This window comes from Felis catus, chromosome B4 (assembly GCF_018350175.1).
Source record: "Felis catus isolate Fca126 chromosome B4, F.catus_Fca126_mat1.0, whole genome shotgun sequence".
NCBI classification, from domain to species: Eukaryota; Metazoa; Chordata; class Mammalia; order Carnivora; family Felidae; genus Felis; species Felis catus.
In genome coordinates this window covers 43,598,516-43,670,604 of record NC_058374.1, presented here as the reverse complement: position 1 = coordinate 43,670,604, position 72,089 = coordinate 43,598,516, and the positions used below count along the sequence as shown (strand labels likewise).

At 41.1% G+C, this 72,089-nt stretch overlaps 1 protein-coding gene and 1 long non-coding RNA gene across 2 annotated transcripts; one reads left to right on the top strand and one right to left on the bottom strand.

The window, feature by feature from the left end:
- Positions 1 to 18,014: 18,014 nt before the first annotated feature.
- On the top strand, positions 18,015 to 63,363 carry A2M (alpha-2-macroglobulin). The gene is made up of 36 exons (XM_006933497.4): positions 18,015 to 18,185; positions 20,457 to 20,640; positions 21,735 to 21,894; positions 22,063 to 22,115; positions 24,036 to 24,056; positions 24,333 to 24,501; positions 24,939 to 25,023; positions 26,602 to 26,722; positions 27,477 to 27,591; positions 28,026 to 28,135; positions 29,978 to 30,139; positions 34,950 to 35,177; positions 35,427 to 35,490; positions 36,725 to 36,867; positions 37,446 to 37,595; positions 39,772 to 39,939; positions 40,564 to 40,672; positions 42,998 to 43,118; positions 43,794 to 44,022; positions 44,743 to 44,863; positions 45,445 to 45,566; positions 45,900 to 45,951; positions 50,308 to 50,391; positions 50,676 to 50,852; positions 51,604 to 51,691; positions 53,176 to 53,332; positions 53,612 to 53,686; positions 54,595 to 54,775; positions 56,329 to 56,552; positions 57,881 to 58,099; positions 58,524 to 58,651; positions 59,736 to 59,826; positions 60,471 to 60,539; positions 62,042 to 62,144; positions 62,843 to 62,884; positions 63,221 to 63,363. Exons 1-36 carry the CDS (start codon positions 18,100 to 18,102, stop codon positions 63,235 to 63,237), a joined length of 4,428 nt encoding a protein of 1,475 aa, XP_006933559.2. The 5' UTR covers positions 18,015 to 18,099; the 3' UTR covers positions 63,238 to 63,363.
- Positions 63,109 to 64,744, bottom strand: LOC111561325. The gene is made up of 3 exons (XR_002743783.2): positions 64,591 to 64,744; positions 64,002 to 64,197; positions 63,109 to 63,293 (listed from the first exon to the last, which is right to left on the bottom strand). It is a non-coding gene; the product is annotated as an uncharacterized LOC111561325 (long non-coding RNA).
- Between the last annotated feature and the right edge of the window lie 7,345 nt (positions 64,745 to 72,089).

The following is a 72,089-nucleotide window of genomic DNA, read 5'->3' as shown; positions in this document are numbered from 1 at the left end:
TACTAACTTTTCAGTTAAGACATTTTATCAGTGTTCCTGAGTGAGATTAGTGTCTCTCTTACCTCTTCCAGGTCTGCATATCAATGTCATACTCAGTTCATTAAAAAAAAAAGAAAGAAAGAAAAAAAAAAGTTTGAGTTTCTTGTTTTTGTGTACTCAGAAACAATCCACAAATATTTGAGCATGTTAAGTGACATAATTAAGGTAAGCTGCAAATGCCTGGCACACAGCACCTATAACGATTAGCTATTAACCAATTTTCAGTGATTCTAAGACACACACCTTTTCACATCTCCAAAATCAGGGTGTGTTTTACAATCAGTAGAAATTCGTAGTTTAACTAGATGAGGTTTTTTTTTTCTTTAAATATGTTCTTTATATCAATGATGTCTTTTTTTTTTAATTTTTTTTTTCAACGTTTATTTATTTTTGGGACAGAGAGAGACAGAGCATGAACGGGGGAGGGGCAGAGAGAGAGGGAGACACAGAATCGGAAACAGGCTCCAGGCTCTGAGCCATCAGCCCAGAGCCCGACGCGGGGCTCGAACTCACGGACCGCGAGATCGTGACCTGGCTGAAGTCGGACGCTTAACCGACTGCGCCACCCAGGCGCCCCTATCAATGATGTCTTACAGGTGATAAAATGCAGTCATATAACTTCCCTCCACTGTGCTCATCGATATTAAACTACTAATTAAGTCATGTTTGGTATACTTCAAATCCATCTTTTTCCCCCTCTTCCCACTGTCACAACCTTACTTAAGCCCTCGTTTTCTCTGACTTGAACACTGAAATGGCCTCCTGGTTGGTCTCCTTGTCTCCTAAATTGCTCTACCCCAACGCGTGTGCCCCCCTCCTACCAGAGTGATTGCGTTTCTGCCACAGCCAACTCATTTCACTGTCTACAAAATTGCCTGTGGAATGAAATCCAAATTCTCCCTTATGGCACAAAAGGTTCTAACTCTCCCTGCATATTACCTAACCCCCCATGTTGTTTCAAAACCCGTGTTTTTCATCACACCGACCTATCTACCTAGAAAATATTTTGCGTCTGTCTCTGTATCAGCTAGGAATCCCTCTGTCAATAAATAACAGAAAAGCAACTAATAGTTGCTTAAACAAATAGGAAAGAAGTCCATAGGTTGACATTCCAAGGTTGATGCAATTGCCCAATAATGCTGGCCGACACCAAGGCCTTTTCTATCTTTTGGACTTGCTTAGCATGCAGACCTCCCCCTCCTCCTATTGCTTCATCATATCAAGATGGTCACCAAACCTTCAAGCATCACATCCATTTTCCGTACAGGAAGAATGAGGAAAGACATTGATTGTGTGACCACTGAAACTTGCACTTTTTATTACGAAGACAAAAGTTTTCCATAAGCTCCCAGCAGCTTTCCACTTACATGTCGTTGGTCCGATTACATCAAGCTAGACCAACAGCTTGAAGATGGCTAGGGAGAAGGATATACAATAGTCTGCTTGATTATATCTCAGGAATATATATATATATATATATATATATATATATATATATATTTAGGGTATATATACATGTAGACAGATATAGATATAGATATAGATATAGACATAGATATAGATAGATATAGATATAGATATAGATATATTCATCATTAAATGAATATTAAACACCTAGTACATACCAGGTACTGTTCTGTCCCAGGCACTAAGGGGATATAGCAATGAACAAAATCCTTCCCCTTGCAAAACTCCTATCCTAGCATTACCTTTTGATCCAATATGTCTACTCCTAGTAATTTACCTTACAGACTACTCTTCAAAAACACAGATGTTTGGGGCGCCTGGGTGGCTCAGTCGTTTAAGCGTCCGACTTCGGCTCAGGTCATGATCTCGCGGTTCAGGAGTTCAAGCCCCACGTCGGGCTCTGTGCTGACAGCTCGGAGCCTGGAGCCTGTTTCCGATTCTGTGTCTCCCTCTCTCTCTCTGACCCTCCGCCGTTCATGCTCTGTCCCTCTCTGTCTCAAAAATAAATAAACGTTAAAAAAAAAAATTAAAAAAAAAACACAGATGTTCATGAATGCTATAACTAGAATAACAAAAACATTGAATATCAATATGGCATTGATTAATTATAATACACACATATAAGGTAATTCAAATGAATATATCTCTCTTGATATAGATATTTATGTTGACATGGGTAGTTATCTACAATATATATTTTAATGAAAAAAATTATAGAGCAAAATGTATACTATAATAAACCCAACTTTTATTTTTCTCTTTTTGAGGGAGAGAGAGATTGGGGTGGGGTGGGGGGGGAGAGAGAGAGAATCCTAAGCAGGCTCCACACCTCAGTGCGGAGCCCAATGCGGGGCTCAATCTCACAGCTGTAAGATCATGACCTCAGCCACAATCCAGAGCCAGATGTTTAACCAACTGAATCACCCAGGCACCCCAAATCCACACTTTCTAAAGAAAATACCTAACAAAATTCGTGTGGAATCTCAAAGGACTCTGCATAGCTAAAATGGCTTTGAAAAGAAGAATCAATTGGGAAGACTTGACTTCTTAACTTCAAAAATATTACAAAACTACTACAGTAATCAAAACAGTGTGGTACTGGCATGAAGACAGACAAAGAGATCAATGGAAGAGACTAGAGAGCCAAACGAGATCAAATCCTCATAAATGATCTTCAACAACAATGCCAAGACCACTGAAGAGGGAAAAGAGAGTCCCTTCAACACATGATGTTAAGAGCTCGATAGCCACATGCAAAAGAATGGAGTCAGACCCTCATCAAAAATTAACACAAAAATGGATTTAAGAAAAAATGTAGGACCTACAACGATAAAGTTCCCAGAAGAAAACAGAGGGGGGAAGCTTTATGATATTGAACATGCCAATGATAATTGCACTACATCAAATTTAAGAACTTTTGTACATCAAAGACATGATCAACAGAGTGACAACACCTATGGAATGGCAAAAATATTTGCAAATCCTGTATTTGATTAGGGGTTAATATCTATTATATATAAAGAAATGCTAGAGCTCAACAATAAAATATCCAATAACAAGCTTTGTTAAAAGAGCAAAGGGCTTGAATAGACATTATTCTCCAAAGATGATATACAAATGACAAATACACACACCAAAAAATGGCAGCGTCACTGGCCATCAGGGAAATGCAAATCAAGATCACAGTGATATATTATCTCACACTCATGAGGCTTGCTACTATCAAAAACAAACACACAAACAACTAAAACGAGGATATGGAGAAACTGGAACCCTGCCCACTATTGGTGTCATTGTAAAATAGTGCAGCTGCTACGAAGATCATAGTGGTTCCTCAAACAATTAAAACTAGGCCTACCATATGATCCAGCAATCTCACTTTTGGGTTTATATCCAAAACTATGGAAAGGAAGTTCTCAAAGGGATATTCGCACATTCATGTTCATAGCAGCGCCGTTCACAATAGCCAGAAGGTAGAAGCAACCTAAATGTCCATCAACGAGGGAATGGATAAATGAAATTCTATACAACGGGATATCACTCAGCCTTAAAAAAGAAGGAAATCCTGCCACGTGTTACAACCCAAATGAACCTTGAGGACATTGTGCTAAATTAAACAGGGCGATCACGAAAAACAAACGCAGTGTGATTTCACTTATATGAGCTATCTAAAGTAATCCACAGAAACAGAAGGTCAGGTGGTAGTCATCAGAAGCTGGGGGAAGAGGCAAAAAAGACAGTTTGGTGGGTATAGAGTTTCAGATTTGCAAGATTAAAAAGTTCTGGAAATCTGTTTCACAACAACGTGACTATTCTTAATGCTATTAAACTGGAGGTTTAAAAATGGGGGGCGCCTGGGTGGCGCAGTCGGTTAAGCGTCCGACTTCAGCCAGGTCACGATCTCGCGGTCCATGAGTTCGAGCCCCGCGTCGGGCTCTGGGCTGATGGCTCAGAGCCTGGAGCCTGTTTCCGATTCTGTGTCTCCCTCTCTCTCTCTGCCCCTCCCCCGTTCATGCTCTGTCTCTCTCTGTCCCAAAAATAAATAAACGTTGAAAAAATGGTTGAGACACATAACATATAGAGAAATTGAATCCCTATGCTGTACATCTGAAACTAACGTAACATTGTGTGTCAAATATACTGAAATTAAAAAAAAATTTAAGTACTATAAAAATGGTTAAAATGGTAAAAAAAATCCACATCTGCATGTTTATATATTTTATTATTTATAATATTTATAGACTAGAACTATTTGGAGTGGCAGCTCATGTGTTATTTTCTATTTTCCCCATGCCTACATATTTTATAATGAGTGTGCGTTCTTTTCATAATCAGAGATATATTTGAGAAAATGGAATAAATTAAAAGTTACTTTCTTCTCAACTCTCTTCTTAAAAAATAGTGACCATTTATTTGTGCTTTCACTGTCACCAATAGAATTTATGATGTTTATTGAATGAATTAGTGAATTTATCATCAACTAATGATGATGATGATGAATAATGCTTTCAACAATCTATTTAGCATCAACTTGAGAATTAAATTTAATATGGTTCTTTATTTAATAAATATACAGTTATTAAATTCCTATGATGTACCAGACTATGTAATTTTCCAGTAACTTAATATTGTTATTTCTTGAAACCATCTTTTAATGAAATCAGAGAAAAAGAAAAAGGGCTGATAACATTAAAAAGCAAGCCATCTGGGGGCGCCTGGGTGGCGCAGTCGGTTAAGCGTCCGACTTCAGCCAGGTCACGATCTCGCGGTCCGTGAGTTCGAGCCCCGCGTCGGGCTCTGGGCTGATGGCTCGGGGCCTGGAGCCTGTTTCCCATTCTGTGTCTCCCTCTCTCTCTGCCCCTCCCCCGTTCATGCTCTGTCTCTCTCTGTCCCAAAAATAAATAAACGTTGAAAAAAAAAAAAAAGCAAGCCACCTCATGAAATCCTATAATAAGCCAAGATAATACACACCAGCTGTGGAGTTTTCTGGTAGTTTGGTTTTACAAAAGAGCCTAAATACATAGTGAAGTGAAGAGATTTAACATCCTTCAAAAAGTGTAACTAAAAGAGCGAAAAACCTTCTGAAAAATTACCCCAGCCTCTGCCAGAGAAAACTGGTGGGAGAACAACTGTCTCTTCACTTAGAAAATATTGCATTCTGGGGCACCTGGGTGGCTCAGTGAGTTAAGCGTCCAACTTCGGCTCAGGTCATGATCTCACAGTTCATGAGTTCAAGCTCCGCGTCGGGCTTTGTGCTGGCGGCTCAGAGCCTGGAGCTTGTTTTGGATTCTGTGTCTCCCTCTCTCTCTGCACCTCCTCTGCTCACTCTCTCTCTCCTTCAAAAATAAATAAACATACCAAAAAAAAATGTTGCATTCTTACCAACTGTAAGAATATTCGTGGTAAGCTATGCATTGTTCTGAAGAAATTAAGAAGCCTATGTAAGGACCTGGTTCATGCAAATATGAGCCAGAGGAGAAAAGCAGAGAAAAACCAAAATTTTGTCTCAAAAGGTCCCATGTCACATGAAGAGACATTTCATAGAGTAGGTTTTGTCATAAACATGAAATCTTAATAATTATTATTCCTTTGAAATACAGCTTCAATGGAATATATTGTTTACCTAACATTTAAATGAATTATAGTAAAAACTTTCTTAACTACACCTCACTTAAAAGATTCACCAGATCACTGGAATCTACTCCTGAAATCATAGCACTATGCGCTAACTTGGATGTAAATTAAAAAAATAAATTAAAAAAAAATCACCATATAAAATAATATTATCCATTTCAAAAAAATGAAATCAGTGAAATATTGAATGCTTGTAATTAATAATCATCCTTATTACCCCCACATGCTTTTATTCCTACTAGTTGAGTTCTGTGCTTACTCCGAATTTTTGTAGTCATTGCCGAATCTGTTATGCAGTTGCATTATTATAATTATCAATTTTAGTAATAGGTTACATGATCTGATAAATACAAATGTGAAAAAAAGAAGAGTTCCAATTTTTACATAAATGCCTCCATAATAAAGGAGAAAGATACCAAATAATCTAGCTGTATGACTTCCAGAAGCTAGAAAATAAAAAACAAACTAACCCTAAAATTAGCAGAAGGAAGAATATCATAAAGATTAGAGCAGAAATAAATGAAATAGGCAAAAGAAAAACAATTTTAAAAATCAAAGAAATTATGAGTTTTTAGAAAAGATCAACAAAATTGACACACCCTTAGCTGAACTACTTGAGAAAAAAAAAGAGGACCCACATATCTGCAAGAGAAGATATTACAACTATTCTCACAGAAATAAACAATCACAAGAAACTATTATAAACAATTTTATTTTTTTTTTAATTTTTTTAATGTTTGTTTATTTTTGAGACAGAGAGAGACAGAGCATGAACGGGGGAGGGTCAGAGAGAGGGAGACACAGAATCCGAAGCAGGCTCCAGGCTCTGAGCGGTCAGCACAGAGCCCGACGCGGGGCTCGAACTCACGGACCGTGAGATCATGACCCGAGCCGAAGTCTGACGCTCAACCGACTGAGCCACCTAGGCGCCCCTATTATAAACAATTTTAAACCAACAAATTGGAAAACATAGAAAAAAAAACAGAAATTCTTAGAAACCTACAAATTACTCAACAACCAAAAAATGAATAATTCAAATAAAAAAATGGGCAGAAGATATGAATAGACATTTTTCCAAAGAAGACAACCTAAATGTCATCAACAAATGAATTGATAAAGCAAAGCTCATATGCATAAACAATGCACCGTTGAGCTATATAAAAGCAGCAAATCCAGCCTTTTCTGAGGACATGAATAAACCTTGAAAGTATTGTGCTAAGTGAAGTGTCAGATAGAGAAAGACAAACACTGTGTAATCTCACCTGTACGTAGAATCTAAAAAAAATCCAAACTCGTAGGAACAGAGAGAATCATTGTCGCCGGAGGCTAGGCGTGGGGGAAACGGGGAGATGTTGGTCAAAGGGAACAAACCTCCAGTTACAGGAGGAACAAGTTGTGCAGATTTAATGCACCGCGTGTGGAGACACTTAACAATATTGTATGGCCTATTGGAAAGTTACCAGGAGAATAAATCTTAAATACTCTCACCACACACACACACACACACACACACACACACACACACTGGCAATTGTGTGAGGTGATGGAGGTGTTAACAACCACTATGGTGTTAATCGTTTCACTATATATATAGCAAATCATCCTGTTATATGCCTTAAACTCACACAATGTTATAGGTTAATTACATCTTGGTAAAGCTAGGGAAAAAAAAGAAAAAGAAAATTGTGGAATAATTATTCCAAAACGTTAAAATATGTTAGCAATCCATACCATACTTTTTAACGACGTGGAAAAGTTGCATCATGATGTCTAACCAATCAATAGAGTTTTGGGCCTCCGGGGCCCGATTTAATAGCCCCAATCGGTCCTACAAGACTGTGCCATTGCTACCCCTTCAGACACCCGTAGCAAGCCAGGCTGTTACCTAGGCTTCTGACCGCAAATTGGCAGTTCCAATGGCCCCTTCATTGGGTTAGATTAATTTTTCTAGAGTAGCTCACAGAATTCAGAGATACGTTTTACCTACTAGATTATCAGTATATTATAAAAGGACATAACTCAGGAACAGCCAAATGGAAAAGATGCATAGGGGCAAGTGATGAGGAAAGAGGCATGGAGCTTCCATGCCCTCTCTGCGCGCACCGTTCTCTTGGCCCCTCCACATGTTCAGAAGCTCTCCAAACTCAGTCCTCTTGGGGTTTTATGGAGGCTTCATTGCGCAGTCATGATTGATTAAACCATTGGCCGTTGGTGATTGATTCGATCTGCAGCCCCTTTTCCCTCCCTATCACATGGTTAGTTCTCCCGGCAACCAGCCCCCATCCTTAGGGAAGGTATTATGCTAAGTGAAATAAGTCAGTCAGAGAAGGACACATATCATATGTTTTCACTCATATGTGGATCTTGAGAAACTTAACAGAAGTCCATGGGGGAAGGGAAGGGGAAAAAAAAAGTTGCAGAGAGGGAGGGAGGCAAACCACAAGAGACTCTTAAATACAGAGAACAAACTGAGGGTGGATGGAGGGGTGGGAGAGACGGAAAAATGGGTGATGGGCACTGAGGAGGGCACTTGTTGGGATGAGCACTGGGTAGTGTATGTAAGCCAATTTGACCATAAAGTGTCCTAAAAATAAAAATAAAAGTCATCTCATAAGCATAATAAGAAATACATTTGTTCCTCTCAACACTTAGAAAATTCCAAGGGTTTGGGGAGCTGTGAGTCAGGAACCATGGACAAAGAACAAATATAAATGGGAAATACATATATTTGGTCATCTTAATGACCAAATATATATATTTTTCTTATAAATCGCAATACTGCAGTTACCAAAAGCTGAAAACTACAATTTTATAGACACACATTTATTAAAGGAATACCATTTTTTCATACCCTTTGCTTTGTAAATAACATGATTTAGTTCCAAATTATACTGAAATACACCTTATTTCAAAGTAAGTAAAAAGAGACTACGTATTTATAATTTGCCATGAAAGTTTGCCATGAATTATAAGAACAACGACGTTGAAAACTTAGCAGCTTTTAGTAATACCTTACAAATATATTCCATTGTTTATTTCTTACAAATTGCTATAATACTACTAGAAATTGTGGGTTATTTAAACCACGCACAATTCAACCAATGACTGACTAATAACCTTTGGGCACGACAAAAAAAAAAAAAAACACAAGAAAGAAATTAGAACATCTAAAGCTCTCAGAACATTACTCAGCTTGGGTGGCTCAGTCAGTTAAGTGTTTGACCGTTGGTTTTAGCTCAGCTCAATGATCTCACAACTCATGAGTTCAAGCCCCACATCAGGCTCTGTGCTAACCGTGGGGAGCCCGCTTGGGATTCTCTTTCTGCCTCTCCCCTGCTCACACTTTCCCTGTCTCAAAAATAAATAAATTAACATTAAAAAAAGAACACAAGTATTGTGATTAACATCTAAGTAATTAAATAAAGCTCGATAATCAATTGCATGTTTTCCTATTCTTAAAATCTGATTCCAAGGTTTTCTCCTAGACCAACTATAACTCTCTAAAATGAAGGTTCTTTCACGAAAAAGCTCCACAGTGAACATGAGAGCCATGGAGAACAAAGTGGATTCATATGGCAAAGTGATGAAATAATCCTGTGTGTTTCAGGATGCACACTCACACACACACACACACACACACACACACACCCGGATGCACACATACACACATTTTTTCATTCACCAAAGGAAAATTCATCCTGCAGCGTTATCTCCTACCTTGCTTCGTTATTCAAAACTAAACTGCATACAGCAAAAGATAAAAATAGAAAATACAAATACTTAAATTAGGACAACAATATAGCAGAATATTTTTACAACTTGGGGTGCAAAAGGACTTCCTAATCAGAAAATAAAACCCCTACACAAAGTTAATATACAAGCAACAGTCTTCGTACAAGTGACAATGATGTAGTACATCACTAGTAATCATAGACTTAAAATAATGTACTCTTTTGGGGCGCCTGGGTGGCTCAGTCAGTTGAGCGACCGACTTCGGCTCAAGTCATGATCTCACGGTTTGTGAGTTCAAGCCCCACATCGGGCACTGTGCTAACAGCTCAGAGCCTGGAGTCTGCTTCAGATTCTGTGTCTTCCTCTCCTTCTGCCCCTCCCCTGCTTGCCCTCTGTCTCTGTCACTCTCTCAAAAATAAACATGAAAAAAAAATTTTAATAAAAAAATCAAAACACTAAACTTTCTGATAATTTTGAGAAGCTATGGCAAGCATATTGCTTGGGTTTGTTATGCTTTTTATCTTTGTACATTCAAGTATTTTTCTCATCAAAAATTAGAAAAGGTTCTATACACAATAGAGTACTATGTGGCAATGAGAAAGAATGAAACATGGCCCTTTGTAGCAACGGGGATGGAACCGGAGAGTGTGATGCTACGTGAAATAAGCCATACAGAGAAAGACAGATACCATATGTTTTCACTCTTATGTGGATCCTGAGAAACTTAACAGAAACCCATGGGGGAGGGGAAGGAAAAAAAAAAGAGGTTAGAGTGGGAGAGAGCCAAAGTATAAGAGACTCTTAAAAACTGAGAACAAACTGAGGGTTGATGGGGGGGTGGGAGGGAGGGGAGGGTGGGTGATGGGTATTCAGGAGGGCACCTTTTAGGATGAGCACTGGGTGTTGTATGGAAACCAATTTGACAATAAATGTCATATATTGAAAAATAAATAAACATTAAAAAAAAGAAAAGGTTCTATAGGCTAACCAATTTGGATGTAAATTTAAAAAAATAAACAAATAAGACAAGTTAAAAAAAAACAAAAAACAAACAATAAAATAAAATCTATCATATTTGAAAAAAAATTAGAAAAGGTTGGGGCGCCTGGGTGGCTCAGTCTGTTGGGCTTCCGACTTCTGCTCAGGTCATGATCTCGCAGTCCATGAGTTCAAGCCCCACGTTGGGCTCTGCTCTGACAGCTCAGAGCCTGGAGCTTCCTTCAGATTCTGTCTCCCTCTCTCTCCGCCCCTCCCCTGCTCATACTCTGTCTCTCTCTCAAAAAACACAACAAGAACAACAAAAAACAACTAAAAAACAAATTAGAAAAGGTTAATGTGATAGCACAAATGAGAAACACTGATCTTTGAGAACATCTCTGTAGATACATACTATCATAACTTCAAGTTTTCTTCAAGATACTCGTACAAAGATAAAGCAAATGCACACTCTGATAGAGTGAACATAGTATGTCATTAATTAAGCTTTCTGACTTTGAAGGTAGTTAACAAGTAACCAGCTGAAATGTCCTGCATTTTGCTCTCAGAAACCACACTACTCTAAAAGTTATCTTCACTGAGGCAAAATAAAAGAAGTGTAACAATTGTTACCGTTGGAGAAGATACATTCAGTCCCTGGCAAGCACTGTACCAATACAATGGAGACATTTCTTTTCTATTTATTTGTGTTAAGGGTCATATACTGTACCTCCTAATCCTAGTTCTTCTCAATTCCCAAGTAATCCTCCTTTGTTCTTTTTTTTTTAATATTTATTTTTGAGAGAGAGAGAGAGAGAGAGAGAGAACGATCAGGGGAGGGCCAGAAAGAGACAGACAGAAAATCCCAAGCAGGCTCCCTGCTGTCAGCACAGAGCTTGACGCGGGGCTCGAACTCACGAACCCTGAGATCAAGCCCTGAGCCGAAATCAAGAGTAGGACACTCAACCCACGGAGCCACCCAGGGGCCCAATCCTCCCTTGATCTTGCCAGAATGAGTTTTCCTGCACTTTGCTCCCTCCCTTTCTTTTCTGTGCTGCCTTTCTTCTTTCTTTTACTTTCTTGCCTAGCTTATCCCTTTACCCCAGCTTTTTAGCAGAAAATATTTACTAACTCTTTCGAAAATGTATAGCATTTGCTCTCTTTTCTGTCAAGGACTTGTTCCCGAGGTACCCGAACTTGCGGTATTTGGATGCTCTTCTATACCAAAGCCCAGAGCCCTTCTTCGGTCATTAAGATCCACTAAGGTTTACAGATTAGAAAAAAACTGGGTTCCACCTTGCGTCGTGGGCAAAACTACCCCCACGAAGCGGACAGCACCCATATCACCGTCCCCGTATTTACCGACGAGAAAGCTGAGACTCGGGGAGTCCAGCGAGTTACCCAGGACGGCCCAACCGGGTCAGAACTAGGAGGCAGGGTCCTGACCACGGATCCAGTAACTCTTTCCCCTCCGGCCCGTCTTTCCTCTCCCTAAGGAAAGAAAGCATCCGACTTCGGCTCAGGTCATGAGCTCGCGGTCGGTGAGTTCGAGCCCCGCGTCGGGCTCTGTGCTGATGGCTCAGAGCCTGGAGCCTGTTTCAGATGCTGCGTCTCCCTCTCTCTCTTTGCCCCTCCCCTGTTCATGCTCTGCCTCTCCCTGTCTCAAAAATAAATAAACGTTAATTTTTTTTTTTTTTTTTTTTTTTTTTTTTTTTAAGAAGGAAAGAAAGCTCCGTCTTGGGGGAAGGGAGCATTGTAGAGAAAACGTGCCTCTTTATCTGGGAGTGTAGTAAAGTGGCTCCATTTCTCCCCAGGATAATTCCTCCATCCACTCGCTTACATCTATCTCACGCATCCTCAGCTGCCTCTCCGGGGGGTTAGCACTCCTCACCCTGCAATATCCGACCTCTCCCCTTTCGTTTGACTCTCCCACTCAGCGTGTAGAGAGGCAACATTTCACGTAAGCTTGTACAAGGCTCTTGGCTCATCAGAGAAACTCCCTCCCGCCCCACCTGTCTGCCCACGACTTCCCTCTCATGCCCTTCCCTTCAGACAAACTCAGTGACGCTGGCCCCTTGTTTTCTCTCACTCCACAAGCTCCCATCAGGCTTCCGACCAACCCAGACTCTGAAACTGCTGGGTCCCGGTGTCCTCCTTGTCCCCAGATCGAGAAAAAACGATCATGTGGTCTGTTAGTTGCCTTTCCTTGAGTTTGTTTATTTTGAGAGAGAGAGCATGCACAGGTGAGAGGCGGAGAGAGAGAGAGGGAAAGAGAGAGCCTCCCAAGCAGGCTCTGCACTCTCAGAGCAGAGCCCCTGATTCGGGCCCAGTCTCACCAATTGTGAGATCATGACCTGAACCAAAGTCAAGAGGAGGATGTTTAACCAACTGAGTCACCCAGGTGTCCCAGTTGTTTCTAGCTCCTTAAAAATGACTTAAGTTTTGGGGCACCTGGGTGGCTCAAGTCGGTTAAGCGTCTGACTTCAGCTCAGGTCATGATCTCTTGGTCTTGTGAGTTCAAACCCCATATCGGGCTCTGGGCTGACAGCTCGGAGCCTGGAGCCTGCTTCGGATCCTATGTCTCCCTCTCTCTCTGCCCCTCCCCTGCCCCTGCTCTGTCTCTCTCTGTCTTTCAAAAATGATTAAATGCTAAAAAAAAAAAAAATTATTTTAGGAACTTAACTTCTGTTATATTTTGAATCAACACATGATAAAACCATGCAAACTTTTGAAATTATTTTTTTTTCTAATTCTGTATGCTATTCACAGATGGCTTGGCATCAGGCCCCAATAACTCAAACTGGTAAAAGTCTTCTCTTGGTTATTCTCTTCTTATAACTGTCCTCAGTGGGCTGCCTGGGTGCCTCAGTTGGTCGAGCAGCTGACTCTTGGTCTCAGTTCAAGTCTTGATCTCAGGGTCGTGAGTTCAAGCCCCAAGTTGAGCTCTGTGCTGGGCGTGAAGCCTGCTCGTTACAAAATTGTCCTCAGAGATCCCACACTCTCCTGTGTTTCTCTCTCCGTCTTAGCCCTTCTTGTCCCATTGGGGGCCCCTGCCCATCACCTAGACACTGGTGTCCCGTGGGGCTCTGTCCCGGACTCTTTTCTTCAGCATATCCTACCTGGGTACTATCCCTTTCCGCGGCATCAGCTTTCCCCATTTGCTGCTAAATCTACAATCTGTATAAGTAGGCCAGATCTCAGTAAGCTGGCACTGTTCTGATTTCGACTTTAACCGACAGTAACCAATGTTGTCCATTTTCACCGGGCAGTTCACGATGGAACGCTCATGGCATTCTCGCGATGAAAGGACACCCAACAGTTAAGAACAGAGATGATCGATCAAGACAGAGATAGTGACTGAAAAAATGATCTAGTTAGGATACAACTTGTGCCGCTGTAGCAAAGAGATCTCAAGATGCGGCGACTTAAAGAAGGGAGAGAAAGAGATCTCAAGATGCAGCGACTTAAAGAAGGGAACGCATTTTTCAGTAACATGAAAGTCTAGGCTAGAGTGGCCTTTGGATGATTCAGGAGTGCTTCTTGCTCTGCCGTCTTTGACGCATGGTTTCCGTCTTACGGTCGACAATAGAAGTTCTGAGCATAGTCATTGTGTCCGCATTCCAGCCCGTGGTAAGGAACAAAGGGGGAGCACAGAACCCCACCCTCACTTCTGAAGTCGTAAAAAGCCGCACACATCATGTTCCCCAACACCCCAGTCGCCAGAACTTAGCCACATGCCACACTCAGCTGCGAGGGAGGAGGTGAGAGATGGAAGTTTTCAGCCAGGCAGTTTGTCCTCAGCTAAAACCCAGTTGTGTTATTAAAAATAGAATTGGAGAAGGGGTTAATAAAATACAACCAACCGTTTCTGCTGCACGTGAAACAGATGTTTCTGAAGTTGACTATTTGCGCTTAGTCTTTTCACTACCTCTATTTCCTATTTTATTATATTCTGTTTCATTGTTTTAAAACTTGCTCATAATTCACCCATCATATTATGGCCACTGTAGATGAGGACCCATACTTTGAAAAACATGGTTCTAAGCCTACCGTGTCAAATATGGTACCCAGTAGCCATATGGGCTACTGAGTGCTCAAAATGTGATTAGCCTGAAGTGTTATGCGTTGTTGGCGTAGAATCCCATACCAGATTTCAAAGACTTGTTACCAGAAAAAGAACACGAAGCATCTTTAGCGATATTTATGATTGTTGAAATGATAGGGGTGGCTATCAGTCGGTTAAGCGTCCGACTTCGGCTCAGGTCATGATCTCACGGTCTGCGAGTTCGAGCCCCACATCGGGCTCTGTGCTGACCGCTCAGAGCCTGGAGCCTGTTTCCGATTCTGTGTCTCCCTCTCTCTCTGCCCCTCCCCTGTTCATGCTCTGTCTCTCCCTGTCTCAAAAATAAATAAACGTTAAAAAAAAATGTTGCAATGATAGTGCTTTGGATATAATGAGTTAAGTAAAATATATATTACCAAAATTAATTCAATGTGCTGATTTTTGTATCTTAACGTGGCTACTGGAAAATGCAAAATTACATAGGAGGCTCACAGTCTACATGTCTATGAAACCATACTGCTCTAAACCCTAGATGCAAATGTGAAACTCCCTCTGAATATTAACACTTGAATATTCCACAAGTACTTTCTAAAACTAGACTCTTTCGCTTCCCAGCCCTTAGCCCTCCTGTCTTCTTTGCGTCCCCACTCAGTGCATCCTCAGCTAAAGGCATTCAATCAGTTAAAGGCAACACAATCCACTCAGCGACCTACCAGGAAAACTGAAAGGCATGTTCTCCTTTATCTATCACATTCATGTATTCACTGTGTGCTGTCACGTTACCTCTTAAATGTGATATAACTCGATCAGTCATTTTCTAATCTCATCATGAATGCCCTAGTTCAAAATACCATCCTCTGTCACCTAGATAATTGTATCAGTTCCCAAATGGCCTCTCTGCCTCCTGGGTTGTCTCCTTCCAGTCAGTCCTTCAAAGTGACCTTTCTGAGAAACAAATCTGGAGAAGTCACTTCACACCTTGATCACTCCCCTAAACACCTTAATAGTGCCAACAAGCTCCTTTTTTATTTGAAGCCAGCTTGCTTCACTTTTCTGAACGCATGGGCCTCTTCTCTGTACCCAGTGCTTTCCATCTCACTAAATGTGTCATGATTATTCTTACCTCCTGAGCCTTTGTATACATCATTCCTTATGTGCTTAGAATGCATTTGTTGTAATCGCCTTCTCCCCTCTGGCTAAACACTACTCATATTTCAGAGCTTCATTAAAATTTTGCTTTCCCATTAGAATTCTTTTCCAAAGCCCAAGACTGGATTATGTGTTCCTCTTCTGCGCTCCCAGAGCATCCTGAACTTCGATAAGAATGTTTGGCCACTAAAAGGATGAGATCGTGCCATTTGAGACAGCACGAATGGACCTTGAGGGTATTATGCTAAGTGAAATAAGTCAGAGTGAGAAAGACAAATACCATATGATTTCACTCATAAGTGGAAACTTAAAAAAAATGAATAAAAAGCAAAAAGAAGAATTGGACCTATAAATACAGACAATAAACTATATTCCCCTCACCCACTGGTAGGCAACTGGGTGAAGAGGAGTGGGAGACACAGCCTTCCAGTTATGGGGTGAATACGTCACGGGAATAAAAGGCACAGCAGAGGAAGATAGTCAATGTATCTGCATAGCAATGTATAGGGACAGATAGTTGCTGCACTTGTAGTGGACATTGCACAATGTGGAATGTATAAACTTGTCACTGTGTGGTATGCCTGAGACAAATGTAACAGTGTGTGTCAACTGTATTCAAATAGATACATAAATAACATTGCATTAAAACGCACGTACAAAAGACGTTTCTAACAGTGCGAGATGCTCGAAAGAATCATTGGAGCACTATGTCGGTGAACACGTTGCTCACCAGTGTGTGCAGTGTGGTACACACTCCTGGAAGAAACAGGCACAAAAATTGTGGGTGACAGTGGTATCTGAGTGAATGAAGCCACACCGTCAATTTCAGTGAAACGCAATATTTAATTAACGCTTTGCACTACATGTTACACGCTGTATATACGAACGTGTTCAAAAAAAGGTGACTCTGGCAATGCGGGCTCCATGAATGACTCTGTTTGCTGCTATTTCCAAATAAGAAGGCAGAAAATATTAAGGAAAAAAAATCACAGTTAAAGAAGACAATAACCGACATAAAAATATGCTAGCGGAAGAGTAGATTAGGAGATGCAAAAACAAAAACAACAACAACAACAAAAACACAGCAGTGATCTGGAAGACAGGATAATAGAAAGCACCCAAGCTGAAGAGCAAAAAAAGCAAAGAATTTTTAAAAGGAGGATACGTTAAGGAATCTTTTGGACAGAATCAAGCAAATAAATATTCATGTTATAGGGGCCAAAAAATAATAATAACAATGTTTGGCTACTGTATTTTTATTGCTTGTTTATTTGTCTGCTTTCACACCCACAGAACATAAGACCTTTTAGTGCATACCTGTTTCTACATATTTGACCATTCCATCTCCATAATTTGCATGATACTGAGCCCTACTTGGCTCAATAAATACTTATAAAACGACCAGATAGTTGGATGGATGGATGGATGGATGGATGGATGGATAGTTTGAATAGATAGTTGAATACATGATGGATGGATGGATGGATGGATGATGGATGGATAGATGGATGGATGGATGGATGTATAGTTTGAATAGATAGATAGTTGAATACATGATGGATGGATGGATGGACAGATGGATGGATGGATGGATGGATAGTTTGAATAGATAGATAGTTGAATACATGATGGATGGATGGATGGATGGATGGATAGATGGATAGATGGATGTATAGTTTGAATAGATAGTTGAATACATGATGGATGGATGGATGGATGGATGAAATAGTTGATATGATTAAAGACTGTTGAAGAGTAGTATATTTAGAAGGCAGTAACAAAACGTGTGTGTACAGTAAATGATAAAGACTATTGTGATTTTTGCACTGTAGGTCAAAGCTTTCTTCTTGAGGTCCTGCCATTTCTCTTTCCAGCTTCTCACTGTCTCAATACAGGAAAATATCTTCTATTTTCATTCCCCCAGGATCTGGCTCCGCATCCGCCATCCAGTAATATCCCTAAGGTCAAACACCTATTAGCTCAATCCAATATCATTTCCAGAGAGAACTACTGAATGCTGAAACTGCTTCAACATGTGAGCAGGCATATCTAATGGAGGACTTGCAGGCACGCTGACCTGCAGTGAAATAGCTATTTTGAGCCTGTCCAGCGTTGCTTAAATTGTAGCTTCCCTTGCCAACTATTCAGGCAAGAGACGTGAGGAAAGCCACAAAAGGAGCTGTGGGGAAGTGGAACGAAGAAGTAAGAGAGAGAGGGGGTTGCAAACCCGATTAGCTGCTTTACAGTAAAAGGCAGAGAAAGCGAGCAGGAAGGGGAATGTGGATTTTATCCCTCCAGGAATTCTCTTTAGCCCACAAGGAATTAACCTTGACTGTAATTAGGCCCCTGAGAGCAATGACCCTTCCACAGAAGTTCAGAGACCTCTACTTTGTTTAGACACCATGTGTGGGTGGAACTTCCTGTTTGCACAGAGAGCCGCATAAAGCCTAGTTGCTCTGAGGAATGTCTGGGACCAGACCAGTTGCAGGGGAGCGGGGTGCAGTACAGTCTGGTCTCCTGGGGGCCCTTCTCCCTGCAGCATGGGGAAGAACAAACTCCTTCATCCAAATCTTATTCTCCTCCTTCTCATCTTCCTGCCTGCAGATGCCTCAGTCCCTGGAAAACTGTGAGTTTCACATAGAACCTAAAGAGTCCTTTCCCTAAAAGAGAATCCTCTCTGATTCTCCTTTGTATGATTCATTTGTCTTTCCCATGAAACTGTCACCTTCTTACCCCTAAAGTCTCTTCCCATGATGAGATTTCATAAATCTGGTTTATTCATTCTTTACTTATTCTTAACTAATCCTCTCCAACTCTCCAAATCTCTGAATTTCTAAATTTGCTAGGCATATGCAAAGACTTTCTAAGGGGCTTTGGGAAGTGATCCTTTCAAAGGAATCGATTTCCAGATCCTCACATTCAGATTGCTTGCTCTCGACCGTGCTATTTATCCTTTATTACTTCGCCTTCCTTCATTGTCCATCTTCCACTTTATAAAAGAAAGAGAAAAAAAAAAGAAGAAGAAAGAAGGAAAGAAAGAAAGAAAGAAAGAAAGAAAGAAAGAAAGAAAGAAAGAAAGAAAGAAAGAAAGAAAAAGGCAAACCTCTCCTTCAATCGTATGCTACCATGGAGCACTGTCCGGGGGTATAAAAATCTGTAGGATGACAAATCATAAAAACGATTTGAACTATTGATATTGGTGTGGAGAAAGCAAAGGACTCTAACGATGAGGGAGAAAATTCTTTGGCAGATTATGTGATGATGAATGCTTTGTGTCAACAAAGTTGAGGGGGATCCAAACGAAATACCAGCTGACAGGTGATTAGAAGCGATTCTTGATAATAGATACTTGGTGAATGTTGGTATATAATGCAGAAGGAGTTGCAAAAGCCGGTAACAACGATATACTTGTTTTATCTGTGTTTTATTTACTTTCAGGTAAACGGTTTTTCGTGGCACTCATGTCTATACAGACTAAAAATAGCAACACAATTAATGTTAGGCCTCTTTCAATTCTCGCTATTAAGGAATAGCCACTCGTGGAAACACAGAAACAGCTCATTGTTCTCATGAAATATGTGCTTCGAAAATATTTTGATTTGCTATAGTATGTGTGAATCGTGACTTGGAATACATTCATATTGTTTTGATCAGTTGTATTCTCGTAAGGCTTCTAAAAATAATTCAATCCAGAAGAAAATGCTTAGCGTTTACAACTTTATGGTCGCATAAAGAGTTAAAGTTAAATTAAGCACCCATCCATAGTATCATATGTATGAGCATATGTATATATATATATATATATATATACATATATAGTTAATAAAGAAGCCAGAGTTATCCATGAACATATTTTGAAGCATTAAAGTCTTAGGATAAACTTCTATGTAGTCAGTGGCATGGTAATTCAAGTTTAAGGAGGAAAAAAGAAAGAAAGATGTTAAATTTCTGATCATCACAGAAAGGACATTTTGACATATTTTTAAATAGGTCATATTAGGTATGTTGTCGCTATAATATTTAAGAACCCATCAAAAACTTATAAAAGACTGATGGAAGTTTTAACTTTAAAAATGTCATTGGAAATAGTATCTTTTGCTATTATTTAAACTTGTGACAAAGATATGCATGTTTACTTGAAAATAGGTAAGGAAGGTGTAGTGTCTAAAAATTATTTTAGGAATTCTGTGAGCAGAAATGTTTGAAAACTACACGGCCAAAAAAAACTATGTATGAGGGTATTGTCAAAGTCTGTTCTGCTCATGAGTTACCTCGGCCCCCAAATTCGATCACTAGAAGGCCATTTGTGGGCGGAACCACTGTCTAGCCAAGAACTGAAGGGCAAATATTGAAAATGCAAAGATAACATTAGTTGCTCACCACAACTGAGACTTTAAAATGACTTTCTTTGAGCGTCAGATTCCATATCTACAAAGTGGAAGCAAGTATTTTCCATACGATTTTCACAGGGTTGTTGGGTATATGTATCCAGGGAAAGTACTGCACGTTGATTGGTTTTTGTAACGTCTCCCCTGAGACCTTGCTTGCTTTTTACAACAGTCCCAGTGTAAAATAGATTTACGACACGGTAAGTGTAATCAGCCTATTTCTGATGTGAGTTCGGAGGCTTGCATACGGTGTTCCTGAAAGTGAGGTGTCTCAGCACATTTGCTCACACAAGTCAGATGTTCACTGCAATGGCATTGGTGAGGGAACAGGGAATAAGTCTCACACGTGCCGTTCCACAGCAGAGATCAATTTCATGTTCACCAATATGTCTTCTTGTGGTAGAGAACGAATGACAGTAACAGTAATTGTGATGGAAAATAGTGCTGGCGATAACACCAGGGTGATTCCCCTCCTACGCTCTCCTCTAACTGGACTCCCCCATTCCCAGGCAGTACATGGCCCTGGTCCCCTCCCTGCTCCACACCGAGACCCCTGAGAAGGGTTGCATCCTTCTGAGCTACCTGGATGAGACAGTGACTGTAAGTGCTTCCTTGGAGTCCCTCAGGGGAAACCAGAGCCTCTTCACTGACCTGGTGGCGGAGAAGGATTTATTCCACTGCGTCTCCTTCACTGTGAGTATGCCCATTTGACTTAATACACTTGATTCTACTGGTTAGGGTCATAGGCATCTAGAATTCAGTCAAGATAAAACTTTGAGAGCCTGGAAAAGACTTCAGAAAGAAATCTAAATGTAGTAACTATGCATAGGAAGTAAGAAGCAGTGTGTGTGAATTTCCAGCCATGGGAGCCAAATATTTGTAGGCGTATTAAAAATCAACTTAATGACCAAAGAAAATTTCTGTTAGCCAGGAGGGGAAAAAACAGTATGCACTGGACAAAGGGAAAATGTGACTTCTTCTTAAAATGTGACTTCTGTAAAATGGAAAATAGAAAAAAATATTAATAAGGCACACTAGACCAATGCATGACGTACGCCCCCAGTGGTGGCCTGACAGGAACGCATCACCCCATACTGAAGAGTGAAAATTGTGGAAATTTCCATAAACACATATCCAATCTCTTCAGAGCTGCCCACACGTAACATGCTTATAGCCTACGGCCAATAAACTATGGTAGTTTTCTTTCCCATAGCCTTAAAATATATTCCTACCATGCCCTTTTAGCACATAACATCAACTTGGTAAAGTTCAGTATATGATTGGATCAGGACTGTATTGTTTGATCTATAAGGAGATGTGAGTCTCACTTATGACCTCTTTTACAGATATATTTTCCTCCATCTTCTGTTCTGTCTCCCCATTTGTTTTTTATTAAATTTTTTTTTCAACGTTTATTTATTTTTGGGACAGAGAGAGACAGAGCATGAACGGGGGGAGGGGCAGAGAGAGAGGGAGACACAGAATCGGAAACAGGCTCCAGGCTCCGAGCCATCAGCCCAGAGCCCGATGCGGGGCTCGAACTCACGGACCGCGAGATCGTGACCTGGCTGAAGTCGGACGCTTAACCGACTGCGCCACCCAGGCGCCCCGTGTCTCCCCATTTGTAAAATGACAGAAGTAATTCCTGTCCATGGCAACTTCCCCTACTGACAATCAGGGGGCGCAGTGAAGCAAAGGGGCCAGATGTCCAGGGAGGGGAGGAACATGGGGTGGCGGGGGAAACTTGGGAGACTAAATGGGTTCTTGGGGTCTGTCTTATGTTTCAGGTCCCAAGATCTCCATCCAAGGAGGAAGTCATGTTCCTCACTGTCCAAGTGAAAGGACCAACCCAAGAATTCAAGAAGCGGACCACAGTCGTGGTTAAAAATGAAGAGAGTCTGGTCTTCGTCCAGACAGACAAAGCCATCTACAAACCAGGGCAAACAGGTACGAAGAGGCCCTACAGTTAGAACAACTCCCAAAAGAAAAGATCTTCCTCCCCTGCATATTCCCCAGTCAAAGGCCTTGTAGTCCTGGTTCTTTAAAAGTTTGTCTCACCAGCCCATAGGCCTAACTTAAGGTCTCTGGGACTCATGGAAAATATTTCTGTTTCAGTGAAGTTTCGTGTTGTCTCATTGGATGGAAATTTTCACCCCCTGAGTGAGTTGGTGAGTCTCCAAATATGGAATCATTCTTATCTGGATAAACAATCTGGAAGCCTGTTTTTGGTGTTGGAGGAGGACCAGGGAGAGGAAGAATCTGGTATCACTGGTGGTGATTTCTGGCAGTACAACAGTGAGAGGTCCTCAGTTAAACCAGAACCCCAGCTCAAGAGAGTACCTAATTCTTTCCATCTTGGTACTGGTACTTAGTCACCTGTCACACAGTTAAACTTATTCCTTATAAAGTTCTCAATTAGGCAAATTAGACAGAGATATTACATAATAGACCCACCTACACCATCAAACAGCTTAAATTCAAATAAACTATCAAAGAGTTAGAATTTTTCTAAACATACCTACCAAAAACCTCCTCTGTAAAGGAAGAGTGTAATCAGTCTTTGTTCCTTGAAACTAACACTACTTGATCGCTTCTCAGCCTTTTGGCTAAGATCAAGTGAAACTAACCCTACTTGATATTGATAAGAAACAACTCTTTCAGCTTTAATGCAGGCATCAAACAAAAAAGTCTTCATTTTTCTCTCCCAAACCCACCACCCCACCACATCTTCTTGTCTCAAAGGCGATCCTTTTCTTCTAACGCCTTAAACAAAAGATTCTCACGTAATCCCTGCTTCCTCTCTTTGACGCTCGCATCCACTACATCTGAAAGTCATGTTAGCTTGAAATATATCCAGACTATTTCTATTTCTTACCACTTGAATTACTACAATCTCATCCTGGCCAATATCACGTCTTTTGTTTTTTTAAGTTTATTTATTTTGAGAGAGAGAGAGAACGAGCAGGGGAGAGGCAGAGAGTAGAAGGGACAGAGAATCGAAAGCAAGCTCTGTGGTGACAGCAAGCAGAGAGCCCAAGACAGGGCTCAAACTCATGAACCATGAGATCATGACCTGAGCCAAAGCTGGAAGCTCAACCAACTGAACCACCCAGGTGCCCCATGGCCAATATCACTTCTAAAAAAGACTATTTCAGTAACCTTGAAGCTGGTCTCCTGGTTTCTACTTTCACATCTCCGTCTAAAATAAACACCTTATCCATCATTGTAGCAGCCTTACTGTCCCCCATTTTTTCTTCTTGGCATTTCCCTACCTGATATATAAATCAGGTATGTGAGAGTGTGTGTGTATATAATATGTTTATCATATATATTCTTTATATTTCAGATACATGACTGATATGTCATTGATATATATCTTAAATTCATAATATTAAATATCAAATCAGTATCAATATAAAATTATAAATATATAAATATTAAGAATATATAAAATATGTATCTTGGGGCAGCTGGGTGGCTCAGTCGGTTAAGGTCTGACTTCAGCTCAGGTCATGATCTCACGGTTGGTGGGTTGGAGCCCTGCATCGGGCTCATTGTCATCAGCACACAACCCGCTTTGGATCCTTTGTCCCCTTTTCTCTGCCCCACCCCACTTGTGCTCTCTCAAAAATAAATACGCATTTTTTTAAATGACTAAATATTGATAGCAGAGGAGCTATTCCTCTTCTTTATTCTTCGAACTAAGAATTCTTTGGCCATCTCAATATTTGGATCTGAGTATGGTTACTTATAATTTTGTTGGTGTTTATTTCTTAATCCGTAAAATTTCATAACAAAGGAGTATTCCTCACTTGATGCTATAAGCATTGAAGTAATGTCAGTAAATACTATTGCTAATGAAAGGCTGTGCACATACCTATATTTTGCTGATAGCTTAATAAGCTCTTAATATTATTTATTAATTGCTTAAAATAGATTAGTTAAGAGTTTTATAAAACTTAACCTGAATTTTTTTCCTGTTTTACTATAGATAGAGGTATTCTGCATAAAGATGTCTTGCTTATAAATCACAATTAAGAATATTTGAAAATAACTCTACATTCCTTTATTTCTCTTTTGTCTTTCAGATTCCACTTGTATTCATTCAGGTAAGCAACAGGAAACATTCCATAATCAGAATTAAAGTAATACATTTCGAGAAAATGTTCATATTTGAGAGGCTGTTACATTCTACCGGAAGCTTGTCATTAAGGGAGAAATGTCTGAGTTCATACAGCACCAGATAGTTTTAAGTCATCTTCCTTCCCTCCTTCACCACCACCCCATTGGTTGTCTTTGTGAATAACATAGGGGTCTCCATAGATTTCTGTTATTGTCTCTAAGGCTCTAGGCTCTTTTGTAAGTTACAATTACTGTATCCATAGGACCCGAAAGGAAATCGTATCGCACAATGGCAGAAACTCAAGTTAGCGAGTGGTCTCGCGCAACTGGCCTTTCCCCTCTCATCAGAGCCCATCCAGGGCTCTTACAAGGTGGTGGTACAGAAGGAATCAGGTGGAAGAACGGAGCACCCCTTCGCCGTGGAGGAATTTGGTATGGATAATGGAAAGTCACGGAGCATTTTCTCCACATCCAAACTTCCAGGGCCTGGAATTTGAGGTTATTTAGAGTCCTTTCATTTCCTACATGTGAGGTTGGGCTTCGAGTAGAATCAGTTATATCTAACCCCAATGAGACTATCAATAATCTGTGAATAGGACTTTGTAATAATTTTTGTAATAATTTTTAATCTCAAAAAAAATGTAAAATACCTTTAAGAGAAGGCGTCCATAATTCATTAGGATTACAGTGATCCGTCACAGTCCTTCAATCAGAATATCCATTTGATGGTAAGGTGGTTGGAGGAAAGAGTACAGCTAACTTTTCCGGACCCTAAGACACTGTTAGGGAATTGTTACAGAGAAACTGAAAATACTAACTCCCCCAAAGTTGAAAAACAATCACTAACTTCCTTTATCTCCGATGAACAGTGCTCCCCAAGTTTGAAGTCCAAGTAACAATGCCAAAGATAATCACTATCTTGGAAGAAGAGGTGAATGTGTCAGTATGTGGCCTGTGAGTTTATTGTTATTATTTTTTTTAATCGTTTGAGAGAATTATTTAAAGGAGATTCACCATGGGGAAGCTGGGTGGCTAGTCAGTTAAGCGTCTGACTCTTGATTTCAGCTCAGGTCATGATCTCGCATTTCCTGAGTTAGAGCCCCACGTCCAGCTCCGTGCTGACATCAGGGAGGATTCTCTCTCTGTTTCTCTCTCTCTCAGCCCCTCCCTCGCTCGTGTGTACTCTCTCTCTCTCTCAAAGTAAGTAAACTTTAAAAAAAAAAAAGGAGACTCACCATTTGGGATATTTTCACTCATTTCTTTCAGAACAGTGGGAGGACAAATACTTTAAGTACATGGAATCATCCCATCTCTAGAATCTTCCTCGCCTGTTGCTTCTCTATCTTTCCTTCTTATGTTCTTTCATGTCCTTACCAGCGTCGTCATAACTATCACGGGGCAAACAACTGTTCCTAGAGAACCTATCTATGAGGACTGATTCTGAAAGTGACAAAGCTATACGCACACACACACACGTACACACACGCACACACAAATGGGATAGTGTTGAAGGATAGTGACTTTCCCATTTCCCAGGTAGAGGAAATTCTGTCATCAACAGATCATTTACGTGACCTTGCATACATAGTGGAAAAATAGCTTTGATTCAGAATTTGTAGAGATAGGCATATTACCAAGATCTCAGCTGAGTCATCGGTCTACCCAAGTCATGTCACATTCCTCTCAGCACTGCCATTTTTCCTGATGAGACTGGACATGATATCTCAGTTTGGTCCTTTCCAACCTTGAAAATTCATGTTTCTAAAATCTAATGCTCCCATCCCCAGTCGTCCATCGATAACACTAGCAGAAAGAGCAAACAGAGTGAAGAAACCAGCCCTGCCAACGACCGCACACGTAATGCACCCACAATTCCGCAGGGTCCCTGCCCCGGCACTGTCTCAGAGTAATCGCCACCAAATTCCTGATCCTATGTAACTGGTGAGCCAATACTCTTGCAAGTAAAGATTCAGAAGATATTTTAGATAGGGAAGGAAACAAATGCCCTTGAAAACACATCTACCATCAATGACATATCTATATGGCACAAACCCAGTTTCATAAAAAGTAAACAAGTTAAACTCCATATACATAGAGAAGGCAACACATCACAAGAGGATAATGGAAGGAGACACCATCATATTAATAGTTTGTATTCCTAGGTAGAATTGAGGGCATTTTCTCTCTTCTTTGTTTTGTTGGTATCGTTTTTTTCCCCTCTCTCTTAAGAACAGGGGTAGCTTTGGTAATAAGGGATGTATCTTTTAAAAGATAGGATTAAAAATAAAAAATTAAGGGGTAAAAAAGACATGATCAAAGAAGACTAGTAAATCTCAGCATGTCGCACTAGAGATTTGTTAAAAAGAAGGGTCATTACTTAACTTACTTGCTCTCAGCTTTGTGAAGGCCCTGCAGAGATTAGAGGGAAGTACAGAGAGGAAATATACTTCAGCTAAAGGGGGAATATAAATAGGTAGAAAATGGGGATGTTCAATGTCTGCTTTGATTCATTTGGCAATGTTCCTATGACAGATACACATACGGGAAGCCTGTCCAAGGACATCTGACTATGAGCATGTGCAGAAAGTACAGTAACCCTTCTAACTGCTATAGTGGAGAGTCACAGGCCATCTGTGAGAAATTCAGTCAACAGGTAGGTGGAAGACTGTCCCTCCTAAGGAACTAACAATAGAGACATTGTTGATAAGCAGTGAGTTACAACATGGTGCTAACCCAGGAAGAGAACACTCTACAAGAGAATGCTGTGTTAGCCACAGTAATTTACATGTCAGTGATTTAGCACAATAAGAATTACTTCTTTCTTATAATTGGCTACTGGGGGTGTGCTTGGTTCACCAAGCACCCAGAATAGTGGAAGTGGAGAGCAGTCTCCAAACCTGGCATTCAAAGCTGCCTTGGACATCTACTTGTATGAAGGAAGAAGGAGAATCATTATACCTGTTAAGCATTTGGGCTGGGAAGGGTATAGGTTTTGCCTTCTTTCCGTGAGCAAGAACTTGTCACATGGCCCCACCTACGTGCCAGGGAGGTAGGAAACACAGTCTTCAGATGGGCAGCCACTTGCTTGCAACAGTTGTGTACTATGGAAGGGGGGCTCGGCTTTGGTGAAAAGTTAGGTCCTCCCTACAGTAAGATTACCCACACATTTTTAAGGCATGCCTATCCCATTAACTCTAGGGAATATCAGATACTAAGAAATATATGTCTGTAATAAACCAGATGCTATCAGGAAATGTAATCATAACTAATCCCTAGAGAATATTTATTGTGTTCTTGTCATTAGAAAACCCCTAGGTTACACTGTCCCCCCCAAAAATCCCACCAGATTAACCGACCACTGACCTGTCCAGTATTACGTTTCTGTATTTTGCTTTATCCCCTCCTAGCTAAACAGCCAGGGCTGCTTTTCTCAACAAATAAAAACCAAGATCTTCCAGATGAAGAGACAAGGGTATGAAATGAAGCTTGAAGTGGAGGCCAAGATCCAAGAAGAAGGAACAGGTCTGTGTACCATGTGGGTACGGGGGAAAAGGCAATGAACACTGATTTATTTCCTTTGCCAAATTATGAATTGGAAGGGAAGTAGTAACATAAGAAGTTCAGGGGGGGATTGGGGCACCTGGGTGGCTCCGTCGGTTGAGCGTCTGACTGGGGCTCAGGTCACGATCTCGCAGTTCACCAGTTCGAGCCCCGCGTCGGGCTCTGTGCTGACAGCTCAGAGCCTCGAGCCCGCTTCTGATTCTGTGTCTCCCTCTGTCTCTGCCCCTCCCCTGTTTGTGCTCTGTCTCTCTTTCTCTCAAAAATAAGTTAAAAACATTAAAAGAAGAAGAAGAAGAAGAAGAAGAAGAAGAAGAAGAAGAAGAAGAAGAAGAAGTTGTTCAGGGGGGATCATCCTTCCAAAAAGCAATTTATTTTCTTTCTTTTTTTTTTTCCAGAGGTAGAATTAACTGGAAAAGGATCCAGTGAAATAACAAGAACCATAACCAAACTCTCATTTGTGAAAGTGGACCCATACTTTAGACAAGGGATACCTTTCTTTGGGCAGGTGGAGTATTTTCTAATTCACAAATCAAATTACGTAGCGTCATTTAATAAACACATATCCTGCTAAAACCAGACCTGCTTAATATTATCCATTGATTCATATAGCCAAAGGTATAAAACCACATAAAAATAAATCTTTCCCTCTATGAACTTATATATGAAATCTATAAAATCCTTCTAAAGCACCGTCAAAATCAGAAGGGTTGTTTTCCCCCACTTTTTGAACAGCCTTGTGCGATGTCACTCAATCTTTTCATCTTTTCACTACCGGTAGATAGTGTCAGGTTTTTAGATTTCCTCACAAGAATCTCAAAATTCCCCATGGCCACTTACATGATCCTCTGACACTAACTTTATATGGTAGCGAGTGGGTAGGTGGCTTTAATTTTTATTTTGAAGTCTAAAAGATTCTACTGTACCTAGTGTTTCTCCATGGATATTACAGTTAACATTACTTTCTTTTACACTCGCAAGAATTTATTAAAAACCAGTGCGCATAAGGGTAAAATACTGCTGTGTAAGATTTCCAGATTCTAAAAATATAAATTTTCTCACGTGTCTACGAGAAACCTTGTATTGTTATTTTTCTATTGGAAAAATAACATGTCTATTGGAAACAGACATGTGCAAATGGGTCTTTCTGACTCCAAAAGTCTGAGATGACAGTTGTATGCCCACCAATGAGTAATTACCATGTATCATATTCTTAATGGACATGTTATTGAGGTTTCAGGTGTGGAGACTGTAAAAGACAGAGGGACTAGACCCCATTAAGAAGTGGTGAAGTGTGTTTTAGAATGTCTCGATTATGTTCTGACAGCAAACAATTTCAGAAACTTTAGTCACTTCCTAAAATGCACGGTCTATTTATTTTTAATTTCTCAGAAGCATATTGTACTATTTTTGTATTTCCTTCCTGCCAAATAACTACCCCATTAGTCATAAGACTCTCTCATCAGTTCGAGAGAATCTAACCTTGACTTTGCCCGCGCAGCCAATGTTTCATTGGCGAACTCAGATCTTATTAATTAATTACATATGTTGATCCAAGTCTTTGAACAGTGCTTCCTGCAACCAAAAGTGGCTTCTACTGAAAAAAAATCATCCTCTTTGAAATCTTAACTGGACTACTCATCTACCGAGTTCCATATTAGCTATTAGCAGTAATGTCACTTTAAGCCCTTACTGAATACTATATGATTCGCCTCAATTTTGCATTTTGCACATGGGGAGTGCCTCCTGCTATCTGCCTACCTTCCAAAAGTTGGAAAATCTAGACTGAGAAGCAGATATATAAAAAGCAACTAGAAAAGTACACGGGATAATGTATTAGCAACTTCTAACTTGTGCATTTATTATACTTCAGAACACGAATCCATGAAAAGCTAACGGTCAGCCACCAAATAAGTGCCTGGGGCTCAATTAAGTTTGGCTAAGGGGTTAAAAATTGTCATTACGATCTGACTCCTGTGTTCTGTGACTCTCCAAGGGTTCTGTGTAACCCACAGCACTTCTAAAATATCCAGAGAATACACTTTTCAGGTCATCCCTATCTTCATTCCCATGATTCTCCATCCCTTCACACTGCTTTACTGTTTGTCTCAGGACTGATGACTACTAAACACGTATATATCATTTATGCATTTATTTAACATCTATCTCTTTTACTAGACGGTGAGCTCTATCTAGATGGCGGAGCTTTGCTTTGTTCACTGCAATAGCCTCAATGCCCGGAACCATAGCCAACATATAGGATGTACTCAATAAATATTTGTGATAGAATGAATGTTTGGTGACTGCTGGGTATTAACCATATAACTGATCCACAGATTTTAATCTTCAGGTGCAACTAGTGGATGGGAAAGGTGTCCCCATGCCAAATGAACTCATCTTCATCACAGCAAATGAAGCTAACTATAAATCCAATGCGACCACTGATGAGCATGGCCTGGTACAGTTCTCTATCGACCCCACCAGCGTGATGGGCACCTCTCTCACTGTCAGGGTAAGTTGGAAGAGAAGTCACCAATGACATGAAATAGCTTTGGAAATAAGGTTGCAACCTAGAAGTGATGACATTTCCAAGAGGTGTTTAGTCCTATGGAAATGAAAAAAAAAAGAAATTATAAGTCAATTTTTCAGGTCAACTTTGAAAACATTATTAAAAGGGAGGCAGTATAGTGTTGTGGTTAAAAGTGTGGGTTCCGTTTGTGCGCTGTTGAGAATGCAAAATGGTGTGGCCACTGTGGAAAACAGCACGGCAGTTCCTCCAAAATTTAAAAATAGAACTACCATATGATCCAGTAATCTCATTCTGGATGTATATTCAAAATAATTGAAAGCAGAGTCTCAAAGAGATATTTGCACACTCGTGTTGATAATAACACTCCTCACGTTAACCAGGAAGGGGAAGCAACTCAAATATCCACCAACAGATGAATGGAAAAACAAAAGGTAGTCTATACATACAGTGGAATGGTATCAGGTTTAAAAAGAAAGGAAATTTGTCACATGCTACAATGTGAATGAACCCTGACGACATTATGCTATGTGAAATGGCCCGTTACCAAACACACACACACACACACACACACACAAACTGTATGATTCCACTTACATTAGGTACCTGAAATAGTCAAGTCATAGAAACAGAAAGAATAGTGGTTGCCAGGGGCTGCAGAGGAGAAATGAGGAATTGTTGTTTATTGGCTTTGGTTGTACAAAGATGAAAAAACTCTGGAGATCCATTGCACACTACTTAATACCAGCAATCTGTTCACTTACAAATAACTAAGATGGTCATTTTTGGTAGGTGTTTTTTCCACCATTAAGAAGAAAATGTTTACAGAAAGAAGAAAGGAAAAAAGGAAAGGGAAGGGAAGGGAAGGGAAGGGAAGGGAAGGGAAGGGAAGGGAAGGGAAGGAAAGGAAAGGAAAGGAAAGGAAAGGAAAGGAAAGAAAAGAAAAGAAAAGAAAAGAAAAGAAAAGAAAAGAAAAGAAAAGAAAGAGTAGGTTCCAGAATCAGATAAATTATATTAAAATCCTGGCTTAACGCTATATTAAGAGAAAGTAACGAAAAACTTCTATATTTTATTTTCTTATCTGTAAAGTGGGTACAATATTAGTACCTAATTCCTGGGGTTGTTGTGAGAATTAAATAAGATAATACATTTTTTAAATTATTTTTTCTTTTCAACTTTGTATTTAAATTCTAGTTAGTTAACATACAGTGCAGTATAGGTTTCAGGAGTAGAATTCAGTGATTCATCACTTCCGTATAACACCCTAGGCTCATCACAACTAGCGCCCTCCTTAATGTCCGTCACCCATTTAGCCCATCCCCCATCCACCTCTCTCCATCACCCCTCAGTTTGTTCTCTATCACTAAGAGTCTCTTATGGTTTGTTTCCCTCTCTCTTTTCTTTTCCTTCCCATATATTTGTTTTGTTTCCTAAATTCCACATATGAGTGAAATCATATGGTATTTTTCTTTCTCTATCTGACTTATTTCACTTGGCATAATACACTCTCACTCCATCCACGTTGCTGCAAATGGCAAGATTTCATTCTTTTCGATGGCTGACTAATATTCCACTGTATTTATATATCACATCTTCTTTATCCATTCATCAGTGGATGGACATTTGGGCTCTTTCCACAATTTGGCTAGTGTTGATAATGCTGCTATAAGTCTATAGCGTTTACATATATTGGGGTGCATGTGCCCCATCAAATAAGATAATACATTTTGAAACTAATAAGAATTTAAATAAAAACTTGAAACAAAAAAAAAGAGGGGGGGGGGAGAGAAACAAGAGGAAAAACCTGGTCACCTAAGTTGAGTCGTCCTGAAATGAAGACAGAGACTAACAGAAAATGAGAGTAGAGAGCATGAGGCTGAGGGTTTTGAGAAAATGTTTATTACATATAAATTACAGAAAAAGAAAAGGCTGTATTCAGCCAAGCTCTATAGACGAAGAAATAACGAAAATAACAGAAAATGCCATTGCACAGATTATGATTTACTTCCATTCACAAGGAACCCAGAGTCCAGTAGTATGGAGAAATGGGAGGTAACGAAAACACTGTTGTAACTTTTGACGGAAAGCCAGCTGGGGGACACGTGGCACATGGGAACTTTGCAGAATCCACAGAGCTACATTACTGTTCTCCGGGGTAAAGAAGTGAGTTTTGCATTAACATGTTAAGGAAAATAAGGTAGATCTAGAGGTCAGAATCAGAAAGGTGATTGACATTCAAGGAAGAATGTAGATCTTGTTGCATTGAGCAGTGAAGTTAATGAAACAACTATGAAATTTAAAAAGTAAGCCTAGGGGCGCCCGGGTGGCTTAGTCGGTTGGGCGGCCGACTTCGACTCAAGTCATGATCTCGCGGTCTGTAAGTTCGAGCCCCACATCGGGCTCTGTGCTGACAGCTCGGAGCCTGGAGCCTGTTTCAGATTCTGTGTCTCCCTCTCTCTGACCCTCCCCCGTACATGCTCCGTCTCTCTCTGTCTCAAAAATAAATAAACGTTAAAAAAAATTAAAAAAAAAATAAAAAGTAAGCCTAGAGACTTTAAGAAAAAAAAAAAACATGAGAAACAAAAATTTAATAAAGGTTTTTTTTTCTTTTATGAAAGAAAGTGCAATCAACCCAAATGGCTTTTCAAATACTAGGCCCCTAAATAGGCAAAGGAGGACATTATTCTGTATGTAATATATTCATGTTTATAGTATTAGACACAGAATTCCTCAAGCTACTTTTAGGAATATCTCAATTTAAAAGTAATGTCCTTTAGGGAGCACCTGGGTGGCTCCATCGGGTAAGCGTCTGACTTCAGCTCAGGTCACGATCTCACCATTTATGAGTTCGAGCCCCACATCGGGCTCTGTGCTGACAGCTCAGAGCCTGGAGCCTGCTTCGGATTTTGTGTCCCCCTCTTTCTCTGTCCCTCCCCCACTCATAGGCTGTCTCTCTCACTCTCAAAAATAAATAAACATTAAAAAAATTTTGTAAGTAATGTCCTTTAGTTATCAGGGTTTGGGGACTAAAGGTGATGTTTAAACTTCTTTTTTAAAAGTTAATGTGTTATTTTGAAATGAAAATAGAAAAAATATATACTTATGAAAAAGATAATACATATTAAAGCACTTAGTAAGCCCCCTTTAACTTGAATATGAATATTATTACTGTAAAAGCCCATTTTAACATCACTAGCATTTAAGGTTTTTTGGGTGGTTTTATTTTTAGAGGGAGGGGGAGAGAGAAAGAGAGAGTGAGAGCAAGGAGGGAAGAGGCAGAGAGAGGGGGAGATAGACAATCCCAAGCAGGTCTCCCCCGTGAGCGGAGAGCCCAAGGCAGGGCTCAAACCCACAAACCATGAGATCATGACCTGAGTCGAAACCAAGAGCTGGTCGCTTAACTGACTGAGTCCCCCAGGCGCCCCATTAACATGACTAGTAGCATTCATTTCAAGTGTATACACCCTATAAATTATTGTTCTTGCTTTATTTTCCTGCTGCTATTCTAATTTTCTCCAGATTTTTGTTATACCCATATAATTCGCTTTATATTAGCATAGAGTTCTCTATTCATCAATGGAAATGGAAATATACACATAGAGATATATGGATACTCAAGTAAACATTACATAATAATGATGACAAATAAATGGGATATTTGACTGATCCCACTTTACATGGATGGCATTAAAGCCCGTATCTCCTAATTAGCTAAAACTTGAGTGTTTGCCCATTTATTCAATCAAGAAGTGTCTTGAACGTTTTCCACGCGCCAGGCAATGTGCTCATCCTGAAAATAAAAATATTATTTTTAAATAACCCCTCTGGTCATTATTGATATGTTATCACTGGAGCGTATATTGAAATATAAATAAAGTGTTTTGCTGACACAAGGATTCATTCATGCCGCTTGGGAGGTGAGGATGAGGATAGGGGAAGCCTGAAAAGAAAATATGGAAAGTCTTCTGCATGGAGAAGAGTTAAATGACAACCCTAAAAGGGCTTATGAACCTTGAGAGTCCAGAGGCACAAAAAGCGTTAAAAACAATCAGCCTGGGTGGTTCGGTTGGGTGAGTGTCTGACTCTTGATTTCGGCTCAAACCATGGTCTCAAAGGTTGGTGGGTTCGAGCCCCACTTCAGGCTCTGTGATGGCAGCTCAGAGCCCGCTTGGGATTCTCTCCTTCCCTCTCCCTCTGCCCCTCCCCTGCTCTTGCCACACAAGCTCTCTCGCTCTCCGAATAAATAAGTAAACATTCAGAAAGCAAAATAAAATAGTCAGCCACAGACAGCCCAGGAGTGATAGATAGACTTCAGCTAACTGACCAACTCAACTCTGGAACCCAACGCTATTGACAGGAAGTGTTCTCAGACCCTTAAGGTTGAAACATGACATATTCATAATACCTGGTGGAAATCCATCGTAAATAAGTCTCCGAAGTTTAGTTCTTCAGTTTCTGGAGACTATTGGGTCTCCTCAATGGGCTTTTAGAATTCCAGCGTCTCTGTCTGCGTAGGTAAAGTGGCCCCCAAAAAAGGGTCGCGCAAACGAAACACAGCAAAAGATGCCTCTGTGTATGCCCTTCAGAAATCTAAATACCAACCCAGGGAGCCTCTGCGGTGCAAAGGCCTGCAGTAGAGATAAACACTCTCTCACTTTTTACTGTGGAGTAAAAGATTTCTAGGTGCTAGTTAAGGTAGGACGATGAACCAAGGCAGTTTTGTGAGAACTTTGATTCCCTCTGACATATGATCTATGAAATTAATACTGGTTGTTTTTTTTTTTTAATTCACTAGGTCAAATACAAGGATCAGAGTCCCTGTTATGGCTATCAATGGGTGTCAGCAGAAAACGAAGAAGCTTATCACACTGCGAACCTTGTATTCTCCCTAAGCAAGAGTTTTGTCCACCTAGAGCCCATGCCTCATGAACTGCCCTGTGGCCAAACTCAGACAGTCCAAGCACATTATATCCTGAATGGACACGCCCTGGAGATGCTGAAGGAGCTCGTGTTCTATTATCTGGTGAGAAGGAAGGCCAGTTGGTTGGCTCCCCATAGACAAGAGCCCTCTGAGGGGCAAAGAACCAGGAAACCCCTTAGATGTCACTACTTTGACTTATTATCCATGTTCCTTTTGAAAGTGTGGCTTTTCTTTGGGCTAATTATTGCCAGCTCAGGCTCAAGAAGGCAAGAATGACACATGAAGGGCAAGACATGGGGTGTAAGATTTTTGTCAGGCAAACCAAGTTCCTTTTCCTTGCCTTTTCTGCAGATAATGGCAAAGGGGGGCATTGTCCGAACTGGGACCTATGTGCTGCCCGTGAAGCAGGGAGATAGTGAGTATTTCCATAATTCCACATTTCTGCCCCACTCCGACACAGTCAGCCTTCCACTGCAGAAATACCAGAAACCGTTTCAAAAAAGAGAGAGGGTTTCCGTCTAACTCCAATAAATGAGAAGCGGAGAGGGGAAAGAAATAATGGGGTGCTGTTTTTTCGCCCTTTACCGAATATTTCTTTTCTTTTCCTTCAGCACTGTATTCTGTCCAGATCATTTAAAGTGTTGATGTTGTTGTTTTAGAATCTATGCGTATTCCACATTTTCAAACCATAGACATTCATGGAGCTTCTTCTCAAATGGCATTTTAAAATTGTTTTAAGGGGGCGCCTGGGTGGCGCAGTCGGTTAGGCGTCCGACTTCAGCCCGGGTCACGATCTCGCTGTCCGCGAGTTCGAGCCCCGCGTCAGGCTCTGGGCTGATGGCTCGGAGCCTGGAGCCTGTTTCCGATTCTGTGTCTCCCTCTCTCTCTGCCCCTCCCCCGTTCATGCTCTGTCTCTCTCTGTCCCAAAAATAAATAAAAAACGTTGAAAAAAATTTAAAAAAAATAAATACAACTGTTTTAGGAAATGGAGAGAAAGGTAAAATTTTGGAATGTTTTCCATATGCTCCGTCTTTTGCTGAGTCATTTATATCTTTCTATCATATTCCCTTTTGAAGATAGTTCTGATTTATGAAAGGTTAAATTGGGTACTTCCACCATGGAATGGGACTCTCACCATGAATAAATACGGACCGATATAAACCTCCGAAGTTTTCAGCTCTTCTAAGGAAGTCTCAGGGACCGCTTACAACAAAACTTATCAGTGAACCACTCTTTTGTTGCTTCTTCATAACTTCTGGTTCTATCTCCCTTCTCTAGTGTGAAGTCTAGATCCAATAGTAGCCAAGTGGATGTCTCCACGCCCTCAGATAAATTCAGAACTTTGTGTAGATGAGCTAAAGCTGAAAATTAGCGTGGAACCATTGTAGGATAAGAGAAGAGAGCACTTTGATAAGGTTCTTCCTAAAGCTAGAGTTCTCAGAGGTACAGAATTCTTAGAGGTAAACATTCCATGTTTACTACTAAGCCTACTAGGTCTGCTGGTTGCTACCCGTTATACCAACCAATAGAAACAGCCGTTAACCAGACCAGGCTCCTAAAACTGGCTTCGTGGGACAGAACACTTTCATTTCAGCCCTGGGGAGACGTCTAACCCATACTCACAATTCCTCATTCTTTCTGCGCTCCAGTGAAAGGCCACTTTTCGGTGTCCGTCCCTGTGGACACAGACATTGCTCCCATCGCCCGATTGCTCATCTACGCCATTTTACCTGACGGGGAAGTGGTTGGGGATTCTGCAAAATATAAGATTGAAAACTGTCTGTCCAACAAGGTGGGTTTTTTTTTTTCAGTTGCTATTATTATCAAGTATTTTCTGCATGTGAACCACTGGGGCCAAAGGGGTTAAAATGAACCCTCCAGAGATTTTCAGCAAGGGAATGGCAGAGACACACGAGGAATCCATGCCACTGGCCTCCTAGTTTAAAATTCTCGTGCACTGTCGCTTACCATATGATACAGTTCAGAGTATCTTGCTCCCGTCTGTGACGAAACGTTGGAAACACGAGTTTTTAAAATTACTAGGGAGCCAAAAGAAAAATATGAGAGCATCTAGAACCGTGTGCATTCACCCACACTTCACAAACACCTTACCGTGTAACAAAGGTAAAAAATGGAATCTCAAATTTAACCATTTATGAGAATTAGATGTCATTACAATGGTTCAACTGATTCTTGGGAGTCAGAGTGAAGCGTAGGGGACAAAAAGCCTCAAGGCTCCCATGGTGCCGACCACCGCCAAGTGAAATAAAGCGAGTACGTCCTGAATGTATGGAACACTCAGGAAATGCTTGTGAACGATCAGTTAAATCAGGACATTTGTTTTTCTGACCATTCTCCCCAATTTCATAGGTGGACTTGAGCTTCCGTCCAGCACAAAGTCTCCCGGCCTCACACGTCCACCTGCGAGTCTCAGCTTCTCCTCAGTCCCTCTGCGCCCTCCGTGCCGTGGACCAAAGTGTGCTGCTCATGAGGCCCGAGGCTGAGCTGTCCGCAGCCTCGGTGAGTTCCCAGCAGCCCTGGGGGGTCAGGAAGGGCCTTGCGAGGGGCTCAGGGTGAGGAGAAAGGCCTATCTGAATAAGATAGAATCTATCAAAATACTATTTACCTAGGAGTTAGTAGCTTTGATCTCTTTCATGGGCACTTTTTTGGGTGAGAAATATATTACATTCCAACACATAGATATGTATTTGTTTACATAAGTTTATATACGTATACAAACATAAACACGCATATGTACATGTGTGTTTGTTTATATATATGTATGTCAATAAAATCATGCACCATTCAAAGCCCCTGAAATCCTGGAGCTCTCTAAACTGGTAATAGGTATTTTCAAACTAGTTGTAATGTTTGATAAAGCCTAACAAAAGTGGTACATTTAGGTGCACAACAACTGATATGAAATATCAAATTTCTGTTTTTGTTAAGAATTATATCAAACACTGTAGGTTCCAAGATGAACACAATTTCTGAAGGAAGATATACATTGTCTCTGATGAATAAAGATTTGGAGAAATGGAGGCACCTGGGTGGCTCAGTTGGTTAAGCATCTGACTTCAGCTCAGGCCATGGTCTCACCGCTCATGAGTTCGAGCCCCCCAACGCCAGTGTGGAGCCTGCTTGGGATTCTTGGTTTCTCGTCTCTCTCTCTCTCTCTCTCTCTGCTCCTTCCCCATGTGTGCTTTCTCTCTCTCAGAATATATAAACTTAAAAAAAAATGTTTTTGGAGAAATGAATTACTATATGATAAATGACATTAATAAATTAAATCCTTTAAAATGTCAATAGAAGAAATAGCACAAGTGTATGCCGGAGTAGAACAATGAGAAACAAGTCACCACTTGCTAACAGTCATTTGCTTGTGTCTTCAAATTTTCAATATGAAGCCAATTGAAATAACCTCTTCCGGAAGTTTCTTTTTTACTGTCAAAATTTTACAAAGAGAAATTTATATTTTTTACTCCCTAAAAAAAAAGTTATAAGAAACGATTTTTAGTTTTTTAGTCCTTCCAAATGGAATTTAATTGAAAATATTAGAATTCTTCTAAAGGAAGTATTGCGTACATTTCAGTAGAGGGAGCAAGGGCATATATGGAAAAATACAATGTTTTATGTTTATAGAATAATTTCATCCTTCTTGGGGTCTTTTTATTTTTTTTAATTTACTTTAAGGGGGGAAGGGGCAGAGAGACAGGGAGAGAGAATCCCAAGTAGTCTCCATGCTGTTAGCGCCGAGCCAGACGTGGGGCTCAATCCCACAAACCATGAGACCATGACCTGAGCCAAAATCAACAGTCAGTCGCTTAACTGAATGAGCCACCTAGGCACCCCATCTCAGGATCTTTTTAAATTATAGCAACACTGGTGGATAGATAAGGCAGAATATCCTATTAATTTTTAATAAAAAAGTAGAAGCTTTCAGGTATTTAGGAGTAGACCTGGGTTAGAACACTAGTCCAGTCCTCTCGAGCCTTGATAGTATTTTAGTAATGAAACACTTTGTTCCCAGTAACATAAGCCATTCATTCAATAGCTATTTATTTAGTACCTGCTGTGTTGTAGGTGTACCTACTGTTTGTTGGAATGCGGGGATCTATTAGTGAACTCCTTGAACAACAAGAAGCCATGCTCTCATGGAACTTCTGCTTCCATAGATGAGATAGACGAGAACATATAATACGCTTTCAAGAAAAAACCGAGGGGGGAGATGGAGAATATGCCTAAGAAAATATTATCCTATCCTATATAGAGGATATTTACTTATTCGTGTGCCTGTTCAGAACATGTGTTCGTTAACGTTGTTATGCACTCAGTCAGTTGCTAACCACAAGGAGAGACATAACTATCATTTCCTTCTATCAGGTGATGTTTTATACCATGTCCCAAATATAGCAGGCATAGATTTATCCCAATAAAGTTTTATTCCATTCTAGTATGGAGTCTAGTGTTTGCCTCTGAACTGTGTAACGAGCTATCGTGATCCTTGCGTACTTCGATGGGGATGTTTGGGGGTGTTTTTCCCTAAAATTCTTAAAACAGCTTCATCTCTGTAAATTATTTAAGCAACAGTGGCACTCAAACAAGACTGACGGTAATTATGCTTTTCTTTTCTCTTCGCATGTAAGAAGAATAAGCCACAAATAAGTTTGTCCTTTTGTCCTTTGCATTCATACAGGTTTATAACCTGCTACCGGTGAAGGACCTCACTGGTTTCCCTGCGAGTTTGAATCAACGGGAGGAAGATGATGAAGACTGTGTCAATAGCCGTAATGTCTTTATCAATGGAATCATGTATTCGCCTGTATCAAACACAAATGAAAAAGATATGTATAGCTTCCTACAGGTAAATTCCTTGTATTTTAGATTCTAAAGATGTTTTGAAGATTTTGAATTCTAAAGATTCATGGAATATTATATATGCAAAAAATACATATTTGTTTTAATACCTTCATATCACAGTTGAGGGTAACGGGACACAGAGAGGTCAAGTGACTTCTCCAAGATTATGAATAGTGGCAGATCTGATCATAGCAAAGGGCCAGAGCTAGAACTTTTTGGACTAGTAATCAAGTTTTTTTTTAAATTTTTCCCGAAATTCATTGCCTTGTGTTATTTATAAATGTCACATATATAAAATATTTCTGTTAAAAGAGTTTTACCAACAGAATAAAATTACTTCCGTGAGTATACCAATATCCTTTCTACAGATGTGAGCATTAAAAGTTCAATATTGGGGCATTTGGGTGGCTCAGTCGGTTAAGCATCTGACTCTTGGTCTCAGCTCAGGTCTTGATCTAAGGGTCATGAGTTCAGGCCCTGCTTGAAGTTGGGCTCCACTTAAATTAAAAAAAAGAAAAAAGAAAAAAAGTTTAGTATTAAGCTAATTGGAATGTTTGTGAAATTCAATGAAGTATGTGCCTATATATTTCATATTTATGTACTAATTCGGTGATAATTTCCTTCATAGGATATGGGCTTAAAGGTATTCACCAACACAAGGATTCATAAACCCAAAGTATGCTCACCACCTGAACCGTATGCAATGCAGTCATCTCGAAGACTATTCGCTTCTCCAGGTAAAAAAATAAAAATAAAAGCTAATATACTGAATCAAATAAAAGATGTTTTAAAAATATAAAATGTGATAAAATGAATAAAAAAGAACTTGTGATTCAGATATATTAAGGTTCTTGCTCAAGATCACATAGCAATACAAACCCAAACATTCTGATTGTGTCGAGCCCCCACATATGCAATGCTGGCGAGGATATAAGGCAGACTGTAAGAAGTTTCATAAGAGAGGTACAGGAACTGTATGTCAACTATACTCCCATTTAAAGAGAGAGAGAGACAGAGGTACAGATATACAGAATAAAAGAAAGGATTAATTCTGATTGAGCAATCAGGAAACTCATTCATGAAGGATCCGCTTCTAGGGGTGCCTGGGTGGCTCAGTCAATTGAGCGTCACTCTTTTTTTTTTAATTTTTTTTAAATTTATTTATTTTTGAAGGAGAGAGAGAGAGAGAGGAGAGAGAGAGGAGAAGGAGCATGAGCAGGGGAGGGGCAGAGAGAGAGGGGGAGACACAGAATCCGAAGCAGGCTCCAGGCTCTATACCGTCAGCACAGAGCCCGATGGGGCTCGAACCCACGAACCGCAAGATCGTGACCTAAGCCAAAGTTGGACGCTCAACCGACTGAGCCACTCAGGCGCCGTGAGCATCCCACTCTTGATTTGGGCTCAGGTCAGGATCTCACAGTTCATGGGATCAAGCTCTGCATCGGGCTCTGTGCTGACAGCATGGAGCCTACTTGGGATTCTCTCCCTTCCTCTCTGCCTCTCCCCTACTTGCTCTTTCTCTCTCAAAATAAATCAGATAAACTTTAAAAAGAGAAGAAGAAGAAGAAGAAGAAGAAGAAGAAGGAGAATCCACCTCTAGTAAATGGAGATGTGTGAGGTTGAAAGGAAAGATATAATTTCTAGTCACAGGATCAGCATAAATAGAAACAGAAATGTTCACAAGTTGGGACTACATTCGCACCAGTTAGGTAAGGAAGCTCTAACTTCCCCAAAATATCGGTCAATATTTATGTTGAAATCACATTTATTTGTCAGTGATATGGGCTACTTTACTGGTGAATCAGACACTAAGTAACCGTTTATTTATAGTTTGATATTGTCAAATCATGGTGGGATATAAAAAGTTTGTCAAAAAAATCAAGGAAAATATTCAATGAAAATTCATTAGTTATATGGAATTTAAATAAATATTATTATATATTTTTTACTATTTATAAGCTAAAGTCTATAATCCTTTAAAGTAGAATTTATAGTAGGGGCTCCTGGGTGGCTCAGTCAGTTAAGCAACCGACTTCAGCTCAGGTCATGATTTCATGGTTCATGGGTTCGAGCCCCACGTCGTCTCTGTGCTGACAGCTCAGAGCCTGGAGCCTGCTTCAGATTCTGTCGACCTCTCTCTCTGCCCCTCCCCCTCCTCTCTCTCTCTCTCTCTCTCAAAAGTAAACACTTAAAAAATAATAAAATAAATTTTTTTTAAAAAGTGGAATTTATAGCAAACTTATGTACAGGCACAAATTTTTTTTCAGAGAACTGGTTGTTAAATACTTACCAGCACACCATTAACAGAAAGTAAACAGGCAAGAGAACCCCACTGACCTTCTGACACATGTGGAAAGAAAGAACTCGTTTTTAATGTTTATTTTTATTTTTGAGAGAGAGAGACAGACAGACAGACCACGAGCGGGGAAGAGGCAGAGAAAGAGGGAGACACAGAATCCAAAGCAGACTCCAGGCTCTGAGCTGTCAGCCCAGAGCCCGACGCGGGGCTCGAACTCACAGACCGCGAGATCACGACCTGAGCCGAAGTCGGACGCTTCACTGACTGAGCCACCCTCACGCCCTAAAAACGTTTTTATCCTTGATCCTTCACTCCTATAAACCTTCTCAGAACTACTGTCATAATGTTTGGGGACAATGGTTCTTTGACCCCACGGAGGAACATACCAAATGGAAACTGACTCCTGCCCTTCTTCCAATCCACGTTACATCACTCTCCTTTCGAGACGATGTGCCGTAAGCACAGAGGACTCTTTTCTGCTACAAAGGCAATCGAGGCTCTTTCTGCCTCTAGATCTCCATGTCCTGTATTTGTGATTCTCTTACCCCCACTCACTTTGGACTTATTCTAGTCCAAACTTAAGCTCTAGAATTCGGCTTACATATCACTTCCTCAAAGAAGTATTCCCTTAACACCAAAGCATCCTCTCCTGGTTCCTGTCTGTTCCATCAGCCTGTTTATTTCTTTTGTGACATGTATTACAAGCTCTCATAAGCTTAATCTTTGTATTTGTTATTTCTGTCTCCTCCCTCGCCCACCATAGCCATATCTCAATTGCAAAGAGGCCAGGAACTTACAGAAATGGCACAGGTTTCAGAGGCGTTCACCGAGACTGTGAGAAAGTATTTCCCTGAGACGTGGATCTGGGACTTGGTGGCCGTAGAGTAAGTAACTTTCTTTATATATAAAAGGTAAGAATATAGACTCCTCACGATTTTCCGGGTTTGGCTAATTTTTCAATATCCAAGTATTTCTTTCAGACACGTTGTTATTTTCAGGAGAGGCTGAACATAAGTACTTCTGCTATGAAGTCTCACTCTTCTAATTATATCAGAGCTGAGAAATTTTGCACATATTTAATTCTAAGACTTCCAGAAAATGGGAATAAGGACCAGGTACTGCGTAGACTAACACCTATAAGAGATCTTTCACCGGCCAACAGTCTTGGGTTAAGCACAGAATCAGTCAGACCAACGAGACGCAGTCGTAGTAGAATTAAAAACTGTAAGCCTGCCTTCATTGGAACAGTATTTTCAAGAGTAAAATTTAAGAGCAATCTCAAATTACAGATTCAATTTGTAACAACATTGTCTGTAATAGACAATGCTATAGTTATATGTCTAGAGAAGATTCTGATATAGACTAGAATTGCAAACAGAATTGGAAGGAAAGGACTTCTAATATTTTCCCATTTCAAGCCTTGATTATCCTCTCCTTTATTGATATTTCTACTGAGTGCATTCAGGTCACGACAATAGAATTATTTATAGGAGTTCTCTTCCTAGAAAGAATTTATTTCACTGTTTACTTTCTGTTCTTCACATTTCTATCCTCCCCAGCGCATCAGGTGTGGCTGAAGTGGGAGTAACAGTCCCTGACACCATCACGGAATGGAAGGCAGGGGCCCTCTGTCTGTCCAATGACACTGGACTTGGTCTCTCTCTTCCCGCCTCCCTCCGCGCCTTCCAGCCCTTCTTTGTGGAGCTCACAATGCCCTACTCTGTGATCCGCGGAGAGACCTTCACTCTCAAGGCCACTGTCCTAAACTACCTTTCCAATTGCATCCGGGTAAGGACCTCTCTTTCCTCAATTGAACACAAGGTGACAGTCCAATAAATCGAAAACTGCACTCTTTGAAATTCTGTGCCAGATGAGCTCACCAGAGGAGGAATCCTCTCAGAGATATTCATATGTTATAGACGCCATGGTTGCTGGTATTTCCAAACACGTGCAACTTAAAACAAGCTTCTGAGCCTTACCACAACCCCATAAGTTTAGGAAGCTTGTGCAGTACGAAGATTTCTGACAAGGTGGACAAAAATCAGTACGCTTCATTCTCACGTCTTAGATCCCTTAAGGTTTCGACTTCTACCTTCCACGTATTTAATTTTCACATAGCCTCGTAGACCAATAGACATATCAAACCTCACTTTGAAAGTTATTTGTGAGCATCTGACCTCCCCTGAAACCACAAGCATTTATAAATCTTGTAACACTCTGCTGGGAGAGCTGAAGGAATGGTCAAGATCCCAGGCCAGAGAGGTAGAGTTTCCACAGGCAACATGCCACCATGACTTTTGCACCTCCTGTCCCACCCCATGAATGAGCAGATTATTGAAAAATACTAAGGTTTGCATGTCAGATCATGGAAAGGTAGTTGGTCTGCACTTAGATCATCTCTACTATTAAGCAACCTAAACCAATCCCCAACATGCTTTATTTCAAACCATTATGCTTTTGGTCTCCTTCTCCTTCTGATCTGTCTCTGGGATTTACGTGTGGTTTCAGGTTAATGTGCAGCTAGACGAATCTCCTGCATTCCTAGTCCAGGAGAAGAAACAAGAGTCTCACTGCATCTGTGGGAATGGCCGGCAAACTTTGTCCTGGGCAGTAACACCAAAGGCATTAGGTGAGGGACACTCTCCTAGAGACAATTCTCTACTCAAGGATTGTATATGTCAGCAGGATCCTTACGTCTAATGTTCTTTCCCTCAGGCAAAATCACACCCCCTCCAATGGTAGGATTTTCACCTGTGTCTTTTACTCTAGAAGGCTATCCCCACTTCCTTTACTTCCACCTCCGCCTTGGATTCTCAGTATCATTAGCCTCTGTGTTTCCATTCCTGCTCCTGTGTTTTTATAAAACAAAAAGAGGTTGGGGCGCCTGGGTGGCTCAGTCGGTTAAGCGTCCAACTTCGGCTCAGGTCATGATCTCGCGGTTTGTGAGTTCGAGCCCCATGTCGGGCTCTGTGCTGACGGCTCAGAGCCTGGCGCCCGCTTCAGATTCTGTGTCTCCCTCTCTCTCTGCCCCTCCCCTGCTCATGCCCTGTCTCTCTCTGTCACAAAAATAAATAAAACATTTAAAAAATAAATAAATAAATAAAAATAAAACAAAAAGAGGTTACAGAACATTGAACACTTATGAAGCTTGAGGTTTGGAGGCATGGAGAAAGAAGGCGATGGTGCTCATCTGTCCTGCCCCTTTTTTAGGAAATGTGAACTTCACCGTGAGCGCAGAGGCACTGGAGTCTCAAGAGCCATGTGGGACCGAGGTGACTGTGGTCCCTGAATATGGAAAGAAAGACACAATCATTAAGTCTCTGCTGGTTGAAGTAAGTAAGCCAATCCATTTGATAGGTCACAACGAGTCAATAAAAACAATGGTGAATCCAGTTGAGATTCCAAGTTTTAGTTAAGAAGGGTTAAATAATATATAATCACAGAAGAGTTCACAATATTCTCTCCTCTTCTCTTTCTCCATCTCTCTCTCTCTCTGTCTCAATATTTATATCATTTTTCCCTCACTTCCTCCTCATCTATCAACCTGTCTCCTTCATATTGCTTGTACTTACAGAATTTGTTTATGTAATACATTTGGAAGTCAGTTCTACTACCAACGTACATGTCCATTCTTACCTCTACCTTTTCTTTCTTTCCACCTAAAGCCTGAAGGACTAGAGAAGGAAGCAACATTCAACTCCCTGCTCTGTCCACCAGGTAAGAGTCACTCATCATAATTAAGATAGCATTGACCAAAGTTTGTGTAACATTTAAAGTTCGAAGAATTTTGTATATTATTATAAAGTCCAGGAGACAGGTTATATATATATGATATATATATATATCATATATATTATATAGATATATATCATATATTATATGATATATATCATATAATATATATTATATATATGATATATATTATATAGATATATATCATATATTATATGATATTATATCATATAATATATATCATATATATGATATATATTTATAAATAAATGATAAATATATATCATATATATTTATATATAACATATATATCATATATATGATATATATTATATAGATATATATCATATATTATATCACATAATATATATTATATATGATATATTTATATATAACATATATATGATATATATATATGTATATGACATTATATATTATTCCTACACTTCCCTACAAGGTAAGTAAGACCCAGAGAACCATCAACCCGTTTGAGAAGACACTAAAGAAACTCACAATAGAAGATATAACTTTATCTCGGTGAAGACTTTCTAGTCTAAACAAAAACACTTACAGAAATTTAGTACACTAAGAAATTTATCGACACAATGTGTTCTCACCTCAAACAACATGGAGTCAACATCATACATGTGTTTCTTGACTTTCTCTGACTACCTATTAATTTTTGTTTACTGTGTTTATTATACTGTCAAGACTTCAAATATATAAAATGTGTTCTAAAAACATAATTGCCTGGTTATCTAGCCTTATTTCTACATTTAAGTGAATTTACCACCAAATCCTTTTATCATGGCTTGCCTTCCATTCCTGAGTTCTTTACTTTGATTTATTTCTTATGTGTCTAAAGCTGATCATCAAGCTGTTTTATTAAAATTAATTTTTATTGGGGGCACCTGGGTGGCTCGGTCAGTTAAGCATCTGACTTTGGCTCAGGTCATGATCTCACGGTTCATGGGTTCGAGCCCCATGTTGGGCTCTGTGCTGACAGCTCAGAGCCTGGAGCCGGCCTCAGATTCTGTGTCTCCCTCTCTCTCTGCCCCTCCCCCACTCACACTCTGTCTCTCTCCCCAAAATAAACAGCAAAAAAAATTTCTTAATTGATTTTTATTGTCTGTGTAATACAAAAATACATTCTCCTTTAGAAAACACAACTTCATATTAAAGGCAATATATTTAATACTTTAATTATCATCCATATATGTTTAAAAATAATATCCATAGATGAATTTATTTATATATGTGATTTATGTAAATGGTATTAAGTTTCATCCTGTAACTTGTATAAGTAACATTTCATGACTTCTTACTCAGCAATCTAGCTTAAAAATCTAACCATGTTAAATTATAGAACTAAGTAATCCCTTTTAGTCCCATTCCTAAAAGGTAATTCCCTTTGATGTAATTTTAGTAAAAATTCCATACTATCGATGTATCACAGTTCTGATGGGTATTTTAGCTATTCCTCATTTTCTTAACTATTTGCCAGATGAATAAATATAAATAAATAAATACCTCCTTATGTATAGATGCAAGGGTTTTTTTTTTAATTTTTTTAATGTTTATTTATTTTTGAGAAAGAGAGACAGAGACAGAGCATGAGCTGGGAAGGGGCAGACAGAGAGAGGGAGACACAGAATCAGAGGCAGGATCCAGGCTCTGAGCTGTCAGCACAGAGCCTGATGCGGGCTTGAACTCACGAACTATGAGATCGTGGCCTCAGCCAAAGTCGGACACTTAACTGACTGAGCCACCCAGGTGCCCCGCAAGTATTTTTTTTTAAGTGTTTATTTATTTTGAAAGAGACATAGAGAGCGAGCGGGTTAGGGACAAAGAGAGAGAGAGGGAGACAGAGAATTCCAGGCAGGCTCTGAGTCAGGCGCTTCACCAACTGAGCCACCCAGGCGCCCCCAGATGCAAGTATATTTATTTGTAAAATGTGAAATTCCTAATTAAGAGGTGATATGTCTATTCTCCAGTTTTAATAGAACTTTAAAAACCCTTTTGCTAATACCTAAATGTTAATATTCTCACCAAGTTTATATTTCCCTCCGTGATCACCAGCATCTTTTACGATGAAAGTTTTCGATTTTGGTGAAAATTTTAGATGAAAAAATATAATGTTTTATTTGACGTTTATTTATTTTTGAGACATAGAGAGACAGAGCATGCACAGGGGAGGGTCAGAGAGAGAGGGAGACACGGAATCCAAAACAGGCTCCAAGCTGTCAGCACAGAGCCCGACGCGGGGCTCGAACTCACTGACCGCGAGATCATGACCTGAGCCGAAGTCGGTCGCCCAAGCGACTGAGCCACCCAGGCGCCCGAAAAAATATAATGTTTTAATCTAAATCTCTACAATCACAAGTGACGATGAGCTCATTTTTACACACTTATGAATGCCTTCATATCCTGTGACCTTTCAGGTCGCAGTGATTTTTTCTTCTTTCTGATTCATCTGTATCTCACTGATTCTTTATCTATTGAATAAGTTGCTTTTTTTTTTTTTTTGGCTTGGTAATTTGTCTTTTACCTTTTTTATGGCACCTGTTTTGTTTTTTTTTAACGTTTATTTAATTATTTTGAGAGAGAGGGGAAGGGGCAGAGAGAGAGAGAGAATCCACTCAGGCTCCTCTCTGGTATCTGTTTTCTTACAAAAGTTTCTTGGGGGGAAGGTAAGAGAGTTGTTTTTTTTTTTTCAACATACAAATAATACAGGGCCCCTGGGTGGCTCAGGTGGTTAAGCATCCAACTCTTTTTTTTTTTTTAACGTTTATTTATTTTTGAGACAGAGAGAGACAGAGCATGAATGGGGGAGGGTCAGAGAGAGGGAGAAACAGAATCCAAAACAGGCTCCAGGCTCCGAGCTGTCAGCACGGAGCCCGACGCGGGGCTCGAACCCACAGACTGCGAGATGGTGACCTGAGCCGAAGTCGGCCGCTCAGCCGACTGAGCCACCCAGGCGCCCCAGCATCCAACTCTTGATATCGGGTCAGGTCATGATCTCAGGCTTCATGAGTTCGAGCCCCATGTTGCCTGCTTAGGATTCTCTCTCTCTGCCTCTCCATGCTTGCATGCAAGTGTGCACATGCACTTTCTATCTCTCAAGAATACATAAAAAACATTAAAAAAATTTTTTAACATATAAATTATATATAATATATAATTATATTATATGTTATATATTATATATTATATAATTATATATTACATATTATATAATTATATATTATATAATTATATATTATATATTATATAATTGTATATTATATATATAGTTGTGTATCTAAAATTAAAATTTAGATACACAACTGTGTATATAAATGTAATTAACAACATACATAATTAATGTATACAACTTGATGAGTTTGGAAATAAGTATACACCTGTAAGACTGTCACCACAATCTATACTATAAACCTATCCATCACCTCCAGAAGTTTCCTGCCACTCACTTATTAGCATATTTTTCGTGTGATAGGATCACTTAGTATGAGATCTATCCTATTAGCAAATAAGCATTTAAGTGTTCAGTATGGTATTGTTAATAGCAGGCATTGTTCTATACAATAGATCTCTACAGTGTAATCTTCCTGCATAACTGAAAATGTGTACCCTTTGACCGAAGTTTCAATGTTCATTTCACGAGGAAGGGGGACGCAGCATGAAGATAAATGCTACATTTCTCTTTCATCGTCATGAAATTTACCAATCCTAAAATGGCAGTAAATGTATGCCTAGCAGCAGCAATTATTTTATGTTCAGTGAGTCAGATACTGTTCACCTTTCCCCCCAGTCCCATGTCTCGGGCCCCCATAAAAATACGATCTTCCTATCTGTGAAATTTGAGGGCAGTAAGGACATTGTTGTTGGAATTTGGAAATCCCAGAGATTTTTCCTTTGCTTATGTATACATTAGGGGGGGTTTTCATACAACTGTCGAGTAAGGAGGTTAGGAATAGACGCTAAACTGATCATCTTGTGGTAACCATCTCATGCTAGCCACGGGATGGTCACGACGGAGTCACAACATCATGGGCACTTGTCAATTGGTAGCCTTGTTTGGAATGCACTCTAAATACATGGGGGAAAAGAGGGATGGGGAAGAAGAATTTCTAGAAATCTCAGAATCCCATTTGTACACATTTAAGATTACATATATATATATATATATACACACATATATATATATATGTATTTTTTTTTAAGGGAAATACTGAAAGAGGGACAACTTTTCGGAAGTTTAAGTATAAGGCATTGTCTGGCTTCTGTGTTTTGGAGCTCTGCAGGAGCATTATTTTCATTATGGCTTGTATGTTTCTCTAGATACCGGAGTGTCTGAACAATTATCTCTGAAGCTGCCACAGAACGTGGTAGAAGAATCTGCCCGAGCCTCCATCTCGGTATTGGGTGAGCTCCGTCCCTGTGAATCATTCTACTATATGGGCAGTTTTTGCTGTATTTCTTTTCCATAAATACTCCCTCAAAATAACAACTCTAATTTCAACTTCAGTCTTCCCTCTGTCTTTGGGCTTGTTCATTGCTCCCAATCATACTCCTCCCGTCCCTGGACAACTCACCCTTGCCCCAAATCTTCATTTTTCAACCTTCCTAAAATTATTCCTTTCTTCTTAAGGATTCGGATAGATTATAATCTAGAAGACTTATGATGTCCCATCTCTCCCATTCCCTAGGAGACATCTTGGGCTCTGCCATGCAAAATATACAAAATCTCCTCCGAATGCCCTATGGCTGTGGAGAACAGAATATGGTCCTCTTTGCTCCTAACATCTATGTTCTGAATTATCTAAATAAGACACAACAGCTGACTCCAGAGGTCAAGTCCAAGGCCATTGGCTACCTCAATACCGGTGAGTGATTAAACAAGTAAGTGAAAACTTCACAGAGTCATTTTAACAATACACTGGATTTTCCAATAGGCTTGAATTACTTATCAGTTCTATGGCATGTTGGCTTCTTATAGTATCATAGTTACTTTGGTACGCATGCTGTGACCGCTAATTTTACGGTAACTATCCAGGGCCCAACTTCCCATTAATGTTTAGAACTCAGACCCTTCTAACATATGACAGCAAAATTTAAGAAGTATCACCAAAGGGACGCCAGATGGTCAGAATCTCGCAGTTCGTGGGTTCAAGCCCCACATCAGGCTCTCTGCTGTCAGTGCAGAGCCCGCCTGGGATCCTCTGTCCCTCTCTCTCTCTCTCTGCCCCTCTCCCACTTGTGTGCTCTCTCTCTCAAAAATAAATAAATGCTTTTTTAAATTTTTTTTTTAATTTTTTTTTTCAACGTTTATTTATTTTTGGGACAGAGAGAGACAGAGCATGAACGGGGGAGGCGCAGAGAGAGAGGGAGACACAGAATCGGAAACAGGCTCCAGGCTCCGAGCCATCAGCCCAGAGCCTGATGCGGGGCTCGAACTCACGGACCGCGAGATCGTGACCTGGCTGAAGTCGGACGCTTAACCGACTGCGCCACCCAGGCGCCCCTTAAAATTTTTTTAAAAGAAAGAACTATCAGCAGAGACCGAGGCATTTTGGTAATTTTTGTGGCCAAAACACATGCCGTCTGTCCTACTGTTTCATTAACCTTCTATTCCAGGTTACCAGAGACAGCTGACCTATAAGCACCATGATGGCTCCTACAGCACCTTTGGGGAGAAATATGGCAGGAGTGAGGGCAATACCTGGTAAGGAATAGACAGTTTTTGAGCTCCTATTTCTATACCAGCTCTCTTACATGTATTATCACAAGTATATTCACAGTAACCTTATCACATATGTATTATTAAACCTGTAGTTGGTTATGCTCAGTACCTATACCAAGACCGGCGAGGTAACCACCAGAAAGGTTGACATTCAAATACATGGATATTAGATCTGCCCCCAAAATTCATCCTGTTAATAACACCAAGCATATTCTTTCTAAAATAGCTATTCTTAGGGGGGGCGCTTGTGTGGCTCAGTTGGTTAAGCGCCCGACTCTTGATTCCGGCTCAGGTCATGATCTCATGGTTTGTGAATCTGAGCCCCGAATCAGGCTCTGCGCTGACAGCTCAGAGCCAGCTTGGGATTCTGTCTCCGTGCCTCTCTCTCTGTCCCTCCCTGACTCGTGCGTGCTCTCTTTCTCTCTCTCTCTCTCTTTCTCAAAATAAATAAATAAACTTCTAAAAAAATAAAGTAAAATTTTAAAATAATAATAATAAAATAAAATAGATGTCTTTGGGGGGGCACCTGGCTGGCTGAATCAGTAGAGCATGCAATAGTTGACTTCACGTTGTTAAGTTCAGCCCCATGTTGGGTGTAGGGATTACCTAAAATTAAAATCGGTTAAAAATAGTAATGAAATTGGGGCGCCTGAGTGGCTCAGTCAGTTAAGCATCCGACTTCTGCTCAGTCATGATCTCACAGTCCATGAGCTCGAGCCCCACGTCAGGCTCTGTGCTGACAGCTGGGAGCCTGGAGCCTGCTTCGGATTCTGTGTCTCCGTCTCTCTCTCTCTGCCCCTCCCCCACTCACGCTCTGTCTCTCTCTCCTTCAAAAAATTCAATAAACATTTAAAATTTAAAAAAATAATAATAATATGATAGCTATTTTTAAATGGCTATTTTTTTCTAAAATCGTTCCCATAGCCATGAGTTTTTAAATAATATGGCCAGTGAACGTATCACATAACTTTTAGATAAACCACGTTAACTTCCACTTGTGGTAGGTTTTTAGATCATACTCATCTTGACTGAGAATAAATTCACTCATAGGGAGAACGAAATGAGGGGGACCCAGTGACACGAAACATTGTTTTAAAATCCCTAAGGCAAAGCAAAGCAGTTAGAAGTTACCACAATTTTCCGTAGAAGATTCTGCCATCTACAGAAGGAAGTCTCTAAAGAGAAGAAAGATGGAAAATCTTACTCAAATAAGTAAAGATAAGTGACATTAGAAGAACATTAGAACGTTACTCGCTGTAGCAAAGAGAAAATGAGTCAGCAACGAAATTACCAGATTTAGCAGATTAGTCAAGCAGTCTGAAGGAGATGGGAGTTCTAAATACACATGAATACCGGTCAGGTGACTCACATCAATGTAAATGGTGTCCGATGAAGCCTGTCACCGTGCCACAGTTATAAAACTACTGTCACAACATAAACATCACCATCGCCTCCCTCCTGCTCAGGCTTACCGCCTTTGTACTGAAGACTTTTGCCCAGGCTCGAGCCTACATCTTTATCGATGAAGCACACATCACCCAAGCCCTCACCTGGCTCTCCCAAAAGCAGAAGGACAATGGCTGTTTCAGGAGCTCTGGGTCTCTGCTCAACAATGCCATTAAGGTGAGGTGTTCGTGGAGTTAGCTTTTATCTGTCCATTCTGATGTCTACAAGGATAATATAGGAATTCCTTAGGAAAGACAAATAATAGATAGATAGATAGATTGATAGATCCCAGATAGTGTCAAGAAAGAGGGGATGGAACGTAGGTTGCTTGTGCTAATTTGCCCCCGGGGGATGCAGACGAGTAAGGATACATTCCATGACACCCAGGAGCTGATTAAGAGCATTCTCAGAAGTTCAATTAATCAAATCTCTCTCTCTACCCCCCCACACTTACAGGGTGGAGTGGAAGACGAAGTGACCCTTTCTGCCTACATCACCATTGCCCTTCTAGAGATTCCTCTCCCCGCCACTGTAAGTACCACCTCATTCCCCTGCTGAGGCATAGTTTGGACACAATGAAACTGCTGTCCTGCTGTCAGAAATATCACCTTACTAAAAGCCAGGTGTCCGCTTTCCTTCTATGCCATGCCAATGCTTCTCGGATCAATAGGAAATGTGGTCCATCTGTTAAGAAAGATACACACTAGGGGCGCCTGGGTGGCGCAGTCGGTTAAGCGTCCGACTTCAGCCAGGTCACGATCTCGCGGTCTGGGAGTTCGAGCCCCGCGTCAGGCTCTGGGCTGATGGCTCAGAGCCTGGAGCCTGTTTCCGAGTCTGTGTCTCCCTCTCTCTCTTCCCCTCCCCCGTTCATGCTCTGTCTCTCTCTGTCCCAAAAATAAATAAACGTTGCAAAAAAAAATTTAAAAAAAGAAAGATACACACTATCCCAGGGATGCCCCCTAAGCTATTTCTCCCCTAAGACCTCCCACTCCTGCCATATGTACATACAAAATGAGTTCTAAAAATATGGTCGGTGCTCCTGCCTTACGAATGTAATAATAACATAAAAAATACTGTTCTCTCTCTCCATAAAAATGACAACAGATGGGGGCGCCTGGGTGGCTTAGTAGGTTAAGCGCCTCACTCTTGATTTCAGCTCAGGTCATGATCTCGTGGTTCACGACATCGAGCCCCAAGTCGGGCTCTGCACCGACAGCATGGAGCCTGCTTGGGATTCTCTGTGTCTCCCTCTCTCTCTGCCCCTCTCTCACCCTCCCGAGTGCTCTCAAAATAAATAAACGTTAAAAAAAAAAAAAAGGAAGGAGGGAAAAGAACGAGAACAGACGGACACATGCATTTGGAAAATGATCCGCGTTTACCTGGGAAAGCCAGTGTCCCTGTTCACATAGCTCGGTTCCCTCCTTGTTTTCCCCCCTCAGCACACTGTTGTGCGCAATGCCCTGTTCTGCTTGGAGTCAGCCTGGAATTCAGCAAAGGAAGGACCCCATGAAAAGCACGTCTACACCAAGGCACTGTTGGCCTATGCTTTTGCCCTGGTAGGTAACCAGGACAGGACCAAGGAGCTACTCCACTTACTTAATGAGGAAGCTGTGAAGGAAGGTGAGCAAACATCCTTCCTGCCTTCTCTGTATCAAGAACCATACCTCAACCCCCCCCCCCCCACCTACCTCCTGTGATCGCTTTCCCCTCTCTTCTTTTGTCTCTATCACCATAAAATCTGGAACTTCTTAAGGAAGTCACACACCAAAAGATAAGAGGCAGGTGCGCTGTAGTCGTGAGAAGCTCAGCCTCTGGAGACTGGCTCCAGAACAGTTTAACAGTGTGACCTTGGGCAAGTCGCTTAACTCGTCTATGTTTCAGTTCCTTCATCAGTAAGATGGGGGTAATAATAGTATTTACTCTGCCCCCTCCCCCGCTCAGGTCGAAAAAATAGAAAATAAAATGCAAATGGTAATATTTTATCCAATAAAATATATTCTACCTTTCTGCCTTAACAGTGCCATTAATTGTTTATTCTTAAAATGTATCGGGAAGGTTTCAGATATACAAAAAGGCATAAAGGATAATCAGCAAACCACTTTATACTTCCCTCCCAGCTTAAGAAATACAAAATTACCAATGCAGGAAAAATTCTGTGTGCCCCTCTCACCCCCAAAGGTGACCATTACCCTGAATTTGTCATTACCATTTCTATGGATAGCTTTATTTTTACTCCACCTATATTCCTAAACAATATTCAGAATTTTGATGTGTTCTTCGTACTTAAATCAACAGTATCACACTTTTGGGTATTTCTGCCTCTTGTTTTCTTGTCTGTTTGTCTGCCTTTTGTTTTTTAAGTTCCACATTGTGCTAACAGGAGTCCCCTACTGAGGGCCTATAGCTCTAATTCATTATTTTCGCTGCCGCATAATATAGTGTAAAATATAGGTAACTCATAACTTACATTAAAGAGTCTCTCGTCATAGGTGTTGTTTCTTATTTGTTGCTATTGCAAACCGTGCTGCAGTGAATACTCACCTATGTGTCTGTCTCCTTGTGCGTGGGTGTGAGTTCCTGTAGGTTCTACTTCGAGAAGTGAATCGCTGATTCGTAGGCGAAACACATCTTCCCCTTTGCTGGATGTTCCCAAATTGCGATTTACTCCGCAGCGTAATTTACTTCCCACAGCAGTTTAAATCGGTTTCCATTAGATCGCACCCTGGTCAGCCTTTGGTTACCTTAAGGATTACCGTTATTTCGTACTGTTCGCACCCTAATGAGTGCGAACTCCGTTATCTCATGTCATCTGCGATCCTCACAAGAAATCTCAATAGGAAAATTTATAGAAAATTTCACAAAGCCCAGATAAGGTCTGGATAACATCAGAAACAAGCAACCCCCACAGTCAGGGAGCGAACTTGCTCTGCAATTTCTCCCCAACGACCCAACCATAGCCACCGTTTGACAACTTCGTTGGCTGTGGGCTTACGACTCAGCCACATTTTCCGCCTTAGGCTGGCTGAAACAAACCACGTTCAGGTTTACGCAGAAGGAAAAGCATCTAGATAAGGTCCAAGGGAATATAATTGGAAGGCACCCTTCACTTAAGCTCTGGCTTAAATTAGATACGAATATGTGGTTACTCACAAATCTCTTTTTCTCATCTCCAGACAATTCCGTCCACTGGGAGCGACCTCAGAAACCCAAGGCACCAGTGGAGCATCTTTATCAGCCCCAGGCTCCCTCAGCTGAGGTGGAGATGACGTCCTACGTGCTCCTCGCTCACCTCATGGCCCAGCCCGGCCCGACCTCCGAGGACCTGACTTTGGCCGCGGGCATCGTGAGCTGGATCCTAAAGCAACAGAATGCCCACGGGGGCTTCTCGTCCACCCAGGTCTGTGTCTGCCAGAAACTTTTGCTTCGCCTTCAGGGAACAAAAGCTCTGAACAAGATATAAACACATGCAAGAGGAAAAAATGAGGATGAGGATAACTAGAAATGAGGAAAATATGACGAGTATTCAGGGAGAGCGAGAAATAAGGAAAACTCAAAGTCAAAGAGGGCTACAAAGAAAATTCCTGCAGTTCCGGCACCCCAGCCCTGTTATCATCACAGTCCCCTCCTGCCAATAAAAACTCTACCTCCCTAAAGAAGTGAGACCCTATGTGCAATGGCCACAGCAGAATGGCTTTTAAAAACCTACCTTCAGGAATCTTCTGAAAGTTCTAAGAGTCCCTTTCAAACAACAGTTGGAAACAGTTTCAAACCGTTTGAACAGTTTCAAACAGGTCTCAGGAGCGCCACTCAAAACCCAAAAAAGCTCTCCTTGCAAATCTCTGCATTCAAAGGTCCCCTTTAACCGGCTTAGTTTGAAGCTGACACATTTTATGCTGCCACTATTCACCCTTTGCTATACAAATATTTGTTCACCAGCAGCATGAAGAACTTGCTTTATTATTGCCAACATCGTAAGACTATCTAAAAAAAAAATCCCTCAATAGGTACACAGCAGGAAGTGTTATTTTCAGAGAATTTAGGCTTATTTTTCCATATGAATGGGGAAAACACGGAATACTTTTATGACAACAGTTACTCTTTCTTAAATCTATTGTTTAAAGAATGTCATTCAGGTTCAATGCTGAGAAGATTTGAGAATTGAGAAGATGGCATGCAAGGGTGGGAGGAAGCCAGACTTGTGGTAAAAAAAAAAAAGGGAGAGCCAAAAAATGCCAATAAATCAAGAAGATAATTACAATTAAGCATGCCCCTGATCATGGCTGCAAAGGACCTTGGGTTTTCTCAGGGCACCGAACTCAGCAACAGAGCCGAGTTTAATTTGGGGTGAGAGGCAGACTGATCTTTGGTTGAGTGATGGCAGACATAACCACAATTATCAAGTAAGACATCTTAGACAAATAGCTAATGCCAATGAATGATTCCCATTCACATATACTTTCCACAGCCCATATCCCACAAACATTCATCCATAAGAAAGGATCAATTTTCTGAGAAATAAAAGAAGCTTCTAAAGCACCCAGTCCGAGGCAGATATGTGGAGGTCATGGTTCTGTTATCTATCTAAGGATTCTAATCAATCTGGAAATTAGAACTCCGTTATTTAAGTAGCGAGGGAAGCAGGAAAGAGGACGTCAAGGCCCATCTTGTCAACATGCCTTTGGGCCCTACTGAGCCTACACAGGTTCTCTCACTCGTCTTTTCTAGGACACCGTGGTGGCTCTCCATGCCTTGTCCAAGTATGGGGAAGCCACTTTCACCGGAACTGGGAAGCCTGCACAGGTGACCATCCAATACTCAGGGACGGTTTTCGAAAAATTCCAAGTGGACAGCAACAACCGCCTGTTACTACAACGGACTTCATTGCCAAAGGTGCCTGGAGAATACACCATGACAGTGACAGGAGAAGGGTGTGTCTACCTCCAGGTGAGACTCTTGGGGCACATGGGGTCAGAGGGCCCACCGGAACAGTCCTCACTAAAAAAATCCCTAACTCAGCGGGGCGCCTGGGCGGCTCAGTGGGGTTGAGCTTCCGACTTCGGCTCAGGTCATGATCTCACGGTCTACGAGTTCGAGCCCCGCGTCGGGCTCTGGGCTGACGGCTCGGAGCCCGGAGCCTGCTTCGGATCCTGTGTCTCCCTCTCTCTCTGCCCCTCCCCCACTCATGCTCTGTCTGTCTGTCTCTCTCTCTCTCTCTCTCTGTCAAAAATAAATAAAACGTTAAAAAAAATTTTTTTTTTAAATTCCTAACTCAGCAAATGATAGGGCAACCCAGAGAACAAGTTGAGGAAGCTTGGAGGAGTTCTGGGGACCAGAGGGAACACAGATTTTTGTCTTTGATGTTCCACAGACATCCTTGAAATACAATATTGTACCAGAAAAGGAAGAGTCCCCGTTTGCTTTGGATGTACAGACTGTGCCCCAAACCTGTGATGGACCCAAAGCCCACACCAGCTTCCAGATCTCACTGAATGTCAGGTAAGACCTGTGACTGGGTCGTCTAATTCTGGGTATAAGAACCAGTCTTCTAGGGGCGCCTGGGTGGCTCAGTCGGTTAGGCGGCCGACTTCTGCTCAGGTCATGATCTCGAGGTCCGTGGGTTCGAGCCCCGCGTCGGGCTCTGGGCTGACCGCTCAGAGCCTGGAGCCTGTTTCGGATTCTGTGTCTCCCTCTCTCTGACCCTCCCCGGTTCATCCTCTGTCTCTCTCGGTCTAAAAATAAATAAACGTTAAAAAAAAAAAGAACCCGTCTTCTTACCGGATCTCCCATTAAGCTGAGTGGCGTGGCAATAAATGTTTGCACTACATTTGTTGTAAAAAGCAACGCGTCCTCAGGCTGATACAGAATCGCTTCATGATGGGGTATATGCGTTGTGCCTCCCCTGCCTCCAGGATCTGTGATTGTGAAACCTCATAATTGAAAAGTTAGGTCCCTTCAATAAGAACTAAAAAAAGAGAACATTCACCCTTGCCTCTGACCCAAATTCCTGATTTAATTCTAAATGTAAGTGAATTCATCCTATTGTAATGAAATTCTGTATCGTTCTTGCTCTCTCCGATTGCCAAAATGTCTGAATAGAAGGACGTAGTTGAGTCTGTAGTTAGAATTCCTACCGACGATAAGTAAACCTCAGATTACACACAAAATAATCGATTTGCATACATGTACAGCAACATTCAAATAGCTCCAGGGCTTACCAAAAAACGTTTCTGCCCACAGGAATGTTCTACCCTGGCTGGGGATACCGTTCAGGACAAAAGTTAAAAGTATACGTAACAAATAACGCGTAGAGATTAGCGGTCGCAGGCCCAGCTATGCGTCACTCACACAGAGCTTCCTTAAACTCCAGAACCTCGAGTCCGCACACGTAAAATCCTGATTCATCAGGTCTAGGGTAAAGCCCGGTCTCTGTGGCTTTAACAAGCTCCCTATCACTTGGGTGGGATATTTAGGAAGGCTTTCATGTACTATTGAGGGCTGTGATGGCTTACTGTGGACATGGGAGAAAAGGATATTTAATAACACGGCAGGCCCTAATTTCCTTTCTTCCCCAAATCTTCAGTTACACTGGGAGCCGTCCCACCACCAACATGGTGATTACTGATGTGAAGATGCTATCTGGCTTCATTCCCCTGAAACCAACAGTGAAAATGGTAGGTCTATTATACGTCCAGGAGGCTCTAGTTCATTTGATGTTTTTTGTATCTCCAGGCTAAGAAAATCTTAAAATATTTTGAATCAACTTCTACCAAAGGCTAGTACTTTCTCCAAATCAGAAATACAATTTAGCCTGCTTGTATATGGGTTTTTTGACGTGTGGTGTTTTTTTTTTTTTCTTTTTTCCTCATGGAACTCTGTTTTCATGCATCTCAAAATTCTGTGAACAGGTTTTTGATCACGTCGTTCCCATTCAAAAGTATTTATTTTAGGGGCGCCTGGGTGGCGCAGTCGGTTAAGCGTCCGACTTCAGCCAGGTCACGATCTCGCGGTCCGGGAGTTCGAGCCCCGCGTCGGGCTCTGGGCTGATGGCTCAGAGCCTGGAGCCTGTTTCCGGTGCTGTGTCTCCCTCTCTCTCTGCCCCTCCCCCGTTCATGCTCTGTCTCTCTCTGTCCCAAAAATAAATAAACGTTGAAAAAAAAAAAGAAATAAATAAAAACGTTATCATCGTTACTTACAAAAATCATTCGAAGCAGCTTCACCCTCAGGCTTAATTTGGTAGTCCAAATTCTCCTTTTCTCTGGTTTCCCCGGAGGCTTCATTTGTTTATTAACATTTGTGATGTATTACTTTTCTCCAGCTTGAAAGATCTAACCACGTGAGCCGAACAGAAGTCAGCAACAACCATGTTTTGATTTATCTGGATAAGGTGAGAGCCCTGCCACTCTAGTTGTGAAAACAATATAGATAATACTTCTTCTAAAATTTTTTTTAATGTTTGTTTATTTTGGAAGGAGAGAGAGACAGAGTGTGAGTGGGGGAGGGGCAGAGAGAGAGGGAGATACAGAATCCGAAGCAGGCTTCAGGCTCCGAGCTGTCAGCACAGAGCCCGACGCGGGGCTCGAACTCACGGACCGCGAGATCATGACCTGAGCCAAAGTCGGACACTCGACCGACTGAACCACCCAGGCGCCCCATATTGTCATTCATTTAAAGCGAATAACTGAGCCGAAGTCGGACGCTTAACTGACTGAGCCACCCAGGCACCCTGATAATCCTCCTTCTAAGTGAGTTATAATAATCCTATTCTAAAGGAAGTGAATGAAGACATTTTGGAGACATCATCTCATGGCAAAACTTTGAGCATTCTAGGGGTGCCTGGGTGGGCTAAGTGTCCAGCTCTTGATTCTGAGTCAGGTCATGATCTCACAGTCCATGAGTTCCAGCGCCGTGTCAGGTTCTGTGCTGAGCAGAGGGATTCACTCTCTCTGCCCCTCCCCCTGCTTGTGCTGTCTCTCTCAAAATAAACATTTTTTTTAAATGAGCGTTCTAATACTAATTCCAGTAAACATTCTCCTCTCCTTTATTCACATTTCATGTGAGACAATGGGAAGAAATGGCTTATTATAATATTGGGATATGAATATTTCTAAGCCTCATAAGCAAGAAATTCTCTATACAGTGTGTTTTTTATGTCCATAATCTATTTTGAAAATATTGAATAATGTAAGGAAGAAACCCAGTGGTAAACCCAATCGTTTCTTCTTTACATAATTATATCAACATCAATTCTTATGTTGATGCTGCTATATCAATTATATATTATATCTCAAATATATCAATTATATAATGGACACCTCAATTACTATATCAACAGCACATCAACAATATAAAAGGGGAAAATACTGTCCATCTCAGCAAGGATGTACCAAAAAATGATAAGATCAGTCCACCCATAAACTAATCTCATTTTATAGTTGTATAATCTAACATAATTTATGCATTCGTATATTAGTGGATGTTATAGTTTATAAGTTTTATGAAATTTTAACAAGGCTGTAATGATCAATTTTTTATATTCCTTTTTGAGTTGACACAGTATTTCTACAAGATAGGGAAGTAAAACTATACCAAATCTCTGGATATGTAAAAATGGACATGGCCATTCAATCAATAAAATCATATATCATTCACCCCCTATAAACAGAGCCCATGGGCTAGCATTTATTTATACGACTGTATGAATTGATTGGATTATTTAAGAAAATTTTGGAATTTTTCATTCACTCTGGGAACTTTCTTCAATTTAAGGACGCTGTTAGTTGATAAAAAAAAAAAAAAAAAAAAAGGTTCTTTTCCCCCAAGAAAGTAGATGAATAAACTCCTTCGAAGAAGACAGAAGAAAACTTTTAATTCCCTTTTGCTTTCTAGGTGACCAATGAGACACTGAGCTTGTCCTTTATGGTTCTGCAAGATATCCCAGTGAGAGATCTGAAGCCAGCCCTAGTGAAAGTCTACGATTACTATGAGACAGGTAAGTGTGAACAACTTCCACATAGAAATTAAATTTTTTTTTTTTAATTTTTAGAGAGAACCAGAAAACCAGGGAGAGGGGCAGAGGGAGAGAAAGAGGGAGAATCCCAAGCAGACTCCACGCTCAGCGCAGAGCCCGAGGCGGGGCTCGATCCCACGACCGTGAGATCGTGACCTGAGCCAATATCAAGAGTTGGTCACTCAATTGACTGAGCCACCCACGCGCCCCTAGAAATTCAATTTCTGATCACAGAAATTTCGATTTGAGAACTGTATTGGGGCCCCTTATTACACTAACTATTCTTATTTACTTCATTTTGTCTCCATCAAGTCTGATTCTTCTCTGTCTTCTATACGTACGTTGTAGAAACTCCCAGTTGTATAAATATGTCACTTACTAATACAAGCCACCTGTAGGACATTTAGCTCCCTTTTCTTCAGATAAGTCAACGATAAGACACCATGAGATTTAAAGAAGTATAACATGTGAACTGTCCTTCAGAAGCGTAGGGTAAAGAGAAACACGACACACTGTATTTGAAGAGTTGGCAACAGTAGACCGCAAGCAACGCATCAAATGGATGATGCGGAAGTTTCTGACCCAAGTCTTCCCATAAGGAAAGGTTTTTTAAGGGACCTGTCTCCCCCAGGTGTTTGCTATCCCTCTCACTTCACCTAATGGTTTTTGTTTTCATTCAGATGAGTTTGCAATTGCTGAGTACAGTGCCCCTTGCAGCAAAGGTAAGCAATGCACACGCTTTCCAAATGCAGTCACACCCCCTTTGGCTTGTCCCTCCCATAACATGAAATTCTGGCTAAATGGTTTTCATAGATACCCTCTTGCTCATAGTTCAACTTATTACTGAAAACTTCATTTGTTGGGAAAAGGTCACTGATGGCCAAACTTTAAAGAGTCCATAGGGTTACTTTTTGAATAATTATAAGTAATAAATCTCACTTCCCACTATATTAATCAGGTTTACTTAAGCACCGTGCTACCCAGATCTAAAAGACAGAATATTCATTGCTCAGGAGACCCATGTCCCTCTTGATTTTCTCTTCTTTCCACTCTCACAGATCATGGAAATGCTTGAAGACCACTTCAATGAAAACTGCTTTGCTGGAATATCTGTTCCACAGACTCAGGTCTCTGTGGAAGAAAAAAATTTTTGTATGTCTGAAGATTTGAGGAATAAACCTTTTTTTCTGGCCAATCTTTATCACTGGTTCCTCATTCATTCAAGAAACATTTATAACCTTTCCATATAATTCCCAGTAGGATCTTAAGATGAAACATTGATAGCAATCAAGGGTTGAGGGACTTCAGAAAATTAAAAATGTTACCGGGGTATTGGTCTGAGTAGGTTTCAGTTGGGGCTTCAGGAGAAGGATTATGTACTAGGAGAGTGGGAAGGGTGTTTGGTTACAGGAATACCCTAAGAAAAAGCCAGAGTGCATTTTAGGAGAGAATAAGACTGTCTCGACTAGAAAAGACTTCCCACATTAAAGGGAAATAATGAAATACAATGTTGGATAAGTTACACTGGGAGGCAGTATAACTAGTTAGAACTTCACCTGAACTGGGATTACAGGGCCTCAGAACCAAATCTGCCATGGATTGATACAAGTGATCGGTTTCAATAAAGGATGTCAGATTGAAAAAAGTTGAAGGGGTGACACATCAGAAAGGAGTTCCTCTAAAATAAAAAATCTATAGAACTCAGCAGCCCAAATAGGAGTGTTATACTGGAGCATTTTTTTTTCCCCCAGAACTTTGAGCCAGGATCAAAGCATAGGTGTAAACTCAAGAAGCAATTCAGAGGCAGAAATCAGCATCCCCACAATATCCAATCTCTACCTTTTCTTTGCGGGAAGTATTGAAATCATTTATTGTGTGGCTAGAGGAGCAGAAACTTCAAGAGCTTGTAGAGATCTCTGGAATAATCCTAGGAGTCCTCATCTTCATTTGGGTTGGTTTGACAGAAGCTTGGATGGTATCAGCTAAGAGCTTTAAAGGACTTTGAAGTTCAAGCATTCTGAGCTCTAACTCTGGACTGGGCAAAAGTAAAAGATAAAAGCGATCGCTGAACTCCATACATTCCAGCCTCCCCCTCTCGACCCTACATGAATTCCAAACCACTTGCAAAGCTGCAATATCACTGCGGAGGCCCCTCACCGAAAACCTCACAGGACTGAGGGAGCACAAAATGTATTCAGCACAAATTCGATACCCAGGACCAAGCTAAAATCCTTCCAAAAACACAGGGAAGAAATGATTATCCTAACGGTGAAGTGGCCAGGGTTTCCCTCTCTGGAGAATCACCTCCCTTCCATATTTTATATAATTTTCAGCGTGGAGTGGTGGGAAAAGCATGTGTTTCCAAAGATGTGGAAAGCGGGATGGTCTCAACATCCAACTCTGGCATTTAGCACCTATGTAATCTTACCCAGCACTTACTGCCTCTCACAACTCAGTTTTCTGATCTGTATAAAAGGAGAATATTATCAGCCTCCACAAGCGTGCGTGAGGATGAAAAGCCAAAGGTCCTCCACATAACGGACCTCACTGGGCACGGCGGTGCCGACCGGAACCAGCCGTCACTTCCGGTTCATCTGCGAAACGGGCCTAGAAACAGCGACTACCTCACGAGACAGCTGCGAGCAGTGTGCTTAATCTCGTTCTCGACACACAAAAACGTTCAAAGCCTAAATGGTAGCTCTTTATTGAAACGATCTTTTAAAGCCTGTCAATAATCCCATGACTTCTTCAAGGGAAATCTATGCAAAACTGGAGACGCTCAAGGTCGTTTCTGAGTAAGGGTAACAATACACCCGGAGAGCAGTTAACCACAAGAAAGCAAAGCCGAGAGGTGCCTGGGTAGCAGCTCAGTCAGTTAAGCGACCGACTCTTGATTTCGGATCAGGTCATGATCTCATGGCCGTGAGATGGAGCCCCATGTTAGGCTCGGCACTGAGTGTGGGGTCTGCTTAAGATTCTCTCTCTCCCTCTCCCTCTGCCCTGCCCCTCCTCTACTCACACCCTCTCAAAAAAAAAAAAGCAAATCTGAAATTACTTGCTTTAAAAATTACAATTAGGAATCCAATCGTTTTTCTCCAATTTCCTGAGTAGCGTTGACAGAAAGCTGAGACTTTAAAAATATATTGGAAAATGCAGGTAATTGGGTTAATGCCCTTACATTTGTTCTGCCAACAGGGCAGGGGGAGGAGGGCAATAAGTCTGAGGCTTGGGGGCTGTGGGCCAACTCCTCCCAGGATCCCCTGGGCCTCGCGCTGTAGGACTCTGACGCCCAGCCAGCACTGAGCAGCCGATGGTTCGGGATCCAAAATGATCCCGTTCCAAACTCTAATTGTGCAGGTTCCCTCCTGTAAAAGTTCACAGCCTCCCTTCCATCCTCATGGCCTTCACCCTCGCCCAGGCTGCCTTCACCTCCCACCTTAAGAGCTGCTGTGCCCTCCAGAGCGTCCGTGTCTCCAAACCACTCACCAAATTGCAGCCAAAGTCTTCTTCAGAAAATTCACATATTTTTAAGTGTGTTTATTTTGAGAGAGCGAGAGCCCAAGCAGGGGAGAGGCAGAGAGAGGGAGAGAGAATCCCAAACAGGCTCCACCCTGACAGCACAGGGCTCGAGGTGGAGCTCGAATTCACAAATGGTGAGATCATGACCTGAGCTGAAACCAAGAGTCAGACGCTCACCCAACCGAGCCACCCAGGCGCCCGGAAAATTCACATTTGGTTGTAACTCTTCTTCGTCTAAAGCCCTTTGGCAGCTTCCCATTACATTAGTCCAATGGTTCTTTCTGGCTTGTCAGGTCCCGCACGTTCCCCCTACCTTTTCAGGTTCCTCCGTCCCATCAGCTCCTGAGATGTACAGGACACTGTGCTAGGTACTCAGGGTGCACAGAGGAAGAAATCGGAGGAAGTCCTGCTACAGCCCAGCAGGAGAGACAGATGTCTACCTGGTGACGTAATTACCTAATTAAAATGTAACAGGGGGCACCTGGGTGGCCCAGTCGGTTGAGCATCTGACTTCAGCTCAGGGCACGATCTCACGGTTCACGAGTTGGAACCCCACATTGGGCTCTGTGCTGATAGTGCTCTCGTGTTCTCTCTCTCAAAAATAACTAAGCACTAAAAAATTAAACCTCAAAACAAATCAATAAAATGGCAGTGAATGACACCCAAGGAAGCCAGGGTGCTGGAGACTTCCTGGGGAGGACGAGCCAGGTGGCTCACAGAGACTTTAACTCTCCACTCCTCCCCCAAATACTTCAGCACTGAGTACGATATGTACGTGCATCCATGCAATGGCCGAGGAAAAGCGATGCTGTTTCTTTAAGAATTTGAAACTATGGTTAAAAATGAAAATATATTTTTAAATTTTTTTTTCAACGTTTATTTATTTTTGGGACAGAGAGAGACAGAGCATGAATGGGGGAGGGGCAGAGAGAGAGGGAGACACAGAATGGGAAACAGGCTCCAGGCTCTGAGCCATCAGCTCAGAGCCTGACGCGGGGCTCGAACTCACGGACCACGAGATCGTGACCTGGCTGAAGTAGGACGCTTAACCCACTGCGCCACCCAGGTGCCCCGAAAATATATTTTTTAAATGACAAAGCAATTTATAGGCAGATTCACTGAAACCCCTATCGAGGTTTCAATCGTGTTTTGTGCAAAAATGGAAAACCCATCCTAAAATTCATATGGGATTTCAAGGGACCCTAAAGTCAAAACACTCTTTAAAAAGAACATATTTAGGAGTGCCTGGGTGGCTCAGTCGGTTAAGCGTCCGACTTCAGCTCAGGTCATGATCTCACGGTTTGTGGGTTCGAGCCCTGCGTGGGGCTCTGTGCTGACAGCTCACCATGCTTTCTCCAGATATGGAGCAACCACTTTTGTCAGACTGAGAAAGCTGCTTTGGTGACTATTCAGTCTTCAAAAACATTTTCCACAAAATTCTAATTGGAGAATACCAACCTCTTGTTACTACCTCGAGTCTCATTACCAGACATTCCTCGGGGCAGGGGGGGTGGGGGGGCGGGGCGGTGCAGAATAAACCTGTCACAGGAAGGATGTGTGTATATTCAGGTAAGTTCTCATGGAAAGTTGGAGAGGTTCGATTGTAATCCTTCCTCCTGAAAATGGAAACTCTATTTATTCCTACATGGGCAATAAAAGGGCACATCGGGAGAAATTGAATTGTGACCCTCTGAATGGTCCTCTGGATGGGAAACGCTTTCTATTCATAATGTTCCACAGATAGCTCTGAAATACAAGGTTTTCTTGGAGAGCAAGGAATCTGCATTCAGTCTACAAGTACAGGCAATACCCCAAACTTGTGAGGGACCTAAAACCCACATAAGTTTCCAAATCTCACTGAAGTCAGGTAAAAATATCTGTCTGTATTATCTAGCCCTGAAAATATTCGCACCTAGAACTCTCGAGTACATAGATTCAGGAAGACCTAAAGTAATCCTCGTCGTTAAGTTTTTGCCTCGTCAATGAAAAAAAAAAAAAAAAAACTGTCTTCACCAATGTGGACAATGAAGAATTGGTACAGTTATGGGCCTAATTTGTCTACCTCTAGGATTCTTTTATTACCCACAACGATTGCTGAAGAATAAACAAGTCCTTTCAATAATACTTTCAAAAGTACTTCAATGTGAACTCATTCTTCCTTATCTCCAAAGGAAATCTTCTTTTCAAATTCCAGTTTTCTAGGGGCACCTGGGAGGCTTAGTTAGCTGGGCATCCAATTCTTGATATGGGCTCAATTTATGATCCCAGGTTTGTGAGATCAAGCCCCACATTGGGCTCTGTGCTCAGCATGGAGCCTGTTGGAGATTCTCTGTCTCTCCCTCCGCCCCTTTCCCTTGCTCACGTGTGTGCAATCTCTCTCTCTCTCTCTCTAAAATCAAATAAATGAAATAAAATTCTAGTTTTCTAGAGAAAAATAATTCACAATTCACTAGCATTCTTCAAAAGCTTTACTTGGAACAGAAAAGGTGACTCTGGCTACAATTACAAAATCTAATGGGTCTTGGGGCACCTGGCTGGCTCAGTCCAGGGGATCGTGTGGCTCTTGATCTCAGGGATGTGATTTCAAGCCCCATACTGGGTGGAAAGATTACCTAAAAGTAAAATCCGGGGGCACCTGGGTGGCTCGGTCGGTTAAGCGTCCGACTTTGGCTCAGGTAGTGATCTCGCGGTCCGTGAGTTCAAGCCCTGCGTCGGGCTCTGTGCTGACCACTCAGAGCCTGGAGCCTGTTTCAGATTCTGTGTCTCCCTGTCTCTCTGACCCTCCCCCATTCATGCTCTGTCTCTCTCTGTCTCAAAAATAAACGTTAAAAAAAATTTTTTTTAAGAAAATCCAATGGCTCCCAGACGAAAAGAAAAAAATAATATTCACAATTTGGCCCATCGTCAAAAGACAAATAAGCTAAATGTATTTTATAAAAGTGAGTCACATTAATTAAGCAAAAATACATTTAAGAAGCTGTGGGGAATATAAATAAGATAGGTATCTTACCTATAGCAATCTATAGTCTAGTTGTGAAGGTCATTTGCACATAAGAAAAAGATATTCATTAACCTAAAATGTGTACGTTTCAAGGCATTAGTAGATACCAGAGATTCTAAAATCTAGTTATCCTCTTTTGTAAAATTTATTTAAAAATTGATATTGCCAGGTTCCCCCCTCAGAGATTTAATTCGGTATTTCTGGAGCTGTGCCCAGGCATCTATATTTTCATGAGTTCTGCAGCTGATTGTGTTATATAGTCAGTTTTCAGAACCACTCATGCCGTCTATAAAAATACATTGACTATATATTTCTAAGGATGGAAATATCACTGAGGACAAGGCAGCAGTTAGCAAAGCTACGTAGAGAAAGCTACTTAAAAAGCTACTTGACAAAAGGCTTGTAGTGGACCTTAAAGGAGAGCAGGATTCAACACATCGGGAGGCCTGGTCCTTCTCTTTCTTGGGTCTACAGCTAGACAGGAAGCCACGCGGCCTCCAACAAGGCGATCGCCGATGTAAAATGGTGTGTGATTTCATTCCCCTGAAACCAACAGTGAATATGGTAAATGGATGGTAGGTGTTTGAATTTTCTGTCTCCCTAGCATAAGGCTATACCAACCACATTCTCACCATGTCAACGTGCATCAGGGCAACATTGGGCCTAATCTAAGGAAACTGAATTTATCTGGGACCAAGTGTATCGTTAGCGTTGTGTTAGGTTCCAATACAAGAATTGTAACAAAGCTGTTGGGATTAATTGAGCCTACATTCTAGTTAAGAATACTAAAAGAAAAAAAAAATTTTTTTTTAATTTTTTTTTCAACGTTTATTTATTTTTGGGACAGAGAGAGACAGAGCATGAACGGGGGAGGGGCAGAGAGAGAGGGAGACGCAGAATCGGAAACAGGCTCCAGGCTCTGAGTCATCAGCCCAGAGCCTGACGCGGGGCTCGAACTCACAGACCGCGAGATGGTGACCTGGCTGAAGTTGGACGCTTAACCGACTGCGCCACCCAGGCGCCCCAAAAAAATTTTTAAAAAAACAATAACTGAAGCTATCGAGTAACATTTAAGGGCAAGATATAATTAAGCACCAAAATTGTTGGTATAGTTTTTAAATACCGAGAGAATTCAGAGAAAGCTGAGATCAATGTTAGACTGGAGAAAGATACCTTCATAGATAATCTCAAATGAATCGCTATCCAACTTGAGGATACTTCTCCCTTTATCCTTTGGTTAAAGGATACCTTTATTTTTTTTTTAATTTTTTTTTTTAACGTTTATTTATTTTTGAGACAGAGAGAGACAGAGAATGAACAGGGGAGGGGCAGAGAGAGAGGGAGACACAGAATCCGAAACAGGCTCCAGGCTCTGAGCGGTCAGCCCAGAGCCGGACGCGGGGCTCGAACTCACGGACCTTGAGATCATGACCTGAGCCGAAGTCGGACGCTTAACCGACCAAGCCACCCAGGCGCCCCTAAAGGATACCTTTTAAACAAAAGCCAGGGATACCTATTTCTTAGTCATAGGAATATTTACCTTTGTGTCTAAGTACTGGCGTTCACAATTTCCTGTATATGTTTCCATTCTACTAGACAAATATCTTCACGCTCATTTAAAGACATTTAATCTCAGCTTTTTTAATACAGACTTCAGTCCCACGGTCTACGTGTCTCTTCGCACTGAAGGGCTTCGGTTAACATTGGGGATTTCTCTCATTTTCCTCATCTTGAACGATCTAGCCACGTTGGCAGGAGAAAGCGAGGAACAACAGTGTGTTGATTTATGTGGAACAGGTAAGGGCCCTGCAGCCTTGCTTAACACATCCAAGTGGAAAGTCCTTTTAGGTGGGTCTCTTCACCTGGGAAGTACATGATATGGGAAGAGCAATCAGAAGGAAAGCCTTTTGAGAAAGCACGTCTTCTCTGTTCCGTAAGATAATGTTGTCAATTCTCTTTCCCCACTGCAGGCTTCCCTGGAACTTGGGAGTGTCAGGAGCGAGGGGGCTTGGGGACGCCGGTGGGCATGGATTTGTTCATACTAGTATGGCACTATGAGCATTTCCATTTACTTCAGGGAAACACTCTTTTCCGCAAACAGGCCTGATCATTCAGAAGCCCTGTCGAAAGTTACAACGAAGGATAGGAAGTGTTGGGGCACCTGGGTGGCCCAGTCGGTTAAGCGTCTGAGTTCGGCATTAACGATCTCATGGTTCATGAGCTCGAGCCCCACATCGGGCTCTCTGCTGTCCGAGCAGAGCTCACTTCGGATCTTCGGTATCTGTCTCTCTCTGCTCCTCCCCCACTCATGCTGGCTCACACTCTCTCTCGGTCTCTCTCGCAAAAATAAACATAAAAAAAAAAAAAAAGATAGGAAGCATTCCCAAGAGTTGATCAGTGATACCAATCTCATTTAACATGCACGGATACAAAAAATTAGACAGATGATAGATACATGGTTAGTTGATTGGTTGATTGATAGATAGATAAATGGTAGATAAAGATGATCAGTCTAGATGTATTAATCATAGTCCATTTTATCATAAAGTAATGCTATTGATTCCATTAGCAACACAAGAACACCACTCTGATTTCGTACATGTATGTTTACGCTTTGAAAAATGTTTTTCAGATATCTGAAAACATTAACGTGGGGGCCCCTGGGTGGCTCATTCGGTTAAACGTCTGACTTCGGCTCGGGTCATGATCTCACAGTCGTGAGTTCAAGACCCATATCACACTCCTCACCGACAGTGCAGAACCTGCTTGGATTCGCTCTCTCCCTCTCCTCCTCTCTCTCAAAATAAATAAATAAGCTTTAGAAAAAGAAAATGTTAATATGGATAGAGTCTGTCGGTAAAAGGAATTTATCTCTCCCTATGAGCAGAGCCATGTATTAGACATTACGAGGAAATAGTAATTGTCTTAATGGGTTAAAAAAAAAAACTGGTACACTTTTTATTCAACAAAAACCCCCTTCTCTAGTTGCTCAGGTTCCTACTGGAAAATCCGTATCACCATTCATGCACGTGAGCTGTTAGAAAGCACAATTGGCTTGAGATCGAATGCTATCAGCCAACTAAGAATTCTTCCTTGGGGCGCCTGGGTGGCTCAGTCGGTTAAGCGTCCGACTTCAGCTCAGATCACGATCTCATGGTTTGTGAGTTCGAGCCCCACGTCGGGCTTTGCGATGACAGCTCAGAGCCTGGAGCCTGCTTCGGATTCTGTGTCTTCCTCTCTCTCTGCCCCTCCTCTGCTTGCGCTCTGTCTGTCCGTCCATCTCTATGTCAAAAATAAACAAACATTAGAAAAAAAATGTTTTAATAAAAAACATCCTTTGTTCCTCAAAGGATGAATACTGAATCACACTAAAGAAAGAGAAACGAGGCCTCTCCGGTTCTGGATTA

What these genes read in the sequence shown, in the direction of transcription:
- A2M (XM_006933497.4), top strand. Translation starts at nt 18,100, where the DNA reads ATGGGGAAGAACAAACTCCTTCATCCAAATCTTATTCTCCTCCTTCTC. An exon ending in GCCTCAGTCCCTGGAAAACT is followed by an intron (nt 18,186 to 20,456) that starts GTGAGTTTCACA and finishes CCCCATTCCCAG; the next exon opens with GCAGTACATGGCCCTGGTCC. An exon ending in CATTGGCTACCTCAATACCG is followed by an intron (nt 50,853 to 51,603) that starts GTGAGTGATTAA and finishes CTTCTATTCCAG; the next exon opens with GTTACCAGAGACAGCTGACC.